General features: G+C 37.5%; 2 protein-coding genes across 3 annotated transcripts; one reads left to right on the forward strand and one right to left on the reverse strand.

Annotated features, from left to right (window-relative positions):
• Window positions 1–22,719: 22,719 nt before the first annotated feature.
• On the forward strand, window positions 22,720–25,274 carry LOC127076440 (IAA-amino acid hydrolase ILR1-like 4). The gene is made up of 5 exons (XM_051018099.1): window positions 22,720–23,274; window positions 23,343–23,468; window positions 23,914–24,228; window positions 24,565–24,693; window positions 24,760–25,274. The coding sequence occupies exons 1-5, from the start codon at window positions 22,924–22,926 to the stop codon at window positions 25,168–25,170; spliced, it is 1,332 nt and encodes a 443-aa protein (XP_050874056.1). The 5' UTR covers window positions 22,720–22,923; the 3' UTR covers window positions 25,171–25,274.
• Window positions 25,275–25,538: 264 nt separating this feature from the next.
• On the reverse strand, window positions 25,539–27,876 carry LOC127076441 (glycosyltransferase BC10). 2 transcript variants are annotated; one of them, XM_051018102.1, is made up of 3 exons: window positions 26,967–27,876; window positions 26,810–26,921; window positions 25,539–26,453 (listed from the first exon to the last, which is right to left on the reverse strand). In XM_051018102.1, exons 1-3 carry the CDS (start codon window positions 27,326–27,328, stop codon window positions 25,794–25,796), a joined length of 1,134 nt encoding a protein of 377 aa, XP_050874059.1. In that variant the 5' UTR covers window positions 27,329–27,876; the 3' UTR covers window positions 25,539–25,793. The 2 variants fall into 2 exon arrangements, with proteins under 2 accessions (XP_050874059.1, XP_050874058.1); XM_051018101.1 differs by having other exon boundaries at window positions 26,810–27,873.
• Between the last annotated feature and the right edge of the window lie 44,213 nt (window positions 27,877–72,089).

Consider the following 72,089-nt stretch of genomic DNA (forward strand, 5'->3'; position numbering starts at 1 on the left):
TTTAATACCCTGACCCCTTGCTTTGGCAGACCCCTCACCCTCGACCAGATCTACCCCCAACATTTCAACACATATTTGGTTAGGCTGTTGAACATTTCCGGTGACAGGCTTACCATCTATTCTAAGACCTAAAAGCATGTACACGTCCTCTAATGTGACGGTACATTCACCAGTTGGTAGGTGAAAGGTGTGTGTCTCAGGTCTCCAACGTTCACACAGAGCCAAAATGAATTTGGCATCAATGGTGGCATTTACGACATGCATTACATGACCGAAACCCGCACGCTCTATGTAAGGTACGCACCATGGGTCTGGATAAGGCATTGGGTGTGAACGTTGACGAAATTTCTTGGGATCCTTTAAAAACAAACAATATAAAAATTATTATATTGGACTTTTAAAAAACTAACTACAAACATACGAAAGAGGCAATGTTCAAGAAAAACTTACGAATGAGGCAATGTTTGCCCTAGTTCCTCTGTGTTCTTGGCCCATGGTAAGAAGCGACATGACTGCAATGTAGGAAGAAGCTTGGTGGATGAGAAGTTTCGCCTGAGTTCTCTGAATAAAAGTGTTAGTGGTAGATGAAAACTTGCAAGAATGACCCTCTATTTATACTCTTTTTCAAGTAAACTGAATATGCAAAAATGTGACAAGTGTAAGGCATGCGTGGTAGTGTTGGCATGCATTGGTGGAATCTGATGATGCAGAAACGTGACAAGTGTGAGGCATGCGTGGGAATCTTGCAGAATAGGTGCAGACTACGTGGCAGTGTTGGCATGCTTAGGTGCAGACTAGGTGGGAGTTGTCTTGTCTTGGGGAAGACTTGGTGGAATCTGATGACGCAGAAACGTGACAAGTGTGAGGCATGCGTGGGAATCTTGCAGAATAGGTGCAGACTACGTGGCAGTGTTGGCATGCTTAGGTGCAGACTAGGTGGGAGTTGTCTTGTCTTGGGGAAGACTTGGTGGAATCTGATGATGCAAAAATGTGACAAGTGTGAGGCATGCGTGGGAATCTTGCAGAATAGGTGTCACACTGTACAGGTCAGATGAGAAGTTAAGTGTCACAGAGATAGTAGAATCCAATTTTAGCTTTGATATCCCCAATAATTTATTTAACGGTTGAAATTTGACTTTCAAATATTTATTATTGTGGTGTACGCGTGCACTTTCAAATATTTTCAAAAGAAAAACAAATAATTATATTGTAATTAAATTATTTTATGTTTTATTACAACTTTAAATTGAATACTTCATTTAGTTACGCCATACTAATTGGCGTATATGTGTTATAAAAGTAGAAAAAGTCCAAAACACCTGCATGGGATAGGTTGGAATGCATTAGTACAGACTAGGTGGGAGTGTTGCATTCAAGGGTGTGACACATGTAAGGCATGCGTGGGAATCTCTGAGACTTGGTGGTGAAGACTTGATGGGGAACAGGCATGCATGGGAATCTCTGAGACTATGTTCAGGCTAGGTGGATAGGTTGGAATGCATTAGTACAGACTAGGTGGGAGTGTTGCATTCAAGGGTGTGACACATGTAAGGCATGCGTGGGAATCTCTGAGACTTGGTGGTGAAGACTTGATGGGGAACAGGCATGCATGGGAATCTCTGAGACTATGTTCAGGCTAGGTGGATAGGTTGGAATGCATTAGTACAGACTAGGTGGGAGTGTTGCATTCAAGGGTGTGACACGTGTAAGGCATGCGTGGGAATCTCTGAGACTTGGTGGTGAAGACTTGATGGGGAACAGGCATGCATGGGAATCTCTGAGACTATGTTCAGGCTAGGTGGATAGGTTGGAATGCATTAGTACAGACTAGGTGGGAGTGTTGCATTCAAGGTGTGACACGTGTAAGGCATGCGTGGGAATCTCTGAGACTTGGTGGTGAAGACTTGATGGGGAACAGGCATGCATGGGAATCTCTGAGACTATGTTCAGGCTAGGTGGATAGGTTGGAATGCATTAGTACAGACTAGGTGGGAGTGTTGCATTCAAGGGTGTGACACGTGTAAGGCATGCGTGGGAATCTCTGAGACTTGGTGGTGAAGACTTGATGGGGAACAGGCATGCATGGGAATCTCTGAGACTATGTTCAGGCTAGGTGGATAGGTTGGAATGCATTAGTACAGACTAGGTGGGAGTGTTGCATTCAAGGGTGTGACACGTGTAAGGCATGCGTGGGAATCTCTGAGACTTGGTGGTGAAGACTTGATGGGGAACAGGCATGCATGGGAATCTCTGAGACTATGTTCAGGCTAGGTGGATAGGTTGGAATGCATTAGTACAGACTAGGTGGGAGTGTTGCATTCAAGGGTGTGACACGTGTAAGGCATGCAAGGGAATCTCTGAGACTTGGTGGTGAAGACTTGATGGGGAACAGGCATGCATGGGAATCTCTGAGACTATGTTCAGGCTAGGTGGATAGGTTGGAATGCATTAGTACAGACTAGGTGGGAGTGTTGCATTCAAGGGTGTGACACGTGTAAGGCATGCAAGGGAATCTCTGAGACTTGGTGGTGAAGACTTGATGGGGAACAGGCATGCATGGGAATCTCTGAGACTATGTTCAGGCTAGGTGGATAGGTTGGAATGCATTAGTACAGACTAGGTGGGAGTGTTGCATTCAAGGGTGTGACACGTGTAAGGCATGCAAGGGAATCTCTGAGGTATTCACAATATCTTCACAGCAATCTTCACACACATATCTTCACAGCAATCTTCAGTAAGATTCTTGCAGTATAAATATTCACACACATTTTCGCAAAGGTATTCACAATATCTTCACAGCAATCTTCACAAAACCTTGAAAATATCTTCACAAAACCTTCACAAAACCCTCACAAAACCTTCACAAAACCTTCACAAAACCTTCACAAAACCTTCACAATGTCTTCACAAACATGTCATCTTCTTCACAATACAAAGTCAAAGCTCACGTCAACGGTGAGACTTATGAATGTGATAAGTCTGGCTTCCTATTTAGAAACACCGAATGCACTCGGTTTTGTCTAAATAGAGGAGCTGACTTCTCTTATCTGAAAAGGAAGATTGAGTCCAAACTAAGACAACCCGTGTCCCAAATTTTTTATCAACAACCTTTTTTTTCAGAAAACAACTCTGTCAAGTTTTATAAGTCATTGATTCAAAATGACATGGAGACACAATACATGCTTCGTAACCATGAGTACTCTGGTTACGACTACATAGTGTTGTACATTGTGTTGGAACAACCTCAACCAACTCAGAATATTCAATCACAGGTTATTGATCCTGTGATTGATGACGAACAACATGCTGAGCACCACGTTGAAGACGATGTGGTTGATGATGCTGAAGACGTGGTTGATGACTTGGTGAACCGTCATTCTGAAGACGAAGACCAACCTCAAATACCTATAGCGCAACGCTACTCACCTCCTGCGCACTTCACAACACTTAACTTGGGCGAGGATGAGCCCTCATCAGATATGTTCTACAACCCATATATGAGGTCTGATGAGGACTTAAAGAAGGGTGACCAATTTCGGACCAAGGAAGAGTGTCTGTTAGCAATAAAGAACTGGCACTTGAAAAATTGTGTTGACTACGATGTTATCAAATCAAATCCGGAAAGATACGTTATTGAATGCAAAAATCCGGAGTGTGGATATAGGTTGATGGCATCGTACAAGAAGAAGCATAACGCGTGGGTGATAGGGTCAATATCTCAAGCTCACATTTGCGTCAACACCAACATGGCACAGGATCATCGCAAACTTAGCCATGACATGATCTGCCATTCCATATTACCTCTAGTTGAGGCTGACCCGTCACTGAAGGTCAAAACAATTATCTCCCATTGTGTGGCTGTTTTCAAATATACACCGTCATACAGAAAGGCTTGGTTAGCAAAAACCAAGGCAATTGAACTGGTGTACGGTAACTGGGAGGAATCATACAAACAACTACCACGCTACCTGGCTGCACTACGATTGTATTCACCTGGGACGGTTACTATAATGGAGACCTTGCCTGCACAATCCCCTGACGGAACTCGTCTAGAAGGTAATGGAATTTTCCATAGACTTTTCTGGGCATTCCGTCCATGCATCATCGGGTTCACATTCTGCAAACCACTTGTTCAAGTCGATGGAACTTGGCTGTATGGGAAATACAAAGGATCGTTACTGATGGCGGTCGCACAAGATGGCAATTCAAATATTTTCCCAATAGCCTTTGCATTGGTGGAAGGAGAAACGGCAGCTGGTTGGAGTTTCTTCCTTAAGAATCTTCGAACGCACGTGACTCCACAAGCTGGCATCTGCGTTATTTCTGACAGGCACGCCTCAATAGACAGTGCATACAATAATCCAGCAAATGGCTGGCATGACCCCCCGTCTACCCATGTCTACTGCATCAGGCATATTGCACAAAATTTTATGCGGGAGTTCAAGGATAACTTTTTGAAGCAACTTTTGATAAACGCGGGGTACGCATTAAACCAGCCTGGATTCCAATACTATCGCCGGGAAATAGTGTTGGCAAATTCTGATGCAGGGAGGTGGATTGATAATATCGACAGAGCGAAGTGGACTAGATCGTACGACGATGGGGTGAGGTGGGGCCACATGACAACAAATCTTGTGGAATCAATGAACGGCGTGTTTAAGGGCATACGTAACCTCCCGGTAACCGCATTGGTGAGTGCGACCTATTTTCGGATGGCAATGTTGTTCGTAACAAGGGGCAGGCGCTGGAATGAAGTGTTGCAGACGAGTCAGGTTTATAGTGAAGCCTGCATGAAGTTTATGAGGCAGGAATCCGCCAAAGCCAGCAGCCATCGGGTTACGGAGTTCGACCGCCATGGCCACACTTTCAGTGTCAAGGAAACAATTGACCACAACCAAGGGCTGCCCAGACAAGAGTATAGGGTCCTAATACCAGACCGTTGGTGCGACTGTGGTCAATTTCAGGCGTATCGTATGCCTTGTTCCCATGTCATTGCAGCGTGTTCACACAGCCACTTCGATGCATTATCGCTAGTGTCTCCAATCTACAAAGTTGCAACATTGCTCAATGTATACGACAATCCCTTTCCGGTGGTAGCATTGGAGGCGTATTGGCCAGAGTATGACGGGGAAATTGTTTGGCACAACGAATCGATGCGGCGGAATAAAAGTGGTCGCCCAAATAGCAGGCGCATTAGAACTGAAATGGACGTTGCAGAGAAAATGCAGAGGAAGTGTAGCATATGTAGACAACTAGGGCATAATAAGAACAAATGTCCATATCATGGATCTAGTTCCACAACTTAGTTTTCACTTTCATAAATCTGTGTACCAAAATCATTTTAAATTAAAGTTTACTTTTTATTCCAAATAGAAGATGACACTTGAACAACAAACACAAACATCTAACATTACAACACCAATTACTAAAACAAAAACAAATACTGGAACAAAAACAAGTACTAAAACAAGAACAAGTACTAGAACAATAACAAATACAACAACAACATGACAAACAACCATTAAAATCTAAGAAATTACAACAGTTAACACTATGTCGTCTGATCCATGCATCATTTGGATGCAATCAATGTCGCTTTCAACTTCAACCCACCAGCGTATCGTTTCTCCAGTTTCAAATGAGAACCTTGTTCTAAGCCTCTGAATCCTTCTGATGACTTCACCAGGTTGGTAATCTCCCTCTAACCAAGACATCAAGGACCTTTTTAGTTGGTCCAACGAACGGATGTTCCAAAATTTCATCTCCATTGGGGGTTTCAAAGGCGAGAAAATAACATGCCCATCCCTTTTTAAGATTACTGGTTCAGGATCCGGCCGCCTTGATGATGTTCGCTGCCATGACGACGGTCTTGGGGATGCCATGAACTCAACTTGATACAGAAGGTGGTACGAAACAGTGTTGAAGAAAATGCAAGGAAATAACACTTTATTTATAGGAAAAGATCTGGGTTGTACACCAGTCTACCTAACCCTAATTCTCCCAAAAATTTATAAATAATATTATTTACTTATAAATTAAATTAATATATATATAAATTAATATATATATATATATATATATATATATATATAATATATATATATATATATATATATCTGTAAATAAATATTTATATATATTAATTAAATGTGTATAATATAATTGTTTATAAATTAAATTAATATATATATATATATATATAATTAATATATATATAAATTAATATATATATATATATCTTGTAATAATTTTATTTATATATAAGTGTTAATATAAATTAATATAATTTATAAAAAAATATATTTATCAAATATCTAATATTTAAAAAAAAATTAAAAAAAAAAATTAATAAAACATTTAAAAAAAAAAAAAAAAAAAAAAAAAAAAAAAAAAAGGGATTGGGCATAGGCGCCACCCCTAGTGGCGACTTGCCCTACCCATTAAGGGTAGGCGCCAACTAGGGTGGCGCCTATGTACACAATTAGGGCAAATTTTGCCCATTTGTGTAATTTTTTTGAAAAATGGGTTAATTTTGAAATTTTTTTTAAAATTCTGGATATTTAAAAAAAAAATTCGAATCATAGATGTTATTTCCAGTGGATTGATCTAGAAATTTTAAGAAATTCTTTGAAAGAGACCGTGTTCACCATAATCTTCTTGGATTTATGATGAAGTTTTTCATCTTTTGATCAAATTTTAAAAACTTTATATTTGCACCAACACCTTATGTGTTAACAAGTATATTACAACCATCTTGTAGGATGTGTCACATATCTTCATTTTGAGACATGAAGAAACTATATAGCTTGTTCTTCCACCAAGAAAATTGTTCAACGTTTTCATTGAATAGAGGTGATTTGGACAGAAAAGAATGACTACCATGATTTCCAAAGTTAGAGGTAGAGGTGGAATAAATTGGTGATATTGAAAGATTTATGAAGCGTTAATCGAGGAAAGATTATGCAGAAGACTTTGATATTATGTTGTATATAAGTCAAGATCTTGATAGAAGATTTTATAATTCTCAAAATTATTTTGAATTAGTGGTTGTATGAACTCTTGCAAATATTTGTCAAATAAAAAGGAATAATGCAGGTTTCAATGGAAAACCATTGAAGAGTGCACGTAGGCAAGGCGGGGACGAACGTCGAAGCACTATAAATCTTGGTGTCATCTCTATCTTTACTCTTGCATTTAATTTTTGTAAGATTTGCAATGTATTTCAATTCTAGCGTAGTTTATCGTTTATTCAATTGGTAGAGATTTATTACGTAAGCTTAGGTTTTGTTAGAATTGGTGTCTAATTTAGCTGCATTGGTGATTAAGAATCTATGAAACAATTGAGGTTAGAATTCATTGCCACTTAATCATTGTATAATCACATCTTGTGAAATATACAATTGAATCAATTGAATACCTTTCTGTATCATCATTAAACTATTTGTGGTGTTTGTGAATTGATTTATCGCTAATGTAATCAAGTTTCGAAAAGTATAATTTTCATATTTTTGCTTCAAACCTTTCACGCACATTTTTGAAAAATCTCTGATATTCAGTTTTTGAAAAAACGGTTGAACTTTTCAATAAGAGTCTATTCACCTCCCGTCTAAACTGTTTTTCTACTTCCATATTCACATCCAACACAACTTCACATAATTATTTTGCAATAGTTACAAGTTTTGAGACAATAAAATTAGTGGTAGTTATGGCTAACACTACGCCAAACAAGACCTTAGACAACGCTTTTTTTGGCCTTAGACAGCGCTTTAAAGCGCTGTCTAAACCTCCGCTGCTAAAGGTTTAGACAGCGCTTTTTTAAATCTTAAAAGCGCTGTCTAAGCCCCCCCCCCCCCTTAGACAGCGTTTTGGCCAAAAGCGCTTTCTAAGACCCTCCTATTTTAATTTTTTTAGGTATACCTTAGACAGCGCTTTTGGCCAAAGCGCTGTCTAAGGGGGGGGACTTAGACAGCGCTTTTCAAAAAGCGCTGTCTAAGCCCCCCCTATTTTAATTTTTTTAGGTATACCTTAGACAGCGCTTAAGGCAAAAGCGCTGTCTAAGGGGGGGGGCTTAGACAGCGCTTTTCAAAAAGCGCTGTCTAAGCCCCCCCCCCCCGCCCCCCTTAGACAGCGCTTTTGCCTAAAGTGCTTTCTAACCCCCCCTTTAGACAGCGCTTTTTACAGAAGCGCTGTCTAATGTATACGAAAATTTTTGAAGCTTTTGTTTTAAACCACATTTTTTCCAGGTTTATAAACCAGAATTTCTACCTGTTTTCAACCAGATTTTAACAGACAGTTATCACATTTTATACATGCCATTTTGGTCTTTTTTCTACCAATTTTTGGCTAACAAATATATATATACCAATTCAAACCAATTTTGCCTTAAATGTATCAAAATATATACAAATTTATGTACACATTTACAAGTCATTACATATACTACAAATGTACACATTAATTACACAAATTTATGAAAAAACTTTGAGCTCTATCATGAATTGACACCACTCCTCTTTGATTTCGTCCACTTGATCCTTTGTATAAAATGCACACTTGAATTCCTCAAAGTACTACATAATAATATAACATATTTTGAATTAATTCCAACTATTTAATTATATGAGATATGTGTAAATATAAAAATAACTCATAAGTTAGAAATACATACATCGGTGGGAATCACTAATCGGCCCAAAGCAAGAGTATCTCGCATAAACCTCAACACGAAATACCCGCAATCTATTTGATTACGTTGTTGAGGACACTACATGAAAAAAAATATGGATTATAAATCCTAAGTTTTATCAAGTGTCATCACTAATATAATAAAAAATGTGGTAATTAAAAATATACCGCCACTTTAATCCATGTAATGCGGTTGACGCTCCTCCTTGAGGTTTGGATATCTCGTTGGGCCCGAAAAGCTTGTAGGACGCTAATAAAATAAAAATGAAGCAATTAGAACAATTCACATAAACTAAGAAAAATTTTGAACATTCTCACTTACGTGTCAATTAGGTTCTTCATATCCGGGTATGTTGTCCAATCATTTCCTAACGAGTCAAGATAATACACAATTTCTCGGATAGGATTGATTGCGAGCAACAACCAATGTCCACTGTAATGATTAGGCAAATGTTAGATGGTAACTTGGAAAATAATTATAATAGATGAATTTAGAATGAAATGCTAACCCGGTATTAAACGGTATAAAAAACAACTTCTCCGCATCTTTATTCTCCATGAGGATCTGAAGAACATACTCCGTCACGGTATGCGGTCTACTTAAGATTAAACCTAAGTTGACGGTCGCGGGTGCTAAGAATCCGAATGACTCGTCCAAATCATTGGGGCGCATCAATTTGTCATACAAAAACCTAATATAAAAACATCATTAACACCTCTTTTGAAACATAAAGTAAACCGGATTAACATAAAGTAAACATCATTAACATAAGTTGTTTAATTAATAAAACAAAGTAGACCGGATTTACCTAATATATGTATTGACAACGTTGACGCCGATTTCTTCATGACCAAAAACTTGCATGAAGTCTTCATTACCAATCATTTGGTCGTAATCAAAGCCGAAAATCCCTACCTCCATATGTACATTCCGAACACCTCCGATCGGTATATCGGTCATCTCTATAAATGTCCTGAGGCACGACCTATACTTGGCGGTAGGTTTTTTCCTAGCTACGGTCTTCTTAGCACCAGAACTTTTTACCCGTGCGGAGGCGTTGCTAACCTCCTTTTTTTGTTGTGCGGAGGCATTGCTAACCTCATTTTCTTTTGATTTGGATTTTGTGGGAGTCTATTTAACATAACCAAGGAAAATATGTAAGTAAAATTTTAAGCATAAATTTTAAACTTTGAATATACACATTAAAGTTAACATAAGTTTTAAGCATACCTCATATCCTACGCATATGAGGTTTGTCGGCCATGCAACAAACGAACCTACTGCTTCGTGCACCGTTGTTGCATCTGAATCATCGCTAGGATATGGTAATGCTGCATTCGGCTCAACTGCAATATCAACTGATACCTTCAAACATCCAGCAGGGAGCTCTCTAGTGTGGAGTAATACTCCGCTAACGTTATGCACTTTTCCCTTGCCAACCATCCGATAGTATGGTGACGACAAATACAGCTGACAATGGGAAATGCCCTAAAACCAATAATAACAAGAAATCGTTAATGTGTATATATGTCAAATACATAATTTAAGCAAATAGTTCAATTTAAGACAATTATATGTAATTACCTCTGGAATGTTCGGCTGAAAGGTACAGTTGATACTGTTTTTGTCCGAAGCATCTTTGTATACCGTTGAGGCGCTAGCCTCTCTTTCTCTCCTCAGTGCATCAAGCTCAGCTTGCATGGCTTCCAATCTTGCATGAAGCTCCCGATTACTAGGAGCCTTTCCTTTTTTACACTGAGGGAGGTCGGAGTGACTCCAAATCCCTTACCCCTCACCCGACCAGAATACTCAGGGACATCTAATGCCCGACTAAGTATGCTCTTAGTATCATCGGGAGATAGAGACTGAGATAGCTCCTCCTGAAAAATCAGATGAATACCGTATACTTGTCAAATATTTGTGTATAAAAATGTTATTCAATTAATGAAAAAATGTTATACTTACACATTTCTGGTATACGTTTAAAACTTCTTCTTGTGGAACTCCAGATTTGCCCACACGGGCTTCCTTCCACAAAACATGTGCAGGAAGAGATGTTTCTGAACTTTCCTCCTTCTGCAGCTACACATTAAGTCATACAATTTGATCAGATAAAACTAATATATGATGAACAAATTTGTTTTCGCAATTTATAAATACTTACCATGGATTGTTCTAAGCGTCCATATCCGACACGTCCTTTTCGGTACGGATATGCGGGACTTGATGCTCTTTCCCGATTTGTAGCACTTATTCTTTGAAAAGTCGGGTCTTGTCTTTTGGATTTGAAAGCTTCCCATTCTTCAGCCGATATCAAACTTTCATATTTTCTAGGAAGCTCCGCATCCACAAAATTACCATCCGCATCCTTAAGGAACTTGGATGATAAAAATGTCTGAAACCCTCTAAGAAGCTTTCCGGCCAATTTCATACAAAACCCTCTTCTTTCTTCTTCGATGTTAAAACATCGCTAAGAAAAACATACAGATTGATAGTTAGTATCGGTAATTGAAAAAACATAATTGATACCGTATAATTAAGGGCCAAATGATTGTACCTTTATCTCACTCCAAATTTTTTCTTTGGACTCTTTCAACTCTTTATTTCTCCAATCATCACATGTAATGGGAATTTCATTCCTTACTAGTGCACCGATGAAACTAGTTAAGGTATGCCCATTAGGTTCTATAAGTTGTCCCTGGTTGTTCCAAGAGACATCTAGTATGATGCCTCGAGATCTTCCTTGGACCACCCTTCGCATTACTGTGATGCCTCTTCGAATTTCTTCTTCCGCGGATACTTTACTAACTTCCTCATGTTGGTTATCAGCCATGTCTAACCTGTAATAAACCAAGGAAACCATCAAATATCAAATATAACTTATAATCAAAGCAATTGAAAACAAAAAAATAAAGAAATCATGCATTATCAGATATAACTTATAATCAAAGCAATTGAAAACAAAAATATAATGAAATCATGCATTATCACATATAACTTATAATCAAAACAAATGAAAAAAAAAATAAAGAAACCATGGATAATTTACCTAAGTCACTAACATCTCTTTCTTTTCTTTGTTGGAATATTAATCACTTGTTTCTTAGCAATGCGTACGGATGAATTGATCAAATTCCCTCATTATGATCGTTTCTTATATATGACTCATCCGGTATAAGATCCTCAACTTCATCATTTCTATTCAACTCATTCCGTCTAATGCATGACTCATTCTCAACATCAATATCACATTGATCGACACCGCTATCATCAGTCACTTTGTTAGAGAAAAGCACTATAGACCATTTTGTACTCTTCGGGTCATTCACATAGAACACTTGTTTAGCTTGAGATGCTAGAATAAAAGGTTCATCTTTGTACCCCACCCTAGTAAGATCAACTTGCAAAAATCCAGACTTATCCATTCGTATGCCACTACTATTCACCCACTTGCAACCAAAGATGGGAATCTGAAACTTCTCGTAATCAAACACCCAAATGTGCTCAATAACTCCAAAATATGACAAATTTGCATATTTGGGGTTTAAGTCCTTCATACTTGATATATGCATTGCTTCAGCTAGCACGGTGACACCACTATTTTGCATAGTACTCTTATCATCTTGTTCTTTGGTATAAAATGTGTATCCATTAATTGAATATGCGCTATGAGAAAACACATGCAAACTTGGACCATATGCCAAACATCTCAACCTTTCTGTTACCGAAGAAGGATCTGAAGAGCGCTTCAAATAAATATGATCCTTCAACCATTGTATGAAACTTTGATTGTGCTCTATAACTATCCAATTTTCATTTCTGTTCGGATTTAACCTTCGGAGTACATCCTTGTGCATTTCAACATATGGCTCAACCTCATTATTATTGTGCAGAACATACAAATGAACTTGATCCCGTTCATCCCTTGATATTGTCACAATTTTATTCCCAATTAATTTTTTACCTTCCATTTTGTCGAAAATCTGAGCTCTGGGGAGTCCAATCGATTGAACGTTAGACAAATATTCAGTACAAAACTCAACAGCTTCTTCAACAATGTATCGTTCAACAATACAACCCTCTGGTCGACTTCGGGATTTCACGTACCCTTTTAATATTTTCATATACCGTTCAGCAGGGTACATCCATCTCATATAAGCTGGTCCACACAACTGTGTCTCTTTCACAAGATGAACAACTAAATGAACCATTATGTCAAAAAAAGACGGAGGAAAATACATTTCAAGCTCACACAAGGTAATTACAATCTCTTTTTGTAGTGTTGGTAAGATCTCGGGATCGATCACCTTACTACAAATTGACCTAAAGAAAAAACACAATTTAGTTATGGCACTTCTTACTTTTTCTGGCAAAATAGAACGTATACCTATCGGTAGAAAATGTTCCATTATAACATGGCAATCATGTGTCTTCAAATTCTTCAACTTGAGGTCTTTCATAGAAACAAGTCTTCTGATATCAGATGAGTATCCTTCTGGAACCTTAACTTCACTCAGAGACTTACACAAAATTTTTTTCTCCTTTCTAGATAAAGTAAAAGCAGCAGGTGGTAGATATGTTCGTCTTCCTTTCTTCACGGGTGCTAATTCAGTTCTCATTCCCATTTTTAACATGTCCTCCCTTGCTTTAAGGCCATCCTTAGACTTGCCTTTTATATTGAGTAATGTACCGATAACACTTTCAAATACGTTTTTTTCAATATGCATAACATCGAGAAAATGTCTCACGTACAAAGACTTCCAATATGGCAATTCAAAAAATATCGACCTTTTCTTCCACCCACCTTTCACAATCTTATGTGCAAAAGGCTTGCCAAACTCAGTACGCACATCTTTCACCTTTTCAAAAACTTGTTCACCTGACAATGCGGGTGGAGCTCTACGATGTTCGGTGTCTCCATTGAATGCTTTTCTCCACCCACGGTAGTGATGTTTAGAATGTAAGAATCTACGATGACCGAGAAACACATTCTTCTGGCAAAGTTCCAATCGAATCGTATCGGTTCCGTCTTCACAAACAGGACACGCACGTTGACCTTTAATGCTATACCCAGATAGATTCCCGTATGCTGGAAAATCATTAATTGTGCCAAACAACATCGCCCTCAAATTGAAACTTTCTTTCCTATATCCATCATAAACCTCCACACCGTTCTCCCACAAAATCTTTAAATCTTCAATCAGAGGTGTCAAGTATACGTCTATGTCATTCCCTGGTTGTTTAGGCCCAGAGATTAACATAGATAACATCATGTACTTACGCTTCATACATAGCCACGGAGGTAGGTTATAAATCATAAGAATCACAGGCCATGTGGTATGTGAGATACTTTGAAGACCATGTGGGTTCATTCCATCAGTAGATAATGCCAATCGAAGGTTTCTTGCTTCTGATCCAAACTCAGGATAATCATTATCAATCTTCGACCACTGTGGTGAATCAGCCGGATGCCGATACATTCCATCAATAATTCTTTCATCTGCATGCCAAGTAAGATGTCTTGCATCGGTTTCACTACGAAACATGCGCCTAAATCTCGGAATTATCGGAAAATACCATAAGACTTTTGCGGGAGATAATCTTTTCTTATATCGAGACAAACCGCATTTAGGGCACTCAGTTAACATTGCATATTCGTTACGAAACAAAATGCAATCGTTAGGACAAGCATGTATCTTATCATAGCTCATGCCAATAGAGCACAACATTTTTTTTGCCTCATAGGTTCGATTAGGAAGAACATTATCATCCGGTAACATTTCTCTCATAAGGCCCAACAACTCTGTGAAACTTTTATCCGACCATCCATTGCCCGCCTTTAAGTTGTACAACTTTAATACCGCAGAAAGTCTTGAGAATTTAGTGCAACCTTTGTACAACGGTTTCTCTGCATCGCTTACCATCCTCTCAAACATTTCAGGACAATCATGAAGATCTTCTTCCAGTGCTTCTACAATCTCTTCAACTCGATCACAATCGTATGTTTCCGTGTCTTTGTCGTATGAAGCATAGGTCGTACTACTTTTTCCACTCGATTCAACATTCTTGTTAATTTTCTCACCATGAAATATCCAACACTGATAACTTTGATCAATTCCATGCCTCAGCAAATGCGATTTCAATCCATGTGTGTCAACCTTACCAATATAACAACAACGCAAGCAAGGACAATGCATTCGTCTGGGGTTTTCAGCGTGTTGAACAGCATACTTAACGAATTCCAAAACCCCACTCTCGTACTCTTTGGTCATTCGATCGGCACAGATCCATGTTTTATCCATGGTTTTCCTACTTATTAAAGTAAACAATTAATCTAGACGAAAATACATAACTAAGGTAGTATCTTTGAACATTCAACTGGTCAAAACTATTATTCCATAGTAGTTTCAATGAACATTCAAATTGATTTCAAAATACATTCACCAAAATCCATTTAACATCCTAACTAGTATTCACCTGTCACCAAACTTTGTAGCTTGTTCTTTTCAGACTAGCATGAGTTAGTAAATTGATACACTAACTACTACTTTAACTCCTATTAGCATTTCAATAACTGATTTCAAAATACACTAATAAACCTTGTCCATTCAATATTAACTAACTTACTAATTTTATTTGCCAATTCAAACATGACTAACCAACTTTCCTAAATAACTAACTGAATCACATTTCAAATTTCATAACAGTCCTACTAACAAAACTGTTCTAATTAATCTCTAACAGTCTCTGACACATAATTAACAGTTTCATAGCTAACTATCGAATCAACTCAACTAACAATCATATTATCAATAACCAACTAACTACTTTTCACTAACTTACTAACTTAACTAACATTTCAAACTAACACTTTAATTCCCTAAACACTAACTGATTCAACTTCAAAACCAACATTCAACCCTAAGGCAACAGAATAAACTTCAAAATCTCAAAATTTGGGTCATTTTATATAACTGAGTTTTCACACATAATACAGAACCAACATTGGTGATACAGAAAAATATGACTGAGTTTTCAACAGAAGCAACATTGGTGATACAGAAAAATATAAAATGGGGCAAGAGTTTTCACACATAATGTTCATCTATAACACATTATATAAAATCAAATATCACTCACAAACCATAAACATTCACATATGCAAGAATGAATACAATGTAGTCATTACCTCTACTTCAACATGCATTTGGTACCAAAGTTATTTAGGGTTTGAGAAAGAGACTTACCAAGGTGTGGTTATGGTGAGAAGTACGTGAGCACCGCCGGTACAGTGAGAAGGTAGGGTTTGTTTCGCTGCCGGTATAGTGAGAAGAAATACGTGAGCACCGCCGTACAGTGAGAAATTAGGGTTTGTTTCCAGAGAGAAATACGTGAGCACGGCCGCCGAGAGTGAGAAGGTAGGGTTATTGTGTGAGTTGAGAAGAAGGAAAACAAAAGCGCTTTTGTGGAAATGGCGTAAGTTTTTGAGGTGAGTGAAGAAGAGGGAAAACAAAATAACAGAGAACGAAAGCGCTTTTGTGGTCTGAAATTTTATTTTAATAAGACCTTAGACAGCGCTTTTGTGTAAAGCGCTTTCTAAGGTATGCCTAAGACAGCGCTTTCCAAAAGCGCTTTCTAAACCCCCCCTTAGACAGCGCTTTTGGTTTTAATTTTTTTTTTAATTTAAAGACTTTAGACAGCGCTTTACCAAAAGCGCTGTCTAAAGTCTATATTTATAAGCGCTTTCTAAAAGCGCTGTCTAAGGGGGGGTCTTAGACAGCGCTTTTAGAAAGCGCTGTCTAAGACCCCCCATTAGACAGCGCTTTTATTATTTTCTTGGAACATTTTCCGTGTTTGTTTTTTATTTTAACCTTAGACAGCGCTTTCTTTTAAAAGCGCTGTCTAAGATGCGCTGTTAAAAGTCATTTTTGGCGTAGTGTAACTTTCTACAATAGGATCTTATTCAATTAAATGTCAAATCTTCATTTCTCAATGTCTTCTTAAGGAAGAAATTTATGACGAACAACCTCCAAGATTCATTGTGAAAAGTGGTGAAGATAAGGTTTTGAAGCTTAATAAGGTTTTTTATGGCTTAAAACAAGCTCTAAGATTTTGAAATAAGAGGACTGAATAGAAGAAACATTTTTATGGGTCAACACATAGAAGAAATATTTTTCTATGAGTCGACACATACGAGTTACATGTCGGCACATGTAAGTCATTTTTAAAGTCTGTAGTTTTTGTTTGATATGTCGCATCTACAGGTTGACACGTGACCTATACAAGTTGACACATGACATATCCAGGTCGACACGTGAATTACATAGGTCGACACATGTATTAAAAATATTAAAAAAAATAATTCCTTTTAAAAACTTTTGCATTCCTTTTGCCTCCAATATATATATATATATATATATATATATATATATATATATAATATATATATATATATATATATATATATATATATATATATATATAATATATATATATATATATATATATATATATATATATATATATATATATATATATATATATATATATATATATATATATATATATATATATATATATATATAAGCATGCATCATTTCTAGTAAGATTCTAGAATAAAGCTACACAAAATCAGAATTTTAAAGAGTTCCACCATCTTCAACCTCATTCTATGCATACACACAAACAAACTACAAATAATCATTCTTGGTTTGGGTGACATCTAGAATTGATTGATAACGTCCAATTTAGGTTGTTGAATCGTAAATTGGATTGAGATCTTTAAGGGTTTCAAATAAGAAAGAAATATTTGAATTTCAGGCCAGTTTGGGTTGCAAGTAAATGTGATAAAAAGGTATGAAAACTAAATATGGCTAGAAATTATCATTCCATTAAAATAGAATTGTTCCATGAACCTCTGACTTCCAAGATAACTTGACAGTAAAACCACTCTGTTACCTTTGTCTGCTCCTTCAGTATTTACAGTCTGTTATGTTTCATTTAAATTAGCATATTTAGAAACTCTAAGCTTTTTCTTGTTCTTGCGAATATAATCTAGTCTATGTGATTCCATCATAGTAAATCTATTAACTATAAACTGTTGAAACAACCGCTTTGACCGTAACAAAGTATGGGCTTCGTAGTCATGAAAATTTCAATATAATTTAATTCATATTAAAAGTAATTCATTAAAGGACATAATGAAGTTCATTGTAAAACACGAAAGATGAGTATAAAGTTACAAAACCAAAAGTTGTTAGCATCATTCATGGTAATAATATAACTAAATAACTAAGAAAACCCGATAAATAATCCAGTAGGATAAGTAAAGTTAATTTTCCTTTTTAACATCTTTCATTAACTTTTTGTAGGACAGTTGAACATTCTCCAAGTATTCTACCATATCACTCAAATACCGTTTCGATGGAGTCAAGCCTGAATTCTCACTAGCGGGATCATAATCTACATATGCAGACATAGGTTCCTGCATGAAAATTTATAAATAATTACCTTTGGAGTATGTCGCAATAATTGTGGTGTGAACTTAATGTGTATTGGCAATGAAAATAGAAACCAAATGGTTCAATTGTAAAGTAAATCAGATAGATAGAGAAATATTATTACAGAATAACTTGCAAGTTCATAATGCGATGAAGGCTCAGAGATCTGAACTTTTGATGTATGCTGAAAAGAAAAAAATGACTATAAGGATTGATTTGATTTCACAGTTTAATGAATGGTATGTTTCACCTAATGATTTGCTATAAGATTACCTCTTCAGACTTGAAATTATCCCTTATTTTCTTATGTGATTCTTCGTTATCTCTGAATCCAACAACATACAATCTCCCATACTTTGGTTGAAAAACAACTCTAATTGTCAACTCTTTCTTCAATGTTGCATCAAGTGGATAAGGAAATTCTAGGGGGTTATCTTCACCAGCCTGAAATCATAAAAAGCTTTACTAACAATTCAAATATAAAGAATATGTTTTGAACTAAGAGATGTAACTACCTCAGTCAACTCCCTTTTCAGCTCAAGGACGGATTTTCCAATTAGTTTGACACAATCGTTGTCCCAAAAGATAAAGCTTGACTTGAATTTTCCATCCACACCCAAAACTTCAAGTTTATATATATAACAAATTCAGTTTATGAAATCAGTTTTCAGACATGGCATCTTACTTCATGTTATGAATAGTAATAATCAATCAGTTCAAAAAGTCACCTTGGACGAGTTCATCAGTTTCATGATCTGAAAAACACTTCAACTTTCCATCTTTAACTGCAACACTTTTGGTACACTCACCACAACCATCATAATACCATCCAAATTGGCCAACTTCAAAATTTTCCAATATGACGACAGTGGCACATGTAGTCTCCTAGTATGATGTAATAGAACATATTGTGAAAAAATGAAACTGATGGATAATGTATCGATGGACAAACACACATTTACATTATGAAGATTTATGATTTTAGCAAGACTTAGAACTTTAACTTTCCACACAAACTTATCAATGTCTAAATATTGTGAATTTTGAGTCATGTCAACTTGCAACTTTGACGCAGATAATAAAGGAATCTTCCCTTGAAGGCTGGGATTTATAAAGACAAACATTAAGGTAAGACATAAATCAATATTTAATATTAGGCTTAAATAGTTTTTTAGTCCCCTATAAGTTGACGTGTTTTTGTTTTTCGTCCCTCTATCTTTTTTTTTGATGAAGTTCTTAAATGTTGAATTTCATTTGTTTTTAGTCCCTAAAGTTAAAATCTGCAGGTTTCCTCCTGCGGATTTTCTTACGGATTTTAATTTTAGGGACTAAAATCAAAATGATTTTAACATTCAGGGATTATTTCTTGAAAAAAAGATACCGAGACGAAAATAAAAAACACCCTAACTTACAGGGACCAAAAGATTATTTAAGCCTTAATATTAATATAACATATAAGATAATAAATATATGAAAACGCAACCACCTTTCTTTTAACTTCTTAATCTTAACTATTTTAACATCATTGATTATTAACTTTGTGTTATTCCATGTGTTGGATACATCAAGGGATATATATATATATATATATATATATATATATATATATATATATATATATATATATATATATATATATATATATATATATATATATATATATGTGTGTGTGTGTGTGTGTGTGTGTGTGTGCGTGTGTGTGTGTGTGTGCGTGTGCGTGTGCGTGTGCGTGTGCGTGTGCGTGTGCGTGTGCGTGTGCGTGTGCGTGTGCGTGTGTGTGTGTGTGTGTGTGCGTGTGTGTGTGTGTGTGTGTGTGTCTGCGCGCGCGTGTGTGTGTACATTATAATAGAGAAGTTAAAATATTAAAAAATCAATGAAGGAGACTATTTACTATAGTATTTTATAAATAGCCAAGATCAATACCTTGAGCTCTCTTGATTCTTGTATTTTGCAATTGTACAATAACATTATCAAGATCTTTGTTATTGTTGTAGCAATTGTAGAGGTGTGATGTAGGGTCACCCCAAAGAGTACATTGAACCAAAGACTTACTGTAGTAAAAGAATTGAGCAAACATACAATAAGGTTAATATATAAACATAACAGTTTCAAATTGAAATACAAAACCTAATTATAGAATAATAAGGAAATGCATCATATCAGTTATTGCAAAGACAACTTTGTGTTTGTTGTTTTCAGTATTCATTTGAGTCTGAATGATTTCAATAACTCCTCCAATAATATCTAAAATAAAATAAAATTACAAATGTAAGAAAACAAAAATGAAAGGATTAAATATCAAAACAACAAAGTTATGCGATTAAGTTACCAACTAAGAAATTAGGTTGAAACCTCCCCGCAATAATGGATGCAAAACTAATTAATTTCAAAAGGTTTAGAGGAATCTCGGGAAAATTTGTAACTTTTACAGAATTTGCACCATAAAATATCAACTTGAAACTATTAGTGATTGCTTTGAAGGAGAAATCAATATTGGCAACCTTAAAATTTTGTATGACGTAGGTATTTTCAACTATAAGTATGGACTTGTGCTTCGAAACTAAATGTGATGGTATAATTACTTGGATTATGTCGCACTAAAAAATCAAATATAAATAACACTCATGAGATATGAATACGATTTTCAATTCATAATCAACTACATATATGTTGTTTGTAAAGTGAGATATCATCATACCTTTGCATCAATTAAAACCATTTTCAAATGCTCTTTGTTAGAGACGCTTGTGACAGACCTCAAATCTATAATCATAACAATAATCTTCCAAAAATCTTTGGAGTTATTGATATCCCTAACATCGTCAATTGGGCATGCCATTAGCTTGGTATGATAACCTAAAACAACAACAAATATTGAACAACATTCAACAAAATTCAACGGATTTTCCAAAGAGTGAAGCACTTATGAAATTCTCATTGAAGTTTATGAACATAGATTTTCCAACAACAAAGAAGGAAGGCATATTTCTGTTGAAAAATTTCAACCACGCATCACATTTTCCAAATAGTAATATGTGTTTGGGAGTTTTTTACTATGGAGCATTGAACATTATGGGTCTTCTTCTTTTAGAATAACACCTTTGTGGGAGACACACCACATATTCACCCAAAAACTTAAGGTGATAGGTGGGTGGATTCTCTCACTTATAAATACTCAAGTCTCCATATTTCCAACTAATGTAGAACTAATATCCACACTACTCGCACTTGATACATTCTCAACATTCCCCCTCAAGTGTGAGTCAACAATGCTCTCCACGCACATAACGTTTCTTACCCTCCACCTTGGTTCGCACTTGATACATTCTCAACATTCCCCCTCAAGTGTGAGTCAACAATGTTCTCCGCATACATAACGTTTCTTACTCACCACCCTGGCGTCGTTGACACTCTTCAACTAAAACCTTTGTGGCACCGTTGACTTTCGATACAAGTAAGTCGGATCCTTTCTCGAACCATACTCTAATACCATTTGTTGCAGGAGTTTTTCACTATGGAGCATTAAAACATTGTGAGACTTCTTATTTTAGATCAACATCTTTGTGAGGGACACACCATATATTCATCCAAAACCTTAAGATGATAGGTGATTGAGTTCTCTCACTTAGAAATGCTCAAGTCTCCAAATTTCTAACCAATGTGGGACTATTAACCACACTACTCACATTTGATACACTCTCAATAATATGAACTCCTATATTATGATATTCCATATACCAACAATAATATGAACTATATGAAATATTTTCATTGAAGTTTACGAACATTGAAAAAATTTCAAGCACACATCACATTTTTCAAATATAAAAGTTTATGAACATGAATGACTGCTTTGGACTTTTCTGTTTCCAAAAACAAAGATTGAACAACATTTAACAAATAGAACGTATAATCCACCATATAAATCTATATGAAATTCAACCTTGAGCAAGTGAAGAAGGAAGGGAAATATAATCGCGTAATCCAAACAGTAAAGTTTATGAAATCATGGCAGCTTTGAACATGAGTTTTTAAAAAACAAAGATTAAAGAACATTCAACACAAAGAAAACACGAACAAGAAAATCAAAGATTGAACATAAATTGTGACCGATGGAACAAAGATATAACATTATCGATGGAACAAAGAGTAAAAATCACCTTGTTAGCGCTCTACGACAACGGTGGATAATTTTTTCGCATGCTCAACAAAATCGATGGGACTTTGCAACGGCGGCCGCGAAATTTGGGACGGAGGTGGCGAAAGAAGAAGGGGAGTTTTGAATCTTTAAAAGCAATGTTCTTTTAATATTTCGACAACCAATGTGTGTTACTCCAAGCACCTATATATTCTTTGAATACTCTATGCATATAGCTGAGTGAAAATTGAAAATAACATTAAAAATTGGAACGAAACAATTTTATTTTGTATGGATAACGTAAAAAAAAAAAATTAAGTTAAATGTGTTTAGACAAAAATAAACATATAAAATAAATTTGAATTAAGAAAGATTTAGTGAACATTTTTAGAGGGGATGTTGTTTTAATAAATAGATAGAAGATAGGTGTCTCCATAAATGGGCGTACAAGTGGTATTTCGCCATTAAAAAAACTTTGAATCGAAGACATTCAGATATTTAACGCTACCATTGAAGAACCACCCACCTACTAATCTTAAAAATCAAAACAACATTTTTTGTTATTTTTCAATCATCAATCTTTATACACCAAACAAACCATGTCTTCTTCTTCCTTCAAACTCAACAGTTTCCATTTTTGTATCATCATATTCATTTTACATGTCTTTGCTGCAACACCCATTTTGTCTGATAAATTCAACAAATTTCTAGACAGTGCCAAGAGTCCTGAGGTTTTTGATTGGATGGTCGGTATCAGAAGAAAGATTCATGAGAATCCTGAACTGTGTTATGAAGAATTTGACACAAGTGAACGGATAAGATCAGAATTGGATAAAATGGGTATACCTTATAAACATCCAGTTGCAATCACTGGTGTCATTGGTTTCATAGGAACTGGATTGCCTCCTTTTGTTGCTTTAAGAGCTGATATGGATGCTCTTCCTATGCAGGTTCATTCATTACTTCTTTTTCTCAAATTTTGTGTTTTGCTATGATATATATCATGTTTAAACCTTAGGAAATGGTGGAGTGGGAGCATAAGAGTAAAGTAGCTGGAAAAATGCATGCTTGTGGTCATGATGCTCATGTTACAATGCTACTTGGTGCTGCAAAGATTCTCAAACACCATGAAAAAGACATACAAGTGAGATCTTGAATTTGTCTTAACTTCTTTATTTTGGTTTCCTTTATATTGTATTAATTTTATATTCTGCTATAGTTTAGGTCGAATCAGTTGTGAGCACGCGAGTTTGATCGCTGGCTGGAACAATCTTTCACCAGACATTACTTACCTCTTAACTCAGATTATCAGGACTAGTTTCCTCTAAAAACCAAGTTTTAAGACCAAAAAATGTTCTGCTTTGTTTTGACTTAGATTCTGATGTGAGTTTAAAATGTGCGGCTGCTACTCCATTGTCCAAATTGTCATTAACTGTAAAATTGGTCGTTTTGGTGATTTCACACTTTTTATTTGAAGTCAAAGTGAAACATATATCTCTTTGGTTTGTACCATATTCATAACTTTTGCAAGTTACCAGACTTTTCTCTCATGGATTACTGATAAATTCTTTATTTTGTTGTCTAACTAGGGAACTATTGTTCTTGTTTTCCAACCAGCAGAGGAAGGAGGTGGAGGGGCTAAGAAAATCTTAGATGCTGGTGCATTAGAAAATGTTACAGCTATCTTTGGATTGCATATTGCTCCTGAATTACCAATAGGTGAAGTGGCCTCTAGGTCTGGTCCAATAATGGCGGGAAGTGGCCGCTTTGAAGCAAAAATAAGTGGAAAAGGAGGTCATGCTGCTATTCCTCAACAGGCTATAGACCCAATATTGGCAGCTTCCAATGTGATTATTAGCTTACAACACCTTGTTTCTCGCGAGGCTGATCCTCTCGACTCCCAGGTAAATTTTGTCAATTCTTCATTTTCCGATCCTATTATCCACGGATTTATTGTTATTTCATATTTAGGTCATGTTTGGATAAACAACTTCATAAACACTACTACTCATTTATTGACAGCAAGAGACATCATTATGTTCCGCGAAGTGTCTGAATAATATGACTTGGAGTCATCGTCTATGAAAAAGATGGCATAGAAGAATACAATTATAGAACAAGTTTTTAATGACAATAGAGAGACATATCAACTAGACCTTTAGGATGTATGTATGTGAGCATTTTTATTTGTAAAAAAAATCTGATTTTTACTTAGAAATATGAACGGCATGTTTGCACAGGTTGTGACGATTGCAAAGTTCCAAGGAGGTAGTGCTTTCAATGTTATTCCAGATTATGTCACAATTGGTGGCACCTTCCGAGCCTTTTCTAAACAAAGCTTCAACCAACTGAGACAGCGGATTGAGGAGGTATGTACTGAAAATGTTAGTCAACGTGATTGAGAGTCATATGACACAGATGATTCAATTATGCAGGTTATCGTTGGGCAAGCTGCCGTGCATAGGTGCAATGCAACTATAGATTTCCTTGATGAAGTGAAACCTAGCTATCCTCCAACCGTAAACAATGGTGACTTGCATGAGCATTTTGTGAATGTTGCAGTGAATATGCTTGGTATCAATAAAGTTAATAGTGCTGTGACACCATCCATGGCAGCTGAAGATTTTTCTTTCTATCAAGAGGTCATGCCTGGTTACTGGTTCTGGCTTGGTGTGAAGAATGCTTCTCATAAACGGTTGGAGTCATTACATTCACCTTATCTCGAAATCAATGAAGATGGACTCCCATATGGAGCTGCGCTTCATGCATCATTAGCTTCTAGTTATCTTCTAAAACATCAGCAGGATGTACTTGGTATTGAGAGAAAATATCATGATGAATTGTAAATGTCAATAAACACCTTAGATTTCTCTCTTTTTTTGGAATTGTTTTCTTCTTCTCTCTAGTTAAATAGTTTCAAATAAAATTTGTCCATCAAACTTGATGCTCATATTGCTTTTTCTTTTTAATGTCCATTTTCTTTACTTGTTTTTCAATTTAAATTTCAATTCTTGAAGTGTTCTTGAATGTTAAATTAGATTGCATATGTTCGGGTGATTTCTAAAACTGATTTTGCTCTCAGAATTGATTCTAATTTGAAGTTACAATTACGAATTTTAACCATGAAATTGGAAGAAAGTTGGGCAAGTGTAGGTTATAATAGTTCATAATAAAATAGCCATACACAAAACTTGTCTTAGTGGCAGAATACATATTCCCAAAAGATAACTAAAATATTTATTTGATTAACAAGTAATCCAATAAAATGCTAGTCTACATTTCGACTAATACTAGTATAAAAATATAGGGTTTAAATTCAATGTCCTACACATCTAAATGCCATAAGAGCAACTCAAAATTTCTGTGAAACAGAGAGCAGAAGATAAATTCCGCGATCAAAACGGAGTAATCTAACTGACAGCGAATAACTAACACGCCCCAAACAGCAATCCTTCATGGATGTTGCGACTCAGAAGTGAGACGAATTTCCTATTCCTAGAACTTTCGGCGCTAAATCTAACAGAGGACCTAAAGCATTAGGTGCAAATTTTCTAGCAAATAAGAAACAAAGTGATGTTGGCTGGTTATTATAAAGACATGTCTGATTCTGCAATATTTTCTTGAAGAATTCCTCTTTGATGTCATTCTTCCCAAATGTAGCCGGGTGAGCACCGCCTCTTGACCAATCCACGTAAGTGACGCTCCGATTCGCCAGAAGTTGAGGAGTATTAATGGTTAACATTGTCTGGAAATAATGTTCATCAACATAGCATTTGTGCGGGACGCAGAAGTCTCTGAGTTTTGGATAGTAAGTACTGTCTTCAACTACCCTAACTGCAAGTTCGCGGTTAATTTCGAACCACTGAGACCCTTTACGCCAGTCGCTCAGGTTGATTTCAGGTTTCATGTTTTCTTCGTAGCGTCCTCTTCCGTAAGGACCAGGCTCATCAAATGCGCCCATAAAGCTATACCTTGACCGTGACAGGTATCGGTATACGATGCTGAAGTTATGGAGAGGGATGCAGGCCTCTGATAGAAGAACAAACCATTCATTCGAGATGTCAAGCAATGCATTTGCTAGAAGCCTTCTTTCGGCGTCACACATACTCATCATTCCCCATTCCGCCACCTGTAAAGAAGGAAGATAATCAGAATTCAATATAAGATTCATGCCTAAATTAATGCACACTAAACACTCATATCAAATGGATTCAATTTAATATCAAATCGAGATACAAATCATGTGTATTGTAAGATACTGATAACAATGTGACCATACATCAAATCCGTCTAAAGTACGGCTCAAGTTTTTGGAAATTCTCTGTAGGTTAGACACGGTTCAACCATGACAAAACAATTAGAGACCCTATTTAGGTATTTAACCGTGACAAATTTTAGGTCCTACGCGGTAGCCCGTCTTGCACGCCCTCAAAACCATACATTGAAACATCAACATACAAACTTGAAATGAAATAAAGCTTGTACCTGGCTAGGGATCTGTCTGCGATAAAAAACCGACGATGGCGGAAAATCAGCATTGTAAGATGGCAACGAATGAACATAAATGGAATAAAGCTTCTCATGTCCCTTAAAGAACCTCTCCCAAAGTGGTGCCATTGGCAAAGGTCCCTTAGTCAAGAACATAAACGCAATTTTCGGAGTTCTTTTAAACGGATAACTCTGAATCCTTGGAGAAAAAGAAGCTCTCCAGAAGAGTTCAGCATCATTCATACTATGCAACAAACTAGAAGGAGCCTTAAACCAATTCTCCACAACCGCCGGCCTCTGAAAACAAGGCTTACGCGATGACGATTGAACAAACGCCACATTATGAATACCAAAATGCCTAACCATATACATACTAAGAAATGAACCAGCAATTCCAATAATCAGAAAGAGTAAGAAAAACTGCAAAAGCCTCAAAGGATATTGCCTAGAGTGTGTGACTCTTAATGTAGCTATTGCAGCAGGGTCCTTCCCTTCCTCCAATCTAGTAGGAAGCATAGTTTTTTTTCTTCCTTTCTTACAATCAAATCTAAGATCTTGTTACTTGTGTAACTTCATACACAACCAAATCCCAAAACAAAACAACAACACCAACAAAAAAAAACTCACTTTCCACAACAAAACCAGATCAAAACAAAATTGTCATGCTCAGAAATATACACACACTATTCAAATTTTCAGCAGAATTAATCAAAACCCATATGAAGGAATAGATCAAAACTAAATAAATAAGAGAAAAATTCAGCAGCCCAATAAAAGTTACAACTATGATATTATTGAAAAATCAAGGGGTTATGAAAAAAAATCAAAACTTTAGAGAGAGAAATGCGAGAAAAGTGTTGTTAATGGTATCTCACTCAGCAACCCTTTAGTTTCATGTTATTCATGATTCATCATTCACTCACAACTGTATAGGAAACGTGGTGAGTTTTGCTTTGTGAGAGAATGAGAATAAAAACCTCAGTAAAAGGGAAAGTTGATAAATAACAAGGTGCTTCAATGTGAGAGAGAAAATAACCAATCAAAAAGAAACGACAACGTTGTAAAAGCTCGTTGTTTTTGGGTTTTGTTGTAAGTTTTTTTTGGTATTGAATTGTTATTTATTGGTTTATTTTTTGTGGCTTATTATGGGTACACGTGTATTACTTAATTAAAAGAACATGTATAACTTCATTATTAAAATTATTAGGGACTAAATTTTCCTAATTCATTTTGATATATTAAAATTAACAATAATAATAATAATACTTATTATTATATACTAAATTTTACTTTTTTTAATACTAAAAAATAATGATAAATTTGAAAAAAATGAATATCATTAGTAATTGTAAAACAAATTTATAAAGAGGATATGTCTATGATATACATAAGATTACAGCTTTAAATTGTTTTTTTTTCTTCTAAATTTTTTAGTTAAAAGTTTGTTTAATGTAATAAAAAAGATTTGCATTTTATAATAAAAAGTTTGTTTAATATAATAAAAAGTAATGTATTATTCCCTCTTATAGTTAATATAATAAAAAATATTTTTTATATTTATTAAATAATTAATGGATCTTACATTAGTTATATTTATTATTTAATATATTTAAAAGCATTTTTTTGTTACAGTTAAAAAAATATACATAACATCTTAGAAGAAAAAAATATAAGAATTTAGAGAAAATATTATTTCGTAATCAATTTTCTAAATATGTTAAGCACTTATTGAAGAAGGTATTGGTGCAGTTTCTAGATAAAGAATTTCGTGTAAAGATTGCAGAATGATTTTTCTAATTTTTTCTTGTTTTGAGCATTTTCCCCTATCTGTTTTTGCAAGGTAAGACTAATTTGATGTTATTCGAAGGTAGTAAAAGTAGAATCATTTAAGAGGCACCAAACTTTTTGAGTCAATAGCTGGATAGATTGTTCTTTTTCTTTACTTTAACGTTTTAATGTCGATCATGGCAACGTTCAACTTATGATTGTTTTAGTAAAGACGAGAAAAAAAAAAGTGAAAACGCCAAGTGACTAATTTATTAAATAATTAATGCTTGTGATAGGTTAAATGATCTTTTCAAAATTGGAAATTATAATGGAAGAGTGTAATACTAATGTTTTCGTACAATATTCTTTTTCTTCTAATGGTAAGAATTTCATTTCTTGAACATAAATAGTGGGACATGGCAACTTCAAACTCGTGTTTACTGAAATTCTCTACATAATTATTAACTAAATTAATTTTCGAGACTAGTACATTCTTTTTCTACTTAAGGAAGAAGTGTCCTTTAAAGTTGTAAAACTTAAAATGCTTTGTGTTGTTCAAGAACAAAATAATGATCATATATATAATTGGTTGTTGTGTCGAGGTGGAGTTGGACTCCGATGCCGTGGACGATACCAATCTGCAAGGTTAATATTTTAACGGTCAAGTTAATGAATGAAATGATAGTAAACTTTTGAATGAGAGTGAATCGTACCTGAAATGACGTGCTAACTCTGCTTTTTTATAGTGTTATATTTGTGAAAACCCCAAATAAGGGTGACGCCATGGTCTTCGCCCAAAAAGGAATCGACTGGGTGTTACGTTTACAGAGTATGTAGTCTCGCCCTTGGAACAAATGATGTGTAGAATATTGTTGTCTCCCCACTAAGTCATACCATAATGAGTCATACTACAACTCCCTGGAGAATATGTGGTTAGCAGTCTCCCCTGGTCAAAGGGGGAGTGGTCACCGCTTCTTAGGGTTTCCTAAACCCTAGGCCCAATAACTCCTATAAATACTTTACCCCTTAAGGGGAGAGAGGACAAACTGTAAATTAACCACATATCGCATAATACATAGAGTCTCTCATGTCACGTGAGTTGACCTCTCATACCACCATAAACACCGTAAAACAATCATATTGGGCTTCTCACCGTCGCGAGTAAATCCTAACCACTATAAACTGTTATAAACTTATTGTTCTTGATAAACACTTTTGAATAATCTCCCTGAAGTTAATTAGGAGGGACCACAAACGCGGTGGGAAATAGGTGTTACTTGATTATTTCTTTTGTTGTATTTTATTCTTTTTCCTCCCTTTTTCTCCTTAAATGAGGAGCCCTCTTATACCCATTACACGTCCTGAGATCATTAAGAAGTGTTCGTTCAAGTTTCATGATTAAATGATGCTAGTAACTTTCAATGTCATCATCATTGTCATGTAACGTCTTCTCTATTAATTTTCGTAACTCCCGTGCAACCATGAAACTACCTTATATTTGTTACACCGATTGTACACACCGTCCAAGAACGTGTCTCCGAGAACCATATGATTTAGACTCCTATTTTTCTTATAAGTAGCAACTTGGTAATCGATATCTTTTAAAAGTACCCGACACACCCGACTTTTCCTTCTCAGCCCTAATGACTTCTAACTCGGTCCCAAGAATTGTCGGGGTGCACATAAGCCTCCCGATCATGAGACCCAATAGGATGAAATGTTCTAACAGAGAATCCTAGAATTCTTTCTTGAAGGGGTTATACCTCCACCCGGTTTTATTTAATCTAACGATCACTTCGTGACCAGCTAACATATGATAGTGGGTTTTTAAGAGTAATGATGGTGTCTATCTTGTCAAATCTCCTCTCTCTCTCCCCTTGTCATGATGACTTTTATGGGGAAGCAAATTGCCATCATGACTCTAGTTCGATAGGGATTCCAAACCATTTTAAATTTCTTTCAATAAAATCCCAACTTTTCTTATTTATTTGCTCATCATTCTCGACCCTTTTTCTTATTCCTTCAAGGTTGTTGTCCAAGTTTTCCGCTTTCTGCCAATTGCTTGCACACATAAATCTCGGGTATTAATCTTTTGCCTTACTTATTTCTACTTAATTATTTTATCATGGTTATAATATGTGAGTGTGATGATTCGAGAAATGTAAAAATTTCCCTAAATGCCCAAACGAGAAGAAAACTCTAGAATACATGCATGAAAGAATGTGAGGGCCATCTGGGGTAAGTAGAATTCGATCAGATCATCAAGGAAGTTTATGGCGACATTTTTTCACCTTGTAGTGGAACTGTTTCGAAATCTTCATCATCAGGTTCTGTGGATATTGTGATGGAGATTACTGGATCTTTATTGATAAATAAGTCATAAGGTATGACCACGACACGATTGATGATAGTGTCATTTCTAAACTTCAATCTAACAAACAAATTTCTTCAATCGGAAACGAAGAAGATATCGTACTGGAACCTTGTGTGAATGGTGAAAGAGTTTGTATCACCCGACCAAAGAGAGTATCAAACAAGTGTTTTTATTTTTATTCTGGGGTGATTGAGGATTTTAAGATCCGTATCCCCTTTACTGATTTCGAATCTGGCCTCCTAAAAACCCTAAATATCGCCCCTTCTCAATTACGCCCAAATGGTTGGGGCTTTATTAAAGCCTTTGAAATCGTTTGTGAGGCAGTGAGCATAATCCCCACCTTAGGTTTGTTCTTTTCTCTCTTTGAGTTAAAGGGGACAGACAAAGGAGGTTAGATTTCACTTAGTGGAATCCCAGGGAAAACTTTCATCCAGGTTTATACCACCAACTACAAAGGCTTCAAAGACAAGTTTCTTCGAGTAAAAAGTGAGAAATGATGCCCCCAAGTTATGTATATGTTGGAAAGGGGCCATTGCTTTCTGATCTACTTGACAAATAACTCGTTATAAGTGTCTGGTTTTGACTATGACAAGTTGGATGCTTTAGAGATCCGAGCTTTAGCTATTCTAGATGCCTTCCGGTAATAAAGGTCAGTGATTTAATAAACATGGTCGATGATATGGAACAAATATCTAACTTCTTGGGTAATGTTTATATGTCTCTTACTATACTCTAATGATCTCTTTATGTTATTCCTTTAAACTTATTTGCTCATTTATTTTTAGCTAAAATGAAGAGCCTTAAGTTGAAGGACCAAAAGAAGTTGATGGTTGAAGCGAGGGCGGTGCCGGGAGAACCATTTGCCTATAATACTGAATTGTCTTGTATTCAAACCTGGGACCTCAAGAAAAGGAAGGTAGATGATGGGAAAGCAGCCTCAGGCGCTTCGGAGCCCCAAGGTGTCTCATTTCCCCCTCATAAAGGCTCAAAGTCGAGTTCCCCGAAGAAGGTGAAAAATTTGATGGGTGATCAGTGCCTTTTGATGCACATTCTTCTACTATTCTACTTAGGCAACTCTATAATTTATTCTATTGTTTTTACTATTTTAGTGTGTTTTTATATTTAAGTTTATTTTTAGCTTTATTTTATTTACGTACGTTATTTTCAGCATAAACAGTTATTTGATACCTTGTCACTATGCAGATCATAACTAGAGCTATAGGAGTCAAATTAACGTGTTCTAATATGAGTTGGAAAGATAAGAGAAAGAATTACAAGTTTCATGTTGAAGTCAAAAGCTGATTCGGAATGAAGAAGGGTCTAATAATTCGTTGAAGTTCGATACTTACTTAAAATAGTTAGTTTGGGCCGGTTTTTATAATTTTCGGGTCGGGCCTCATAAGGGCTCAAATTTCCCTTTAATTATATTAGGTCTTTCACTGCTACAAGAATCCAATTCTGAATTTTGATGATACAATATTTATTAAAAGATTTCATGGAGAACTAAAGTTCACATGGTTGATCTGCTGTAATCGGTTTCCGCAGATACTTTGAGGTTTCCTAATTTTCAATCAAATGTCTTTTCCCTTTAAATATTTTTTATATGTCTTGTATGCTTTATTCAAGTTCTATAGAGTATATGTTGATTAATTTCGATTGATATATGTTCCATAATCATGTTTGCTTAATTCATGTGTGCTTAACCCATTTGCTTAATTCAGAATATGTTTGCTTAATTCAGAAATTAGGAACACATATCATATATTAGTATCAATGTGCTTGTTATTGTTACTGTAATCGAAAAGAGATTAGAATCCGCTTAGGGCATGAAAATTATATTAACCAATGATAAGTTAGGAAACCAAACCAGTAGATCAGCTTATTTCATAATCACTTTTTATAATCACTTATTCTTAATCGAATCAAAAAACCATATTTCATTTTCTTATTTGGTTAATTTATCAAGAGTCCTTGCGATATGATACTCGAGTGTCGCTTCCCTAGAATACCGTTCTTAGTTACTCGTTTTTGACACGTGTGCAACAACAAATCAAACCGGCGCTGTTGTCGGGGACTCTTGTAGATTTTAACAATTATTATAGTCATAGTTGTTGTGTTTCAGTGTTCTTGCCCCAACGTTCTTGTGTTATGGCCTTTTCACGTTTTAGCATAAAAAAAATCTATTTTTAAGAAAATCGTCTCAGATTATTCTAATTCTTTACCGATTCATTATAAAATAATCAAGAATAGAAAGCCTCTATTTAAAGACTAAATAGTGGATGCCACCCTAAAAATCTGAAATTCCTTAATTTTCTATTTTTATGTGTTTTTTTTTCTGTTTTGGTAGTTTTAGAAAATTCCGAAAAAAATCACAAAATTCTTAATTGACTTTATTAGATTAATTTTTGTATTTTTGTATTTTTTTTCTGTTTAAATCATTTTTTCCGTATTTCAATTGTTTTTGCTTAATAAGGATATTTTCGGTATTTTCCTATTTGTTGTTGCATTGCTGAATTAGTTATGTGTTTTCTCATTGTTTGTTGATTTTTTTTTCTTTTCTATTGAGTTTAACATGGTTGACCAAAGAACTCTGAGAAAACTTGTTGCCCTTGATGTTGATTATAATGCTTTGTGTATTGAATATCATGTTGTTGTTGTACCTCTCGAATTGAAATCTGATTTAATACACTTGTTGTCAAGGTTTAATGGTCTTGCAAGTAACGATCCGCATAGGCATCTAAAAGAATTTCAGGTTGTGTGTTCTACACTATTGAGGCCTCAAAGAATTACTGAAGATCGTGTAAAGCTTAGAGCATTTCCATTCTCACTACAAGGTGCTGCAAAAGATTGGTTATATTATCTTGAACCAAATTCTATTACAAGTTGGAATAATATGAAGAAAATCTTCTTAGAAATATTTTCCCCTGCTTTAAGAGCTTCTTTAATCAGAAAAGAAATATGTGGTATTAGTCAGGTTGGCATGGAATCATTGATTGAATATTGGGAGAGATGCAAGTAGTTATTGTCAAGTTGTCCTCACCACCAAATTTCTGAATAATTGCTAATATAATACTTTTACGAGGGATTGCTATTAATGGAAAGAAACATTTTAGATGTTGCTAGTGGTGGAACACTTGTTGATAAGACTCGAGCTTCTTCCAAATCCTTGAATGAGAATATGTCACTTAACTCCTAATAGTTCACAATAAGGAATACTTGTGTGGTCTAAGCAAAAGGTTTGAATGAGATTCAGGTTTCTTCTTCCAACAAAGCTCTAGAAATCAGAATTGGTGAACTTACCTCTTTAGTGAAACAATTGATGTTACCCCTTCCACCACCACCACCATATAATCCTCCACAAGTAACCACCTCTTCATCTTCTGAACCTTCACTAGAGGAGCTTGTCAAACAAATGGTTGTAAATAGTCTCCAATTTCAGCAGCGAATAGATTATAGTATTCAGACTTTGCAAACACAAATTGGACAACTTGTCACTTCAATGAATGTCACGCAACAAGCTCAAGGATCAAACCAACTACCTGGCCAAACAGTAGTTAATCCAAAATGCCCTAATTTTAGTGCAATTTCCTTGAGATCCGAAAAAAGTTACAGAACCAGCCCCAGAAAAAAAAATTGTTAGTGTAACACCTGAAAATAAACCTGAACCTTTTATTGTTGTTGAGGTTGAAAAAAAGTAAGTATCACCAATCCCTTTCCCACAAAGAGTACTGAAAAATAAGAAGATTGACGAGTAAGAGCATTCTATTTTTCAAATAGAGTTGCTTTCTAAAGTTGTTGATGAAACTTATTCTGATTTGTTCTCAGCTGATTTTCTAACTTTTTCTAGTTTTGATGATATTTACTCATGTGATGATTGTACTAACACTAACCTTTGTGCTGTTTATGCTGAGATTGATGTTTCCTTGCAGAGTGATAGTGTAAATGAATTTGTTTATGTAATTGAAGATCTTGACATCCTGGCTGCCCCAAACATACCATTCATTGAACAACCACCTTCTTTAGAGCCTAAATCATTTCCCTAAGATTTATATTATTCATCAAAGCTTTAACTTAAGCAGAAACATAAGAAGGGAATTGGATGGACCTTGAATGACACTCGTGATATTAGCTCATCCATATATATGCATAAAATCTCATTTAAATGTGAAACAAAAGTAGTTAGGCAGTTCCGTAATCCTTTGATTCTTGATGTTGTGAAAAAAGAGATCACTTTCAAGTGCCCATTCAACACTTTTACTTATCGAAGATTCTTCTTTGATCCTTGAATACAAGGCAAATTCACTAATCAAAATTTCAAGGTCAATGGACACTACCCAAAGCTACTCCATGAGAACCCGACTTTGGAAGAAGAGACTGTAGAAGAGCTCTCTTTGGGAAAGACTGCTTATGCGATCATTTATCTGCCTTGACTTCTCAGGTGTGTTCTTTCCTTTCTCTCACTCTTATTTTATATTTATGTTATTTCATTGAGGACAATGTATGTTTTAAGTGTGGGGGAGGATACCATTTATTTGTTTTGTTTTCGGTTTTTCTCTGTTTTGGTTTTTGTTTGCTTTCTTAAGTAAATAAAAAATTGCATTCTTTTTTCTTTGGTTTTTGAGTTACAACTATGAGTATTTTTCTTAGTTCTCTTGACTAAAGTATTGTGGTGTGATGTGAAAAATTTCATGTGCATATTTAGTATGATAGGTAGAACTAAACTCTAAATTGTACATCATTTGTGGTAGATCAATTAACCTTATGAGATTTTGAGCCTTTTAATGGAGAACATTCAAAAATCCATCTTTTTTTTCTTGTGTGATTTCACTCATGTTTGTTAGTCTCTAGAACTTGAATTGAATCTTGTTGAAACTTTTTGTTTACTTATACACATTGATATGATAAAGGTAACTTGTTTTTTTTTAGTTTTTTTTAGCTATTAGCCAAAAAGTCAACCCTGAATAATATCATCCCTTGTTTGAAACCCGCTTGAGCCTATTATTTCTTTTTTTGTTTAAAACTCATTACAAACCGAGAAGTGAAAAACAATATTATCACCCTATTCAAAGGGTTAAAAGAGTCTTGTTTGGAGTTGGGGGTTGAATAATTATATTTGTAATATTTTAGAAGTTGGCAGAAAAAGAAAAGAAAAAGAAAAAAAGAAAAGAATAAAAAAGAATAAAATAAATAGAAGGATGTCAATACATACTCCTTCTGGAAAAGAATAAAAAGATAAATGAGAAGAGAAAACAATTGTTATAGAGTTGATGAAGTGAATGAAATCTTTTATAAATTCAACTCCTGCAGTTTCGTTCAACTCTCTTTTGTCTCTTTGAATTTTAGTCTAGTACCCCCTTAGGATTTATCTCACCCTTACCTTGGCCACATTACAACCAAATAAAAGTCATTTTGATTGTTATGTGCATGTATTTCAATTGTGGATGTTAGAGTCTTTTCAAGGTCATGGTAGTACTATCTTTCATGTTGTACTTTGAGTGTAAACAATTAACCTAAACACTTGAGAGTTGAGTGAATTTTATCCTGTGAGGATCTTACTGCTTTTGGATGTACTCTTTGGTAATTTGTTTTCCTATCTTCTTTGAATGTCACAAGAAGTTGCTCACTAACACCATATTCTTGAAGCTTAGACTTATAATTTTGTTTGTATATTGTATCTTGATAACCTTTGGAATTGCATGTTTTGTTTGTTATTGTTTTTTCTGTTTTGAGTTTTGAATTTATAATTTTGCTCAGAGTGCAAAACTTCAAGTGTGGAGGAATTTGATAGTGCATTTTGATGCACATTCTTCTATTATTATACTTAGGCAACTCTATAATTTATTCTATTATTTTTACTATTTTAGTGTGTTTTTATACTTAAGTTTATTTTTGGCTTTATTTTATTTTCGTATTTTATTTTTAGCATAAACAATTATTTGATACCTTATCACTATGTAGATCATAACTTGAGCTATAGGAGTCGGACTGATGTGTTCTAATATGCGTTGAAAAGATAAGAGAAATAACTACAAGTTTTATGTTGAAGTCAAAAGCAGATTTGGAATGAAGAAGGGTGGAATAGTTCGTTGAAATTACATACTTAATTAAAATAGTTAGTTTGTGTCAGTTTTTGTTATTTTCGGGTCGGATCCCATAAGGACCCCATTTCCCTTTTATTATATTAGGTCTTTCACTGCTATAGGAATCCGATTCTGAATTTTGATGATATAATATTGCTTAGAAGATTTCATGGAGAACTAAAGTTCACAAGGTTAATCTGCTGTAATCATTTTCTGCCGATACTTTGAGGTTTCCTAATTTTTAATCAAATGTCTTTTCCCTTTAAGTATTTTGTTCTATGTCTTGTATGCTTTATTCAAGTTCTATAGAATATATGTTGATTAATTTCTATTGATATATATTCCATAATCGCGTTTGCTTAATTCGCGTGTGCTTAACCCGTTTGCTTAATTCAGTATCTGTTTGCTTAATTCAGAAATTAGGAACACATATCATATATTAGTATCAATGCGTTTGTTATTGTTACTGTAATCGAAAAGGGATTAGAATACGCTTAGGACATGAAAAATATATTAATCAATGATAAGTAAGGAAACCAAACTAGTAGATCAACTTATTTCATAATCACTTTTTATAATCATATTTTATAATCACTTATTCTTAATCGAATCAAAACCCCTTATTTCATTTTCTTGTTTGGTTAATTTATCAAGAGTCTTGCGATACGATACTCGAGTGTCGCTTCCCTAGACTACCGTTCTTAATTACTCATTTTTGACCCGTGTGCGACAAGGGATCAATGGGTGATCTTCTAAGTCATGTCGATTTTGCAGTTACCACCTTGATGTAGGATTCAGATGCTAGCCATAAAGCCAACTCATCAATCTAATTCAAGTTTAGGTTCAATAACTTTGATGGCTTGAAGTTACTCTATGGCCATCTGAATGCGACAAAGGATGTTGAGAAAGTGAAAACTATAGGGGCCCAACAGCTAACCCAAAACATTAGGGCTTACCTGATGAGATGTGTTGTTATGACCCAGGGACTATTTAAAGTTAGTGACGCCTATGAGAAGAATGAAATCCGCCTCATAAAGAAGATAAATTAATTTAAGGATGCTTTGAAGGTTCAGATCGACAAGGTGGAATATCTGAACAAACAACTATTGGAAGTGAAGAAAAAGAAGGAAACTTAGGAATCTAAATGTCTGGATCTTGAAGCAACCATAGCCGACTTGATCCAAGATGTTGAAAAGGCTCGAGAGACTAACAAGACACTGAAGAAACCCTTACAAGAGGCCCATGTGGATATTCTTTCAGTTGATGATGAAGCTTTTGAGAGAGCTAAATCCCTAGAATTATGCCTCAAACCTGACCTCAATGTGTCAGAGATGGACTTCTTCAAGACCGTGGTGGATGGCTGGTTTGTAGATATGGAAGAAGCTTCTCCCGAAGCTGAGTTTTCTGAGGATGCTACTATCGGTGACCTAATCCCCAATGTTCAAGAGGAAGAGCAATACGACGCTTCAACTTATTCGTTGTTATCGCTAGTCATCCATGGTAATGCACTTTTATAATGTTTTGATAATTTCCTTTTTCTCTCCAGTACAATGTTTTAAGCCACTCTAAGGCCCTTTTAAATGTATTATTACTATCTTGCATGAGTTTTATCATCGTTAATCCTTGATTATATGTATAGCCATGGGCGTATATTAGATTATTAAGGCTCATATCTTAGTGATATGTACCCGAATCCGTGTCTGAGGCATGTCGACTCAGTCTAAGTCAGAGATCGCAAGTAAATTAAACAGCCTGCCATAGATTTTAATTAACTTGGACTTTTGGTTTGGTCAGAGGTTTTAATTAACATAATTCGGCCAAATGTTTCTATTTACTTGACCGATTTGCTAGAGGTTCTTATTTAATTGGACGTTTGGTTTGGTCAGAGGTTTTAATTAACATAACCTGGTCAGAGGTTGTTATTTACTTGACCGATTATCCAGAGATTTTTATTTACTTGGAATTTTGGTTTGGTCATAGGTTTTAATTAACATAATCCATTCAAAAGTTTTTATTTACTTGATTGATTCTCCAGAGGTTCTTATTTACTTGGACTTTTGATTTAGTCAAAGGTTTTAATTAACATAACCCAGTCAGAGGTTTCTATTTACTTGACTTTTTTAATCAGAAGCCGACAATACATGGCATGCTTATTGTTCCTAGGACGAGCCCAGTTTGTTCCCTGTAAAAACTAAAAAGAATAACACACATTAATATGCATTGAGGGTGCCTCATTAAAAACTCTTGCCCTTGCAAGGAAAAAGAGTGTTACCCTAAAATTTTATTTAATAAGAATATTACATAATTTTAACTATAATAAAATATTAGGATGACGACATTCCAAGCTCTTGGTATTTCCTCTCCTTCGAAACTTTCAAGCTTATAAGCTCCACTATTTAGTTTCTGCCGGATCTGGTAATGCCCCTCGCAGTTTGGGACGAGCTTTCCTTTCTTCTTTGTATATGTAACTCTCTTCAAAACCAAGTAGCCATCCTGAAAGCTTCTCGGATGGACTCTAATATTGAACCTTCTGGACATTCTTTATTTTATATAACTCTCTAACATGAGCCATTATTCTGATCTCCTCTACGAGGTCAGCCGAGTTGTCTAATACTTTCTCATTAAGATTATTATCAAAATTTGTTCGACGCCAGGTTGAAATGTTAATTTCTACTGGTATCACTGCATCAGCCTCATGTACCATTCGAAAGGGAGTCTCCTTAGTGGTTGAGTGAGGGGTGGTGTGATAGAACCATAAAATATCGTGTAAATACTTTGCCAAAGCCCATTTGCTTCATCTAGCTTTTTCTTCATTTATGACAGGATGATTTATTTTCTAATTTTACTTGGCCATTAGCCTGGTGAAGCTAATAAAATATACCCGAACGTATCGCACGCTCGAACATACAACAGAGTCGCCATCGAACTTTATTTATTCTAGAAGGAAAGGGAAAACATCGATAAAACCCGGGGGAAAGAGATATACTGGGTAAGGAAGTCGGTTATGCAAGGAGAAGGTATTAGCATCCAAAACATCCATGGTACTCCATGGGAACCGTTTTGATTATTCTCGCCCGAATAAATGCAATATCTAAAGATTACTCTCAAAAGAATGGTTAAAGGAAAAGAAAATAGATAAAGTGCTCGGTGAGGATTAGGGCCCTCATGCCTACATATCCTCATAGTGCAATGAGGAATTCAGAGCTTCGTAGTTCAACGAACTAGAAGTGGGAGATGAAAACAAATGTGATCAAGGCATTGTCTGAACCAAAGAATAATGTTGTTTTGAACTCCAACAAGGGGCGAAAACATGAACCCAAGAGCAAAACTGGTATGAACCAACAAGTGAGGGGCTACAATGTAGTATCAATGTATTGGAACAACCGAAAAAAGAGTGAATTAAGTGTTCGAGTTACGATCCAAACAACTCTTGATTCACAGGGAGGTGCAAGATGGTGAAAGATATGGATGGTGCCCTAAGGCAGAATAATAATAATTAGAAGTGTGCTCTCCAAGGATTTACATCCTCGTGCCTACGTATTCTTATCGTGCAATGAGGAAATCAGAGCAATCGTAGTTCAGAACCACGAGAATAGAGGGAGAGACATACATTGATGAAAAGTATAACTTGAACCAACATAATGGTATCAAGGGAACCCATAACTGGAGGGAACTTGGAATCAAAGAGTAAACAAGCCTTTCAACCAAAGAATGAATTAAATGGTTGGGTTACGAGCCACCAACTCTTGATTTACAAGATGAACTAGTGTTACAATGTCTCAAAGGGGTAAAAATGGGGTCCAAGAGAAAGTATTGTTATGTACAAGGAATATTATATCACTGGATGGGTATGCAGCAAAGAATCTGGGGTGAAAGGGTATTTCACTTTGGGCTTGGATAAATCAAGACCAAACTAGGATTAAGCCCAAATATTGGGATCTGACTTGGAAAAAATAGCAAAAAACTTGAACATGCTCGCGCGCCTTCTTCATGACACCACCGGCACCGGAGCTCCACCATGGGCCATTGCACCGAAAATCACTTCCGGCGGCGGTGGCTACTGGAAATGAACAGAGGAAACACCTCCATCTTTGCCTCCATCTTCTGAACAAGGATCCGGTCTCCAAATTCTCTAATTTCTAACCTAAACCAATAACTGGAACCAAACCCCGAAGAACCCCCTAAAAACCATATCTAAAATGCACCTCCATGAACAAGATTTGGGGTTCCTCATGATGGGGTTTTGCAACGGCATGGTGTAATGTGCAGCATAGCAACCAAAATGCAATGAAATGATGAAAAATGGACCTACCTCCAAAGCTGAGACTTGCTCCGAGGAGTGTCGATCGAAGAAGATGAAGACGGAAAATCACTTGTACAAACAGGTACGGTATTGCCGTTGTCTTCCTCTGATTTGCTTGTTTTACAATCCTTCTTCTTCAAAAAATTCTGCAGTATGATGAGGTTGAGCTTATTCTTCTTGAAGCTTCAATGTGAAGCTTCAATGGAGTTTTTAGAAATTGAGCTATGAGTGTGAGAGGGAGAGGATTCAGAGAGAATGATTGTAGAGAATTGAAGGTGATGATTGCAAAAAAAGGTAGAGAGCTTCAAATGATGGTGGGGGTGTATATTTATAGTGATTAGGCTTGGGATTAATATGGCTTAGAGTTAAGTTTAAAGTTAGTTAGGCGAGGTCTGGAGTTAGTTGGGTTGAACTTTGTGAGTTTAGTTGGTTAACTCACTGAGTTGGAAGTTAGTTGGTTGGTTTTGGGTGGTTCCAATAGTAACTGGTTATAGTAGGTGAAAACTTTAATGAAGTTAGGCTTTAATTGGTTGAGGTGCAAGATATAACCAGTAGACTTAATCATGACTTGCAATTGTAGGTTAACAGTTGTGTGGTTATGTTGTGTAAACTGTGATGTTGGTTATGTTTGTGCAAATTTAAGTGTGACTTGCAATTATGAATCATTGTGATTGTTTTGGCATGACAAGAATTTGTATTTTGTAGTTCTGCAGTAGGTGGGTTGTGGTATGCAATCTGCAGGTATGAGGTCATGTGTTTCGCCCGAAATATTTTACGGCATTGTCTCATGGTTGTTATGCTCATGGTTTTTTTGGGTGTTCATGCAGATGTGCATTTGTCTTGAATTGCAAGCCTTGGTTATCTTAGATAATGGGATTTCATGCTTCAATCCAAAAGTTCCATTCTCACATCAGTGCAAAAATTCCTGTAAAACAAGCTATAAGTCGACTAAAACAGGGAATGAGTCAACTCAAACAGAGCTCATTCCAGGGTTGAGCCGACCTAGGAGTCGACCTGTTCAGACTCGTGGTGAAATAATTCAAAGAAAATGGGACTTGAGTCGAAGAAAGAGGGCGGATGAGTCGACTCACCCGTGTTTCCCAGAATTGAGTCGACCTAGGAGTCGTCCTGTTCGGACCCGAAGGAACATGGTTCAAATGAAAAAAGGGAATGAGTCGATGCAAGGAGTGGATGAGTCGACTTAACCAGATTTTCCAGAATTAGGTTGACCTGTGACTCGACTTGTTCGGACCCAAAGGTTTTGCATCGATTAATGAGTCGACTCATAGAGTTAAAACTTCCAAAGATGAGTTTTTCAAATTTATTACACCTTTTTTGCGCCTTTTTATATGTAAATATGTTAGGGATGAAAATGAATGGAATTGGCCGATTGAATGAGTTGACTTAATACATGAACATGGATTGGATTTTGGGCTTCTACGATCATGCCGAATGGAAGTTATGAGACTAAGGACTTGGGTTATAACTAATAGACTCAAGCACCAATGATGGAACCACAATCGCGGAGATAAAATGAATGGATCCATCATAGGAGGCTGAGTATGACACTGTCATACCCCAAAATTTGCCCATTAATATTTCAAGACATTTTTCAAGGCATTCCGACTCATTTTTATGACACTGATCTTAAAGGAACAAAGGCCCAGCTCACGAATGGCCCAATCCAGAAAATGGCCCAAACTGGCCTGTTCGCTACACGCTCGCCTAGCGAACGTTACGTTCGCTACACGCTCGCCTAGCGAACGTTCGCTACGCGTTCGCTACCAGCTCGCCTAGCGAAGCTGACAGACAACAGAAAATTTCGGGCTTCATTTTGAGCCCATTAGGTCATGAAAAAGAGCATTATAAATACCAGCACTTCAGTAATGAAAGGGGAGAACGAAAAACAGAGGAAGACGGACGGAACCCTGGCCTAGAAACCCTGGAGATCAACTTGAAGGATTCCGAGTAAAGAAACCCTGAAGGCCGCTCATCCGCTCCGAAGCTACCACCGCCCAACTCAATCCGGCTCGCCAATTCAAGGTTGCAATTCGATTGCAAACAGGTTTGCATTACTATTATCGTGTTATTTTCTTAATTTGCAGGTGATATCGCTTTATGTTCTTAACTTACATGTGATATTATAATTGAATTCATAAACATATTTGAGGTTTTACATGTGAATTTAAGTGTGCCTGGATATTGTGAATGCTGAACCATATAATTATGTGTTGGATGCCATAAGCCATGCCGCAGGTTGAAGTCATACTGTTCTGAAATTCAAAACCCGCAGCCGCTCGCTAGCACATCGCTAAGCGAGCATGTAGCGAGTATTCGCTAGGCCTTCGCTAGGCGAGGCAGAGGCGAACGGGGCAGCCGCCAATATTTTGTTTGTTATGTCTTATGCGTATCTGGTCGATCCTATGTTAATTATACACTGTTTTCTTGCTGCTGTTTTTTCTTTTACGGTGTAATCCACGATTACACCCGGATTTGGTACTCTAACCCGTTTGTTGAATTTTGCAAAGGTTCATATGTCCCAGAAAAAGATCGCCGTTTAGGTCTTCCACTTTATTTGTGGGATACCCTTGTGGAGACTCACCCTAAATTGCTTAATTAATTTTAATGTGTTAATTTTAATGTATTAATTTTAATGTATTAATTTTAATGTATTGATTTTAATGTGGAGGCTCATCCTAATTACCTAATTAACTTTAAAATATGGCCTTTAAATAAATGATCTTGGACCTCTCTTTGCTGCCCTACGGTATTACGGTATAACGGTCATGTCCCGCGAATGTGGGGATACACTTAGCAAAGACCCTTCGAGTAAATCATCATAAAATAAATCATAGTCCCTCGGATGTTGCCTTCGAATATACGATTTTGTCCCTCGATGACCCTTCGGTGTAGCCTACGGTTAAATGATGATCGTCCCTTCGAATGCTAAGGTATCCTTACAACTGTTGCCTTCAATGACCAATCGATGACCCTACGATGACCCTTTTACATCCAAAGGATAAAACTACTTACTTCTCAATAGTAAGGACAGTTTGACCCTCATAAGGATAGGAAATGCCCGGAAAGACCTCGGACAGGTATAACCCTTAATTGCTCATTCATAACTTAAAATACTTTTCACACCTCACACATTTCCAGACTATTTTTCTAAACTATTTTCAAAACTAAATGAGATAACCATTTTGTATACATTCATACAAGAATCATTACAAAGTTAAATTCTCCTTTTCAAAACATTTCCTATACATTTCTCAAACACTTTTTCAAACTAAAAAAAAAAGCATAAATGATTGAGCAATTAAGAGCCCATGGATAACCATGGATACAAAGGGTACTAACACCTTCCCTTTGTATAATGTACCTCCCGAACCTAAGAATCTAAATTAAGGTCTTTCCTGTTCTTTTCCACCTTTCCTTATTGGATAAAAGAAAAGTCGGTGGCGACTCTTGCTATCCGCGACATTGCGATAAAAAGCAAAATATCCCAAGTCAGTTCACCGTATGACAGAACTGGCGACTCCACTGGGGACACTTTAAAAAGAGAGGTTACCTTAAAAACAAGATCACTTATTCCAAATTGTCTGATTTACTTTTAAGGGATTGCTTGGGTATTTTTGAGTGAAAGATCCTACACCCGGATCTAGTGTACCTTAGGTAAGTAGCAATAGATCATCGCGACTATCCGGCGTATACTGGAATGGTTAAAATGATGGCTACGGTTAATGTGACACTTTGGTTGTCCTGATGTTCCTCATGTTACTTGAGGAAAAATTTGGCTTCCGCGTGGTGTCATCAAAGCATTAACCAGACCTTTAGAACCCTAATTGACTCATCCTGGCCATTAGAAAGTAGTGAGATAACTGACTTCGGTTCCGACTGGGGTTGGTTGAGACTCGATACTACACTCTTTGAGATTGGACTTTAGGGAAGCTTCGGTCAACCACTTGGTGTTGCACTGAAGTGGACTTAAGGAAAGGTCGATGATTTGAGATCCTTTTAGAACCCGATTACTATTCTAGGACAGGTTGAACCAACCAAACTTCAGTGGGGAGGGTACTTACCTATGGAACTCATGCAAGCCTTAAAACCTAGGAATGATGGTTGTGTGACTTGTTTGTGCTTGTTATTTATTTAACCTCATAACATCATAACATCATAACATCATAACATCATGACATCATAACATTGTACTAACCATTTCAAGGACTTAGGGATTTAACTTTGCTCTGTTTTGTATAAAAAAAAAAATAAAAAAAAGTTTCCTTTTTTTGGTAGTTTATGCAAAGTTAGATTCCAAAAGTCCTTGAAAACATTTCATACACTGCATAGCATAACATTGCATAACAGGTGTTCTAAAGGGATCAATGTTCTCACGGTTTTCATGCAAATAGAAAAATGGACCTCGAACAAATTGTCAGAGATCTCCAGGCTCAGAATGCTCAACTCCAGAAGATGATCTTGAACTTATCCAAGGGGCAGGAAGAACTGAAGGCTCTCTTGCTCGAGAAGAAAAAAGACAAGAAACCTGTGAGGCACATTAACCCGGGAAGGAGGCAGTTTACGAAGATCAATATGACTTTAGCACAAGCACTGCAGGGTATGCTAAAAGCAAATTTAATTACCCTCAGAGATCCTCCTGCAAAACCCAACACTACTCTCCTCGTTACAATCCCAATGCCAAGTGTGCATATCACTCCGATAGCCCCGGGCATGATACAAACAATTGTTGGTCGTTGAAGAACAAAATTCAGGATATGATCGACGCTGGAGAATTTGAATCTGATCCGCCTGAGACTCCTAATGTCATCACTGCTCCTCTGCCTAACCATAACGAGACTGTCAATGCTGTGGAAGATGCTGATAGCGATTGCAACCTGGACAGCTGGATTTTCCCAACAATTGGTGAGGACTCAACAACTGGAAGGCTGAAGACACTATCCCGATTTCCTTTAGTCAGGAATAATTGTTATTGCTTATTTAATGTATCAAATTTGGTTAAATGTTTTGTCATTTTCATAAGCATATTCACATTCAATAAATCAATGGACTTTTTGCATTCAAATATTGCGCTCTTTATCTTTCCTGCCATTTTTCAAATAAGCTATGTTTCCTTGCACACACTCACGTAACCAATTGCGTATCCATATCCACTCTGGATCCTGTTGATAATAGTTCTGCTACTGTTCATTATGACTTTGAAAATCCGATCTACCAAACCGAAGATGGAAGTGAGGAAGATTGTGAAGTACCTGAAGAACTTGCCAGACTGTTACTGAAAGAAGAATGGACTATACAGCCGCATGAGGAGTCAATTGAAACTGTCGATCTGAGTACTAGAGTAGACAAGAAAGAAGTCAGAAGCCTCTTGGGGCACTTGAATTACATTGCCCGGTTTATCTCCCATGCGACTGCTACTTGCAAACCCATCTTCAAATTGCTGAGAACAGTCAAGAGATGATGAATGTCAGGAAACTTTTGATAAAATCAAGAAGTATCTCCCGGAACCTTCAATTCTGACGCCACCTGTTGAAGAGGAGACCCCTAATCATGTATTTGACCGTGTTAGAAAATTCAATAGGGTGTGTTGGGGCAACATGACGAGTCTGGTCGAAAAGAGCATGCCATATACTGCCTTAGCAAAAAGGTACCGACTGTGAAACAAGATATTCACAGCTCGAGAAAGCTTGCTGTGCTTTGGCTTGGGCTGTTCGCCGACTAAGACAGTATCTGTTGAATCATACCACTTTATTGATTTCTAAGATGGATTCTATCAAAGGTCTATTCGAGAAACCTGTTGTCTCCTGAAAGAGTTATCACTGATAATGGTATTAAACTGAACTCTGCACGCAGTCCAAAATAAAAAAAACCATAACTCTTCTCCGTACCGGCCAAGGATGAACGGCGCCGTGGAGGATGCTAACAATATCAAGAAGATCATACAAAAGATGACAGTAACGTACAAAGACTGGCATGAGATGTTACCATTCGCTCTCCACGGTTATCGCACTTCAGTGCGCACTTCGACAGGGGCAACTCCTTTCTCTTTAGTCTACGGAATGGAAGCCGTTTTACCAGTGGAAGTTCAGATTCCCTCTCTAAGAATCATGAAAGAGGCGGGCTTAGATGAACGGATTCAGACTCGACTCGATCAGATAAATTTGATTGAAAAGACTTGCGGCTGTTTGTCATAGGCAGATATATCAGAAACGCATGACCCAGGCATTTAACAAAGAGGTCAAGAGACAGGTATATCAAATTGGCGACTTGGTGATCAAGCGTATCATTCTACCGCAAGGTGATCCCAGAGGTAAATGGATTCCCACATACGAAAGGCCATGTGTAGTTAAGAAGGTATTCTCTGGTGGAGCCATGATACTTGCTACAATGGACGGCGAAGACTTCCCGCATCCCGTGAACGCGGACATAGTTAAAAAATACTACGCATAAAAGAGACCCGCTAGGTCGATGTACCTAGGCAAAAGTAAGGGCATCCCGGCGAACCAAAAGGGTTCGGGCAAAATTTAGGGATAAACATATAAAGACGTGCACCCGGCAAGTCGAAAACCTGAAAAGGCGGCTTGAGCAAAAAAGGGTATCTCGGTGGACTGAAAACCTAAAAAGGCGGTCCAGGCAAAAATTAGGGATTAAAGCGTATGACTATGCCCCGTTCTCTGTCTGCTTCAACCAAGTTCAAGGGACTGAACAAGCCAATCACTTCTATCCGACAGCAGGAGATGAGATGCTTGAAGACATAATGACAGTGGTGGAATTAGAATCGATAGGACTTTTTCTGCATAGCTTTCTCTTTGTTTGCCTGACAATTTCCTCTTACTAGGATTTCTGTCTCCTTGTACTCAAATTGCCTATGTATAGGCCTTCTTTCGAAATCAATATAATTTCATTTCCAAAAAGATGCTTTTGTTTTGCTTTCTCTGTTTTGTTTGCGTAAACGTCCATTGATTTAATTTGAATTGATATATGCATTTGAATATGATTAATGTTTATCAAGAATACATGCCTAAAATGGAAATAGCAATTACTACGAGACTTCAGGACCAAGGAGAAGGTCTAACCACGCTTTCCAAGGAGTCCGTTGCTAACTCGATTCCCCGGCAACGCCAATTATTCCCCAGAAGAGGTCGGCACCGCCATACCGAAAGGTCATCTCTTCCATCCCCAGCCAGGCTCTGTTAAATACTTCCACCATCAGACAGAAATCAACAACCCCCTGCCGAGAAAGGATCATCATTACAAATATCTCCAACCAGTATATCGAGATTTATTTTCCCCAATAGAGTCCTCTAGAAGAACTTCTCATACGCATAACTCATTCATTACATCATTTCACAGCATACGCATGCATACAACATTCGCATTTATTTTTTAGCATAACGCGGAACATCTCATGCATCATGACATAACATGAAGCTAACTTTCTTTGCAGGTTAATTATCCTCCTGATATAATCAAAATAAAAAGTTCATTCAGACAGACACCTCTATCAATTATGTACAAGATCCAGATACGTATCTCAGATACAATTCCCGGGACATTCATTCTGACTACAGTTCAGTATCTTCCTAACGATGGCATCTTTAAGCCCATCCCAGACATTTATTGCAAGTACAACGTATACAGATATTATCAGATACAGCCTAACATACGGTTCATTCTGATTCAGCCCAACATATGATTCCTTCAACTATTTCAAGACGGTCTAATGTACGACCCAGTTAGACATTTGTCTCCTCAGATGCTACCTAGTGTACGGTACATTTCTGAAGTGTAGTCTAGTGTACGACTACCCCCTTTTATCATCAGATTCAGCCTAATGGACGGCTCATTCTGCTCTGATACGGTCTAATGCACGACCCAGTTAGACATTTGTCTCCTCAGATGCTACCTAGTGTACGGTACATTTCTGAAGTGTAGTCTAGTGTACGACTACCCCCTTTTATCATCAGATTCAGCCTAATGGACGGCTCATTCTGCTCTGATACGGTCTAATGCACGACCCAGTTAGACATTTGTCTCCTCAGATGCTACCTAGTGTACGGTACATTTCTGAAGTGTAGTCTAGTGTACGACTACCCCCTTTTATCATCAGATTCAGCCTAATGGACGGCTCATTCTGCTCTGATACGGTCTAATGCACGACCCAGTTAGACCTTCGTCTCCTCAGATGCTACCTAGTGTACGGTACATGTCTGAAGTGTAGTCTAGTGTACGACTACCCCCTTTTTATCATCAGATTCAGCCTTATGGACGGCTCATTCTGCTCTGATACGGTCTAATGTACGACCCAATTAGACTTTCGTCTCATCAGATGCTACCTAGTGTACGGTACATGTCTGAAGTGTAGTCTAGTGTACGACTACCCCCTTTTTATCATCAGATTCAGCCTAATGGATGGCTCATTCTGCTCAGATACGGTCTAATGTACGACCCAATTAGACTTTCATCTCATCAGATGCTACCTAGTGTACGGTACATGTCTGAAGTGTAGTCTAGTGTACGACTACCCCCTTTTATCATCAGATTCAGCCTAACGGACGGCTCATCCTGCAACTCCAATACGGTCTAGCATAAGACCCATTTGGATCTTCAACTCAGATACGATCTAGCGTACGATCCATTCTGATCTTTCATCCTCAGCGAAGTCATCCGCCCAATGAACAACTCACTCTGGTATTCAGATGCGGTCCAGCGTATGATCCATTCTGATCCCTTATCCCCAGCAGCGTATAACACACTCTGACTCCCCAGCGAAGTCGATAGCATAATGGATGACTCACTATCCGGTCTACCGTATGACCCGGTATGCCACCCATGTCTTCAGATATCGTCTAACGTACGACACAATCTGAAGCTCTCATCATCAAACTTCCTATCTCCATCAAGACAAATTGACAAGTACAAATTTTTGGGGCATTCTAAGTGTTCAATAATCTTTCACCTCCAGACCACGAACGGCATACTTGCCATCCCAACTCTCTCGGTTCAAGAATATTGAACAGGGGCAGCTGTCATACCCCAAAATTTGCCCATTAATATTTCAAGACATTTTTCAAGGCATTCCGACTCATTTTTATGACACTGATCTTAAAGGAACAAAGGCCCAGCTCACGAATGGCCCAATCCAGAAAATGGCCCAAACTGGCCTGTTCGCTACACGCTCGCCTAGCGAACGTTACGTTCGCTACACGCTCGCCTAGCGAACGTTCGCTACGCGTTCGCTACCAGCTCGCCTAGCGAAGCTGACAGACAACAGAAAATTTCGGGCTTCATTCTGAGCCCATTAGGTCATGAAAAAGAGCATTATAAATACCAGCACTTCAGTAATGAAAGGGGAGAACGAAAAACAGAGGAAGACGGACGGAACCCTGGCCTAGAAACCCTGGAGATCAACTTGAAGGATTCCGAGTAAAGAAACCCTGAAGGCCGCTCATCCGCTCCGAAGCTACCACCGCCCAACTCAATCCGACTCGCCAATTCAAGGTTGCAATTCGATTGCAAACAGGTTTGCATTACTATTATCGTGTTATTTTCTTAATTTGCAGGTGATACCGCTTTATGTTCTTAACTTACATGTGATATTATAATTGAATTCATAAACATATTTGAGGTTTTACATGTGAATTTAAGTGTGCCTGGATATTGTGAATGCTGAACCATATAATTATGTGTTGGATGCCATAAGCCATGCCGCAGGTTGAAGTCATACTGTTCTGAAATTCAAAACCCGCAGCCGCTCGCTAGCACATCGCTAAGCGAGCATGTAGCGAGTATTCGCTAGGCCTTCGCTAGGCGAGGCAGAGGCGAACGGGGCAGCCGCCAATATTTTGTTTGTTATGTCTTATGCGTATCTGGTCGATCCTATGTTAATTATACACTGTTTTCTTGCTGCTGTTTTTTCTTTTACGGTGTAATCCACGATTACACCCGGATTTGGTACTCTAACCCGTTTGTTGAATTTTGCAAAGGTTCATATGTCCCAGAAAAAGATCGCCGTTTAGGTCTTCCACTTTATTTGTGGGATACCCTTGTGGAGACTCACCCTAAATTGCTTAATTAATTTTAATGTGTTAATTTTAATGTATTAATTTTAATGTATTAATTTTAATGTATTGATTTTAATGTGGAGGCTCATCCTAATTACCTAATTAACTTTAAAATATGGCCTTTAAATAAATGATCTTGGACCTCTCTTTGCTGCCCTACGGTATTACGGTATAACGGTCATGTCCCGCGAATGTGGGGATACACTTAGCAAAGACCCTTCGAGTAAATCATCATAAAATAAATCATAGTCCCTCGGATGTTGCCTTCGAATATACGATTTTGTCCCCCGATGACCCTTCGGTGTAGCCTACGGTTAAATGATGATCGTCCCTTCGAATGCTAAGGTATCCTTACAACTGTTGCCTTCAATGACCAATCGATGACCCTACGATGACCCTTTTACATCCAAAGGATAAAACTACTTACTTCTCAATAGTAAGGACAGTTTGACCCTCATAAGGATAGGAAATGCCCGGAAAGACCTCGGACAGGTATAACCCTTAATTGCTCATTCATAACTTAAAATACTTTTCACACCTCACACATTTCCAGACTATTTTTCTAAACTATTTTCAAAACTAAATGAGATAACCATTTTGTATACATTCATACAAGAATCATTACAAAGTTAAATTCTCCTTTTCAAAACATTTCCTATACATTTCTCAAACACTTTTTCAAACTAAAAAAAAAAAGCATAAATGATTGAGCAATTAAGAGCCCATGGATAACCATGGATACAAAGGGTGCTAACACCTTCCCTTTGTATAATGTACCTCCCGAACCTAAGAATCTAAATTAAGGTCTTTCCTGTTCTTTTCCACCTTTCCTTATTGGATAAAAGAAAAGTCGGTGGCGACTCTTGCTATCCGCGACATTGCGATAAAAAGCAAAATATCCCAAGTCAGTTCACCGTATGACAGACACACTGAGTGAAAGATCACATGAGATTAGGGTTAGGAGTCACCATTAGGGTTTTCATGCCCTGGGGGATGCCATAATGAGATCTTCAGAAATGTATGTCCCATAGATCGAGAGGTTGGGGTTTCCAACATCACTATATGAAAATTCAAGCCATGGTTTTATCTAGGTCAAAAGTTCAAGTGTTAAGCAATACCCAAGGGTCTTAATCCAGGTGAGAAGTCAATGCAAGTAATACATCAATATCATGCACTACAGTTGAGGCTTCCAACATCTCAAACATCCTAGATTAATAGCTAGGGTTTTGAGGAATACCAAGTTCAAAAGCCAACCAACATGGCACTGATGCACCAATTATCCCTGATTAGGGTTTCAAACACAATACAAAGCTCCATAAGCTACACCTCAGATCATGGGCCCATACTTAGGGTTTAGAAGTCAATGTCATATATCCATAAATTCAAACATAAGATCCTTCAAGATCAATAAATATGGTTGGGTGTAGAGATGAATGTCATGGCATAGACCTAGGAGTTAAGGTCCCAGAGAATCAAGCAATTAGGGTTTCAACCCCCATGATGGGTAATACCATAATCTTCAAGCCAAAACCCTGCTTTTTATTGACCATGACTTTGAGTCTATGATGCTTGTTGGCATGTGTTAATCATGAATGAAGGATGCACATGAACGCGTCTCAAGTTATAAGTGAGATGAAAAGCAAAAAGGGAGGGAAAATTTTGGGGTACTACAGCTGCCCCTATTTAATCTTCTTGAACCTGAATACAAGAATTGTGAAAGCTTTTCAGGTATTCAAGGTGGAAGAGGATTAAATACCGATGTATCCTAAAATTTTCCCATTGGGAATAGATGTAATATTATGAGAGTGTTGTGGTTTGCCAAGCAAAGGTTGAGCTTTAGGTTAGTCGACAAAATTGAAATTTTGGTCTTTCTTGTTTGCACAGTTTCATGTTATGCTTTATGAATGATATGCATGAGTGAAACGACATGGTGTATGCATGATAATTATTTATGGAATGGTTAATCCAGATTCTCATATAGAGGGCGGTGGGAATTTAGGGCTAGGATATGGTAATCCATACATGACTCTCCGACACCTATTTCAAGCCGAATAGTTGTAGTAACACCTCTGGACTTGGTCTGAAACATGGAGAGAGCTTGCACCTGCGTAGCCTGCCTCTACCCCAATGTACTGAACATCTGCACCAACTGCCCTAGTCACAAGTCATGGAGTGGTCTCAACGTCTGAGTATCTCAAACTGCCTTGCCCCAGTGTCTTGAAATTGTATTCCCTCGATCAAACATCTTGGGAAGGATTGACTTCTCGTGCTCTTGGGGTAGCTTGCCCCAATGTGAGCCTTGAAGTGATATTTTCCCCTATCCGTATGATTCATAGAGATTTGTAGAATCTCGATGTGGTTTCCCCAGATTGGCTGATTCTTGAAGATATCTTAGCTATAGGATATCAGGAATTCGATCAACCTTCCCACTATGTAATCTTCTTTGATGTCAAATGACTGCTCGCATGTGAGCCCATTTTAAGAATGATAATTGTAGCGACATGCTCATGCAAGTTTTGAAAACTCAAGTGTGCTCACTAAGATTATGACATCTAGTGAACAAATCACTGATTAGAATGCCATGTCAGTATCAATACAGATGACAATCAAATCTTTAGGAGTCAGCTTAGCGCGATCTTACCATAGTATGCTTTCAAAATGGATCATGCTTCAATTAGGTCTTTTGAAGGTTGTAACATGGCCTGGTTCACGGTTTTTAGAAGGAAAGGATATAAGGCTCAAGACCTAACCCGCTCATTCTTCGTAATGTTCTCCAATCCTACGTTCAGTTAGCTTAGAACAAACGTCCATCTTCCAAAAAGGATTTTGAATATTAACAATGATGGTTAGGGAACCTTATGAGAGTTTTAGGTGATTAGTCACTCACCTTCTGCTTTTGTTTCCAGTAACAGAGATTTGCTCTTGCTGAGCATTTTGATGTTGATCCTCTTGTTCTTTTGCTTTGTTTACCCTTGTATTTGCCTGGGCTGGTTCTCTGGGTCTGCAGCCCACCGGGATACCCTTAACTTTTGCCTAAGTCAATCTTGTTTTCAAGTTCTTGACTTAGCGAGCTTCTTATTTGCTTTTGATTTTTTTCATTTTGTTTCATCTTTTCTTTTTGGACTTTGAGCAAATCCTGTGACACTGCTTTCTCGATTTGTTGCACAGGTTGTGACTATCCCACTCCTTTTTGTTGGTAAGGGATAACCAACTGAGTTTGTGATTCCACCCTCTTGGGAGGGATATGATTTGATTGATCACTTGATGAGATATTCTCCTTCTGAAATTTGAGCGCAAGTCTAAACTAACTGAAGACTACCCCGCCCCTGGTTAAACATGAGGGTTTTTTTTTGTGTATAAATAAAGAAACTCCTACTTCAAAGCCCAAAGGGGTTGACTGGGGGTTAACTTCCTTATATCTCCGGTGTTTAGGAATTGAACAACGCCTTACATCATCAGCATAGTCTTATTCAAAAGCATATAGGCAACGATCTCGCGTATTTGTAATTGCATCATTCTCTTTCGATTTTATTTGACAAACAGTTTGATACTGATAAAATAAAATGTGAGTGAACATGAATAGATTTAAGCAAAACATACACGTTTATTTCATTATGATCATTATTCAAAAACAAACAAGTTCACAATTGAACAATACATTGACATACAAGAAAATATTACAAATAAGACATGATTGAGTCAATATGATATTTCTAGCCTTGATACTCCTTTGAAGAAGCAACTGAATCTGAGCAATCTTCGTTGTTAATTGCATTCACAGCTTGTCCACAGTGGTCTGGCAACGGGTTGGTTATGACATTGGGTCCTGCCTCAGAGAATGACAAAACCTTATGGTCGATAAGCTCTTGTACTCTTGACTTGAATAGCCCACAGTCTTCAGTTGAATGTCCTATATAGCCAACGTGATATGAATAAGAAGCGTTAGGATTGTACTTCAGCCCATAAGGATAAACAGCTGGTGGTATTTCTTTTGGCACAATTGCCCATTGCTGGACAAGATGAGGTAGCAACTGAGCATACGTCATAGGGATCTGATTACGTTGAGGACGCTTTCTATCAAACCGTCTGGTCTGATTTTTCCCTTGATGGTCACGTGGCGCCATTTGTTGAATTTTTAGAGCTTGAGCCTAAGGAGGCTACTGATACTGAGACGGAACACCAGGCGGAAATGAGCAGCACGACATGAGCATCCAAGGTACTTACAATGGAGGACGAATCGGAGGAATATCCATTGGTTGGAACATTTGAGCAGAGCGTACCAAGCCAGGATTGACTATTTGATGAGGAGTCTGGCCGTAATGACCTCCAAATGAGGTATAGGGTGCCCCAACATAGGCATACTGAGGCACAACAACAGGAGAAAATGATGCCCCAGGATAGGCCAACAACAATCCAGGATGGTATCCTTGATCCGGGTACTGTATAGCAGGTTGAACCACATGTGGAGGAACTTGCACATGAATCGGAGGACCCTTGTATTCAAACTCTTTCTCAATGAGCACCTTAGCCATCACAGGTGTAAAGCACAACAAATTTCGACCAATGAGTTCTTGAACTTTGGTCTTGAGAGCATGCTAAACTTCAATAGAGTGCCCCGCGTATCCAGCATGGTATCAACACATGGAATGAGGGTCATGCTTACGACCGTAGGGAAGCTTAACAGGCTCGGTATGTTTAGGCACAATTGCCCTAGCCTTAACCAGTATAGATAAAAGATGTGCGTAACTCACAGGAATAGGATCATAGCAAGGATGTCTCCCTTCTTGATCTTTGTTTCCTTTGCTGATTTGCTTTTGCTTCAATTTCTAGTCGCTTTAAGACGGCCTCTGATGTGGTAGTAAACACTGATCTTGAGGAAGAAGTGGCAGAAAGCCTGCAACAACCTTTTGTTTGTTATCTTCCTTCAGAATGTCTTCAGCTTGCTCACCCATCACAGCCAGATTTGAGAAGTCTGTTGTCATGTTATCCAAGGATATCCCCAAAACCATATCAGCTCTGCCAATGCTCTTGGTCTCTTTCATGACCTTCAGATGATCGGCGTTGGCGAATCGTTGTCTTTCTGACGGAGGAATGGATAAGGTGAGTTTTGTGGTTAAAATGCATGAAATGCAAATGAATGAATGCATATGTTGTGAATGAAATGCAAATAATTATGCAACAACCATAGATTCAAAGCACTGATGGTATAGCAACCCAAGTTCAAAGCTCCAACATATGTACAACAACGTAATACCAAAGGTTAACAACACCAACAGTCTGGATAATCTGCGTTGTCTGATGCAGGACCAAAGACTCGACGTCCATGAGAGTAAAGGTATGTAGAGGCTATGGCTTCCTACAAGAAAAATCCCATATCCCCCTCACAAATGTGGACTATGCTCGAAGTTGGTCCCTATAAGGCCTCCCAGAGTCATTGACTCGAAATGGAAATACCCCTCCGTAGTGAATAGTCACATGACAAAAGTACTTTTAAGTGAATCTAGTATAGGTGTGGTTCTCGTGACAACCCAACGCGCGAAACACAGGCGTACACGATTATCTATGAGTCTAACCTATGTGTATACTAAGCTCGGTTATAGAGCTTCCCTCTCATGTAATCTATCCCAACCCCACACAGAGTATAACAGATAATATCCATAATATAAAGCAAATGAATATAATGATAAAGCGAGCAAAACGCAAAGATAAACACATAAGCAAGCTAAGAAAGCAATCAAAACTGGGCTCGACTACTTTTGGTGACTAGGAAGTACTCCAAGTAGCGAAGCATCCCCAGTAGAGTCGCCAGCTGAAGCTAGGGATGCTCAAGAAGAGACCCCTAACTACAATAAAATTCCCCAGCAGAGTCGCCAGCTGAAGCTAGCGAAAATATACCCGAACGTATCGCACGCTCGAACATACAACAGAGTCGCCATCGAACTTTATTTATTCCATAAGGAAAGGGAAAACATCGATAAAACCCGAGGGAAAGAGATATACTGGGTAAGGAAGTCGGTTATGCAAGGGGAATATATTAGCACCCCAAACATCCATGGTACTCCATGGTAACCGTTTTGATTATTCTCACTCGAATAGATGTGATATCTGAAGATTACTCGCAAAAGAATGGGAAAAGGAAAAGAAAATAGATTAAGTGCTCGGTGAGGATTAGGACCCTCATGCCTACGTATTCTCATAGTGCAATGAGGAATTCAGGGATTCGTAGTTCAAGGAACTAGAAGTGGGAGATGAAAAGAAATATGATCAAGGCATGGTCTAAACCAAAGAATAATGTTGATTTGAACTCCAACAAGGGGCGAAAACATGAACCCAAGAGCAAAACTGGTATGAACCAACAAGTGAGGGCCTACAACGCAGTATCACTGTATTGGAACAACCGAAAAAAGAGTGAATTAAGTGTTCGGGTTACGGGCCAAACATCTCTTGATTCATAGGGAGTTATAAGATGGTGAAAGATATGGATGGTGCCCTAAGGCGGAAGAATAATAATTAGAAGTGTGCTCGCCAAGGATTCGCATCCTCGTGCCTACGTATTCTCATCGTGCAATGAGGAAATCAGAGCAATCGTAGTTCGGAACCACGAGAATAGAGGGAGAGACATACAGTGATGAAAAGTATAACTTGAACCAACAGAATAATATCAAGGGAACCCACAATTGGAGGGAACTTGGAATCAAAGAGTAAACAAGCCTTTCAACCAAAGGAATGAATTAAATGTCTGGGTTACGAGTCAAACAACTCTTAATTCACAAGATGAACTGGTGTTACAACATCTCAAAGGGGTAAAAGTGGGGTCCAAGAGAAAGTATTGTTGTGTACAAGGAACATTATATCACTAGATGGGGAACAAACAGTTCGAGATCAAATAAGAATAGTATCTTGGATCCAAGAAAGGGGTAGACTCTTAATCGAAGAGCAAAGTGGCGTCTTGAAGGAGAATTGCGACCCAAAGCGCAGCGGAAATAAAAAATTTCTCCTTTAGAGATCCTTACGAATGGTCATGATCAGTGATAGAATATTTACCTCTTGTGACGGTTGAAACCTTTGGTGCAGATTTCTTGTGACGATCCAAAACCTTTGATGCAAATCCACGAAGCGATCACGAACGTTGAACGATGACAACGTCTCTACTCAGTCCACACGAACGGGTTCCTTCAATCTCAGTGCTAGCTGGTACGAATGAAGGCTTTGAGTGAGAGAGAGAGAGAGAGTGAAAACGAAAAGAATGCAACCGCACTTTGTGCTTCTGCACAAGGGTTCTATTTATAGAACCACTTGTGTGGGCTTCAAGCTAAAAGCCCACTTAAGTGTATTTTGGCCCATATCTTATAATATGCCCAAAATCACTTAAGCCCATGGTACCTTACCATATTTCGTATTCTACTCAAGTACACCGTACCTTACGATGTTCTATAATCCACTTAAGGGCACCGTACCTTACGATATTCCTTAGCTACTCTATCTCTCATCAATCCGTCCTTTGTGTGTGACCCTGTAGGTTTTCGTGACGTTGGCAATTATATTAAATCACGTATTTAACATAATAAACAGTGAGCGGTATCTAGCAACACATCACTGCTACCCAAGACACGAAAATGTCAAGTGATCTGACACAACCTTCTGTGATAATAATTATGTGTATAATTACCCTTTTGCCCTTATGTCTATATTGAACACAAGGCATAGACCGTGTCATCCTTGTTCAGTTCAATATTGGGCCCATAGACATTCATCCTGTTACGTAGGATGGGCAAATTCCATCTAGGACACTCATGTCCCTCAGCATGCTTTGTGGAGTACCCATTAACTGTCTTTATGGTTATCCAGTTACGGACAACGTTGGATCAGCAATAAAGCACTCGACTCTACATCTAGGATCCATAGTGGTTTCAGGTCGAAGAGTGGAATACACTATTATCACCATGAGAATAACTTATGACACTTTGCATAACTTTCTATATAGTATTCTCATAGCGGGTCAATCCGGTACAAATATTACTCTTAATATTCATACCTATGTTTAAGACTTGATAACTCTTTATCCATGATCCATGAGATGTGATCATCAGTCTACAAACATAATAGTCTTAATGCTTTAATGTTATCCCACTTCACACTAAAGCTCGACTACGGATACTTTAAGAATAGTGTCCTTATGTTTAATGTGATCTCATGATTAAGTCATACTTGATACATTAAACAGACTAGCTATTCTAGGGACTTTATTAAACAAACGTAATAAAGAAAAAGCCTTTTATTATTAATAAATAATTCGATACAAGTACCAAAAGTATTGGCCTCTAGGGCTTACACCAACAATCTCCCACTAGCACTAGAGCCAATCAGGCATACCCTTAATACCCATAGATCTAGTATGGCCATCATGCTTCTGCTGCGCAAGAGGCTTTGTCAGTGGGTCAGCAATATTGTCCAGTGTAGGTACTCTGCATATTTTCACATCTCCTCTATCTATTATCTCTCGAATGAGATGATAACGCCTAAGTATGTGTTTGGATCGTTGGTGAGATCTAGGCTCCTTGGCTTGTGCGATAGCACCATTGTTATCACAGTAGAGACCAATGGGATCCACAATGCTAGGGACTATGCCAAGTTCACTAATGAACTTTTTGATCCAAACAGCTTCCTTTGCTGCACTTGAGGCAGCAACATACTCGGCCTCGGTTGTAGAATCAGCAACTGTATCTTGCTTTGAACTTTTCCAGCTTACAGCGCCACCGTTTAAGCAAAACACATAACCAGATTGTGATCTAAAGTCATCCTTATCTGTCTGGAAGCTAGCATCGGTGTATCCAATTACAGCCAACTCTTCCTGACCTCCATATATCAAGAATGAGTCCTTAGTCCTTCTCAAATACTTAAGGATATTCTTGACAGCTACCCAGTGAGCATCACCAGGACCAGATTGGTACCTACTCGTTGCACTTAAAGCATACGAGACATCTGGTCGAGTACATAACATGGCATACATGATAGATCCTATTGCAGATGCATATGGAATCTTATTCATGCGATCCCTTTCTTCCTTAGTTAAAGGGGATTGTGTTTTTGATAGACACAGGCCATGTTGCATAGGTATGAATCCTTTCTTGGAATCATGCATATTAAAGCGTCTCAACACTTTGTCTATGTATGTACTCTGACTTAGGCCAAGCAGTTTTTGTGATCTATCTCTATAGATTCTGATTCCTAATATATAGGCTGCTTCACCTAGGTCCTTCATAGAAAAGCATTTCCCTAACCAAGACTTTACTTGTTGTAGGGTAGGGATATCGTTTCCAATGAGTAATATGTCATCTACATATAATACCAGGAAAACGATCATGCTCCCACTAACCTTCTTGTAGACACAAGGCTCATCTTCGTTCTTGATGAATCCATATTGTTTTACTGTTTCATCAAAACGAAGATTCCAGCTCCTGGAAGCTTGCTTCAATCCATAGATTGATCTTTGTAACTTACATATCTTTTGGGCTTCCTCTGGTATGTCAAATCCTTCAGGTTGTGTCATGTACACATCCTCAAGAAGATTTCCATTAAGGAAAGCAGTTTTGACATCCATCTGCCATATTTCATAATCATGATATGCAGCGATAGCAAGTAAAATCCGAACAGATTTAAGCATTGCAACTGGTGAAAAGGTTTCATCATAGTCAATCCCATGAATTTGTTTATATCCTTCTGCAACCAGTCTTGCCTTATAGGTATGTACCTTACCATCCATGTCAGTCTTCTTTTTGAAGACCCACTTGCATCCTATAGGGTTAACCCCTACAGGAGGCTCTACCAAGGTCCAAACTTGGTTTGTGTACATGGAATCTATTTCGGATTTCATGGCTTCTAGCCACTTCTCAGACTCGGGACCAGTTATGGCCTCTTGGTAGGTCACAGGCTCATCTTGATCCATGAGTAATACATCACCTTGATCAGTTATGAGATATCCATATCTCTCAGGTAGTTGACGTATCCTGCTTGACCTACGCTGGTCTTGTTCTACTTGAGCAGGTTGCTCTTCCACAACTTCTTGTGTTCCCTGCTCTAATTCCTCCATAGGTGTATCTATGCTTTGTGATTCTTGAATTTCTTCAAGCTTTACTTTCCTCCCACTGGTTCCTTTGGAAATAAAATCCTTTTCTAGGAAAACTCCAGTTCGAGCAACAAATACTTTGCCCTCAGAAGGATTGTAGAAGTAATACCCCTTTGTTTCTTTAGGATACCCCACAAATAAGATTTGTCAGATTTGGGCTCAAGCTTAGTTGAAATTTGTCGTTTCACATAAACTTCGCAACCCCAAATCTTCATGTAAGACATATGTGGTTTCTTACCACTCCATATTTCATATGGTGTCTTGTCAACCTTCTTGGATGGAACACGGTTAAGTGTGTAAGCTGCTGTCAATAGTGCATGTCCCCAAAAGGAGTTTGGAAGATCGGCGTGACTCATCATGGATCGGACCATGTCTAACAGGGTTCGATTTCTTCTCTCAGATACACCATTCCATTGGGGTGTTCCAGGAGGAGTAAGTTGGGATAGGATCCCACACTCTTTAGATGGTCATCAAACTCTAGGCTTAAATACTCACCACCTCGATCTGATCGAAGAGTTTTAATATTCTTACCTAGTTGGTTTTGTACTTCATTCTTGAATTCCTTGAACTTTTCAAAGGACTCTGATTTGTGTTTCATTAAATACACATAACCATATCTACTGAAATCATCAGTGAATGTGATGAAGTACTGAAAACCTCCTCTGGCTGGTATGTTCAGTGGTCCACATACATCAGTATGTATGAGGGCCAAAAGATCATTAGCTCTTTCACCTTTTCCTGTGAATGGAGACTTTGTCATCTTTCCAATTAAACAAGATCTGCATGTCTCATATGATTCATAATCAAAAGAGTCCAAGAGTCCATCTTTATGGAGTTTGGAAATGCGTTTCTCATTTATGTGGCCTAATCGACAATGCCAAAGGTAAGTTGGATTTAACTCGTTAGGTTTCATCCTTTTAGTATTAATGTTATATATAGGCATTTCGAGATCAAGGACATACAGTCCATTGCTCATTTGTGCAGTAGCATAGAATATATCATTCAAATAAATTGAGCAACAATTGTTCTTTATTATAAATGAAAAACCAAACTTGTCCAAACAAGAAATGGAAATAATATTCCTGCTAATTGCAGGTACATAATAACAGTTCTCTAACTGAATTATTAAACCACTAGGTAAAGTTAATACATAAGTTCCTACGGCTAAAGCAGCAACCTTTGCTCCATTGCCAACTCGTAGGTCAACTTCACCTTTTGCCAAATCTCTACTTCTTTTTAGCCCCTGCACATTTGTACAAATGTGAGAACCGCATCCAGTATCTAATATCCATGATGCAGAAGTAGATAAATTTATTTCAATAACAAAAATACCTGAAGTTGAAGTCTCTACTCCATTCTTCGTATCTTCCAGGTACTTTGGGCAGTTTCTCTTCCAGTGTCCGGTCTTACCGCAATGGAAGCAGGTGCCTGCCTTTGCTATGCCTCCACTAGGCTTCAAAGCAGCAACAGTGGGTCTGGGTTTGGCAACTTGCTTGCCTTTCCCTTTATCACCCTGCTTGGTGGGCCTTTTGTTCTGTCTCTTTCCATTTCCGATCATCAGAATGGACTTCCCTTTTGTCTTCAGATTCTGCTCAGCAGTTCTTAACATGCCTAGCAGTTCAGGAAGAGATTTATCCATATTATTCATATTGAAATTTAGGATAAATTGACTGAATCTATCTGGCAACGATTGCAAGATCAAATCAGTTGCAAGTTCCTTTCCGAGGGGAAAACCCAATCTGTCAAGGTTTTCCACATACCCAATCATCTTGAGCACATGGGGACTTACAGGGGCTCCTTCAGCTAACTTGCTTTGAAAAAGGGCTTTTGAAACTTCAAACCTCTCATGCCTTGCCTGCTCTTGATAGAGCAACTTCAGGTGTTCGATCATATCGAACGCTGACATGTTCTCATGTTGTTTTTGCAATTCTGAGTTCATGGTAGCTAGCATGAGACAAGCAGTTTCATTGGCATCATCAACATGCTTCTTATAAGCATCTCTTTCTGCCTTAGGTGCAGAACTAGGAGGTTCCTCTTCAGGAACAGGAGTCTCCAAGACATACAGCTTTTTATCATGTTTGAGGACAATCCTCAGGTTTCGGTGCCAATCCAGAAAATTTGTCCCAGACAATTTTTCTTTGTCAAGGATTGATCGCAAGATGTTGTTAGAGGTGTTTGTTGTCATGGTTATCTACATAAGGATTAAGAAAATATTAGTATCATTGACATATTTAATTAGGCCTTTAATCAAATATGCTCCCACTATTTTACTCAAAACAAATGACCCTCATCATTTGATTCGGAAAATCCCGTTGGAAGATTTTCTAGTGGGTCGAGATCCATATTTCACTTCGTTCTAAGTCCGCGTAGGCGGATTACACAAAACTAGGTTATTTAGGTAGGAACTCTTTCCAGTTGTATCTCATACAACTCTCGAAAATTTCAGTTGGGTGAATAACTCCTTATTCCAATCCATCATATGGATCATTCCCAACTCTTGCTTCTAAAACATATATAAGAAAATTATAATTAAGTTTGACCCATTGTTTTAGCAGTTGGATATTACAATTATCCCATCGCACCTTACCAATATAGAACATGCACCTCGCTTTGGCGAAACCTACATTATTCGATACTAGTCTTGATGAGTGCTAAAACTTGGAAAGCAAACATATATAATATTCTCATAATTTGTTTAGTTAAGTTTGACCCATTGTTTTAGCAGTTGGATATTACAATTATCCCATCGCACCTTACCAATATAGAACATGCACCTCGCTTTGGCGAAACCTACATTATTCGATACTAGTCTTGATGAGTGCTAAAACTTGGAAAGCATAAACTTAATATTTTAGTTTGAGGGAATTGCAATTGTTATGATCTCACCGGCTTGTTTATCATATAACTCGTCTCTCACATGCATCAACATACATTCACATGCATCAACATACATACACAATGAAACAGTTATGGCCCCTAGCGCAATTGTTCTCCCAAGCCAATGAGAGAACCTAAGCTAACCTAATAACGATCTAAGCTTCTCCAAGCAAGATCTTCAAGGTTGTCCTCCTTTGATCTTGAATTCTTCTCTTTCTTCATATCATTATTCTCCTTTGATATTGAATTCTTCTCTTTCTTCATATCATTACATTACAGAAGAAACTCGTTTTACATACGAGGGTTTGAGATGAGAAAAGAAGTTACATTAAGAGATCAAAAGGAGAGGCACGACACGCAGGTCGTATTTAAAAAACCCAAAATAAAATAAAGAAAGACTAAGGCCATAACTGATCACAACAAGGCAATAATAACAAACACATTATTATTATTAATTTTAATTCCTTTAATTAATTAAAACTAAATTGAATTTCGGCGACCGATCACATTACGCAGAGTTAGCCGGGGTTGGAGGGGCAGCGCCCTTGCGGGGTTGGAGGGGCAGCGCCCCTGTCCAAAAATTTTAATGAACAATTCATTTGACATGGACATTGTTTTGCATGAACACAACCCTTGCGTAGTCACAAAACGGGAACCCCAAAATTTTGACTCTGGGAGTGTGACGACCGTCACAAGAGTGTGACGACCGTCACAGGTAATGTGAGTGTGACGACCGTCATGGGTGTGTTACGACCGTCACGCATCCAGTTTGTTACGCCTGTTACGCTCGTCACACGAGCTTCACGCAGCCAAAGTAAGAAACTTTGAAACAGTCAACACGCTCGTCACACGAGCTTCACGCAGCCAAAATAACAAACTTTGAAACAGTCAACTGACGTGTTCCAAAAGCCCTAAATTCACAACTCTTTGACGGCACAACCCTTGCGCCGTCACCAACCCTAATGCGCCAATTTCATACCGTCAAACACACCTCGATTGTTGATTCAGTATGATTGATCAACAGGTCATTGCTTCACCATACTAATGTCGGATTCCGAAGCAAATGACCATTGATCGCTCAAAGGAAAACAATCATTTAGTGTTCGAGTGAATGAAACAGAAACAGTATATCACATATACCGTACTTTGCATTAGGATTACTTATATCATATATAAGTTGATCGGTCTCAATTGTGTAACCTATGGACGATCGATGTATCGCTGCTTCACCATACTAATGTCGGATTCCGAAGCATAGTCAACATCAATCATCCAACTCGTACACTCATGATGCCAAATTTAATTGCCCGTTTAATTAATTGATTCATTCTGACTTTTAATCCTATTAATACAGAAATTAAACACCTATCCGATTCATGGTTTCGTAAGTGGCTCTGATACCACTGAAGGAGAATTGCGACCCAAAGCGCAGCGGAAATAAAAAATTTCTCCTTTAGAGATCCTTACGAATGGTCATGATCAGTGATAGAATATTTACCTCTTGTGACGGTTGAAACCTTTGGTGCAGATTTCTTGTGACGATCCAAAACCTTTTATGCAAATCCACGAAGCGATCACGAACGTTGAACGATGACAACGTCTCTACTCAGTCCACACGAACGGGTTCCTTCAATCTCAGTGCTAGCTGGTACGAATGAAGGCTTTGAGTGAGAGAGAGAGAGAGAGTGAAAACGAAAAGAATGCAACCGCACTTTGTGCTTCTGCACAAGGGTTCTATTTATAGAACCACTTGTGTGGGCTTCAAGCTAAAAGCCCACTTAAGTGTATTTTGGCCCATATCTTATAATATGCCCAAAATCACTTAAGCCCATGGTACCTTACCATATTTCGTATTCTACTCAAGTACACCGTACCTTACGATGTTCTATAATCCACTTAAGGGCACCGTACCTTACGATATTCCTTAGCTACTCTATCTCTCATCAATCCGTCCTTTGTGTGTGACCCTGTAGGTTTTCGTGACGTTGGCAATTATATTAAATCACGTATTTAACATAATAAACAGTGAGCGGTATCTAGCAACACATCACTGCTACCCAAGACACGAAAATGTCAAGTGATCTGACACAACCTTCTGTGATAATAATTATGTGTATAATTACCCTTTTGCCCTTATGTCTATATTGAACACAAGGCATAGACCGTGTCATCCTTGTTCAGTTCAATATTGGGCCCATAGACATTCATCCTGTTACGCAGGATGGGCAAATTCCATCTAGGACACTCATGTCCCTCAGCATGCTTTGTGGAGTACCCATTAACTGTCTTTATGGTTATCCAGTTACGGACAACGTTGGATCAGCAATAAAGCACTCGACTCTACATCTAGGATCCATAGTGGTTTCAGGTCGAAGAGTGGAATACACTATTATCACCATGAGAATAACTTATGACACTTTGCATAACTTTCTATATAGTATTCTCATAGCGGGTCAATCCGGTACAAATATTACTCTTAATATTCATACCTATGTTTAAGACTTGATAACTCTTTATCCATGATCCATGAGATGTGATCATCAGTCTACAAACATAATAGTCTTAATGCTTTAATGTTATCCCACTTCACACTAAAGCTCGACTACGGATACTTTAAGAATAGTGTCCTTATGTTTAATGTGATCTCATGATTAAGTCATACTTGATACATTAAACAGACTAGCTATTCTAGGGACTTTATTAAACAAACGTAATAAAGAAAAAGCCTTTTATTATTAATAAATAATTCGATACAAGTACCAAAAGTATTGGCCTCTAGGGCTTACACCAACACGTCTTAGGTGAAAAAGAATGAATTAAATGTTTGGTTGACAGGCCAAACAACTCTCGATTGATGAGGTGGACTGTCGTTAAATCGTCCTAGAAGGATAGACAAGGAGTCCAAGGAGAAGTATAATTGATCTCAAAAAGATGGTATTGACTAAATGAATGGAGAATGATTGATTGATAAATAGGGTAGGAATAGATCAGGTAGATTGATAAATAAGATAGCTTGCGAAGAAACTGGATTCTTCTGCCTACATATCCTTATAGTGCAATAAGGAAATCAGAGCTTTCGTAGTTCAGCCCACTAGGGCTGAAAGCAAGAATTATTGGAGGCAAAAGAATGTGATTGATTGAATTGAAATGATTAGAATGGAGAATGAGTAGACTTGATAGTTGTAGAATAAGAACCACACTAAAGTCTATGAGTAAAGGTGGATACGATAAGCAACGAGCCAGACGTCTCACACCCACAGATATCCAGAATGAGTGTAGGAAAGCTCCAGTCTCATTTCTTCTTTACTACTTAAGGCTCGTGACATGTAATTCTAGTCTTAACTTTCAAGTGGAGAGAGGAGAATCTTTGTTGTTTCTTGTGTTGATGAAGATCTTATCAATGCTCGATTCGAATTGCACTAAAGTCTATGAATAAAGGTGGATACCATGAGCGCTGGGTCATTCGTCCCATACCCAAATATATCCAGAATGGGGGTAGGAATTCTCCAGTCCCACTCCTTCTCTATTGCTTAAGGCTCGTATCGTACAACTCAATTCATGATTGATAAGTTGTTGATGTAGTCCTTGCTTGTTGCATTGCTTTGTAGAGGGAGAGACTCGTCAATCGTGTGATTAGAATTGTGCTAAAGTCTGTGAATATAGGTGAATACGATGAGCGCTGGGTCATTCGTCATATACCTAAGGATATTCAGAATGGGGGTAGGAATTCTCCAGTCCCCTTCCTTCTCTATTTCTTAAGGCTCATGCCACACAATTCCAACTTCGATTTAACAAGCTTTTACAGTTTCCACCTTTGAAGCATTTGTATAATCCACTGCTTGGTATGGCCGAGGATGCCTTGATTGAGAATCTGATTTGAGGCTTCAAGCTCCATAGCTTAGAAGAAAAAGTCTCATTAAGTGACCAAGGGTCTTTTGGTCACTCAATTAGACTGTGGGGTTATACAAGTTCAAAGGATTTAATTAATCAAAATTTCTTTGGATCAATTTGAGTCATGGGTTTGATTTGATTAGAGAAACTATGTTAGCACCTAATCTAATGGTTAGAATTGAATTAGACTATCCTAAGGGATCATGTCATGGTTTATTACAACTTCTATGTTAGAAAAATCCTAAGGGGACATGTTAATGTTAAGACTTTTGGATTAAAATTCTATGTTAAATTCTATTCCTAAAGGAGCATGTGATTACATGGGTAAAAATGTCCAAAATTACCCCCAAAGGGTAAAACGGTCTTTTGACAATTTTATGGTTATTGAATCAAGAATTCTAATTATACAAATTCTAGTTAAGCTCGATTAAATTCTAAACTACTCTATTGCAAAAAATGCTATTAGGCGCTAAAATGTTCCAATTTCTAAAAATGTTAATATTCCTAAAAAATCCTATTCACATCTAATTCAAGAGTTAACAAACATAACAATATTTCTAATATTTTGAAATTCCTAATTAACTCCTAATTGGTCTAATTAACCTAGATTCTAACAACCAAATAACAAACAAAGCCAAATAAAATAGAAGGGGCCTTTGCAAAACAGGATGGCTACCGGAAATGAACAGCGGGAACACCTCCATCTTCGCCTCCATCTCCTGAACAAGGATCCGATCTCCAAATTCTCTAATTTCTGACCTAAACCCATAACTGGAACCAAACTCCCAAGAACCCCTAAAAACCAGATCTAAAATGCACCTCCATGAACAAGATTTGGGGTTCCTTATGATGGGGTTTTGCAACGGCATGGTGTAATGTGCAGCATAGCAACCAAAATGCAAAGAAATGATGAAAAATGGACCTACCTCCGAAGTTGAGACTTGCTTCGAGGAGTGTTGATCGGAGAAGCTAAAGACGGAAAATCACTTGTTCAAACAGGTACGATATTGCCTTTGTCTTCCTCTGATTTGCTTGTTTTACAATCCTTCTTCTTCAAAAAAATTTGTAGTATGATGAGGTTGAGCTCACTCTTCTTGAAGCTTCAATGTGAACCTTCAATGGAGTTTTTAGAAATTGAGCTTTGAGTGTGAGAGGGAGAGGATTCAGAGAGAATGATTGTAGAGAATTGAAGGTAATGATTGCAAAAAAGGTAGAGAGCTTCAAATGATGGTGGGGGTGTAGATTTATAGTGATTAGGCTTGGGATTAATGTGGATTGGAGTTAAGTTTAAAGTTAGTTAGGCGAGGTCTGGAGTTAGTTGGGGTGAACTCAGTGAGTTTAGTTGGTTAACTCACTGAGTTGGAAGTTAGTTGGTTGGTTTTGGGTGGTTCCAATAGTGACTGGTTATAGCAGGTGAAAACTTGAATGAAGTTAGGCTTTAATTGGTTGAGGTGCAAGATACAACTAGTAGACTTAACCATGACTTGCAATTGTAGGTTAACCATTGTGTGGTTATGTTGTGCAAACTGTGATGTTGGTTATGTTTGTGCAGGTTTAAGTGTGACTTACAGTTATGAATCATTGTGATTGTTTTGGCATGATAGGAATATGTATTTTGTAGTTCTGCAGTAGGTGGGTTGTGGTATGCATTCTGCAGGTATGGGGTCGTGTGTTTCGCCGACGAGATTTGACGGCATTGTCTCATGGTTGTGATGCTCATGGTTTTTTCCGTGTTCATACAGGTGTGCATTTGTCTTGAATTGCAAGCCTTGGTTATCTTCGATGATGGGAGTTCATTCTTTAATCCAAAAGTTCCATTCTCATAGCAGTGCAAAAATTCCTGTAAAACAAGCTATGAGTCGACTCAAACAGGGAATGAGTCAACTCAAACAGAGCTCATTCTAGGGTTGAGTCGACCTAAGAGTCGACCTATTCGGACCCGCGACGAAATGGTTCAAAGAAAATGGGACTTGAGTCGATGAAAGAGGGTGGATGAGTCGACTCACCCAGGTTTCCCAGAATTGAGTCGAACTGGGAGTCGACCTGTTCGGACCCGAATGAACATGGTGTAACACCTCAAAATTTGCCCTCCTCTCTTGGGACTAGCTTAACATATCGCATATCATTTTTAGGTCATTAGGCATTGCATATTGCATATCATGTGGTTACATTGTGCAAGTCATCCTCTTAAGTCTTGATCAGGAGATGAAGAGATTTTGGTGCAAGCTAGGGTTTCATTGGACTGGTCATTGATCATCTGAGGATGTGGAGGTCCAAATTAGGGTTTTGTGGTTCTCAAGGAGATTGGTCTTTATCTTGATTGAAATGATTCATCATCTTCATCATGGTTTGTCATCATCAAGTGTTGAAGCATATTCCTTGAGATCAGGGTTTTGACCACTAGTCAACCCTAATCAGGTGCATTGGGTCAATCAGGGCATGGCTAGGAGATGGGGTCTACAATGGATATGAGGATCATTTCATGATTGTATTGAGCTTATTGAGGCTAGGGTTTCATCCTTGAGCCATTTCATCAGAAGATTGGGGCTCAAATTGATCAGTGCATTGCCAAATTCATCTATCAGTTGAAAAGTCAACTGTGGTCAACTGTGCTTGATTTTATGGATTTGGAGGCGGGAGAGAGTTGGATGTACTTCATTCATGTTGGAACAAGTGTTATTTGACATGTCAAAGCTCAAGAATGAAGAAAATAAAGTCAGAACAAAAATTGCCAAAAATAGAAAGTGACTTGTAATGGAAGTTTCCAAAAATGGAAAGTTTTTGACCACAAAATTACATGTCCAAGGAAGCTTCAAATGAAAATTTGTTCAACATGAAAGTTGTAGATCTTGGTCTCACCTTTCCAAAAAGTCCAAGAACTTGAAATTCCCATGTATGGTTGGCAAGTTATGGTCCATTCAATTTCAAAAATGACCCATAATCAAAGTGGCATAACTTTCACATGGAGTGTCCAAAATGAGTGATCTTTTTATGAGCAAACTCCATTTAACATGTACTTTCATGGTGCATAATCAAAATTCATCAAAAGTGGTCAATGCAAAAGGTCAATTTTCAAGTGCACTAATTCAAATCCAAGGGCAAAATGGTCCAACTTGAGAAATAATGGGAATTTTGGAATGGGAGTTTTTGCAACACATCACAAATGCCAAATGTGACTTGTTTCAACTGTCATAAATTTTCAAGGTTCAATATTTGGCAAGGCTACTTTTGAACTTGCACTTAAAGTACAAATTTGGCATGACATATTGAAAATGAGAAATACAATGTCAATTGCCATGAGACCAAATCCAACACATTCCAAATGGCATTTAGGAGATGTACGAGCTGTCACATTGCTGTCATGAGGCCTAATGTGAAATGGCATTTTTGCCCTTGCACTTGAAAATGACATTACACTAATCAAATTCATTTTGTTAATTGGTGATTAAGGAGGTGATTAGAGTGAAGTATAAAATCATAATTGTAACAGAATGCACACACAATCACAATTCTCAAGGTTTTGTAACCACTTTTCCCTCCATTTTCTCCAAATTCATCAAGAATCTTCATCAACACTTTTCACAAAAACTTCATCAATTCTTCATGAAACTTGTTCATTCTTCTTGATTCATCTTCCATAAGCCAAGATCTCCATCTGTTTTGGTGAATTGAAGCAAGAACCATCAAGATTCGCAACTGTTCATAAGGAGCTCAACAATGGCATTTTGCAATTTCTTCCAATTGAAGCAACATTGAGCTTGGTTGATCGCTCCATTA

This window comes from Lathyrus oleraceus, chromosome 4 (assembly GCF_024323335.1).
Source record: "Lathyrus oleraceus cultivar Zhongwan6 chromosome 4, CAAS_Psat_ZW6_1.0, whole genome shotgun sequence".
NCBI classification, from domain to species: Eukaryota; Viridiplantae; Streptophyta; class Magnoliopsida; order Fabales; family Fabaceae; genus Lathyrus; species Lathyrus oleraceus.

Bases quoted from the DNA above. Each gene is read 5' to 3' on its own strand.
- LOC127076440 (XM_051018099.1), top strand. From the start codon at position 22,924: ATGTCTTCTTCTTCCTTCAAACTCAACAGTTTCCATTTTTGTATCATC. The intron at 23,469-23,913 runs GTGAGATCTTGA...TTGTCTAACTAG, and splicing joins ACCATGAAAAAGACATACAA to GGAACTATTGTTCTTGTTTT. The intron at 24,694-24,759 runs GTATGTACTGAA...TCAATTATGCAG, and splicing joins TGAGACAGCGGATTGAGGAG to GTTATCGTTGGGCAAGCTGC.
- LOC127076441 (XM_051018101.1), bottom strand. From the start codon at position 27,328: ATGCTTCCTACTAGATTGGAGGAAGGGAAGGACCCTGCTGCAATAGCT. The intron at 26,454-26,809 runs GTACAAGCTTTA...CCTTCTTTACAG, and splicing joins GCAGACAGATCCCTAGCCAG to GTGGCGGAATGGGGAATGAT.